Source organism: Pseudophryne corroboree, chromosome 3, assembly GCF_028390025.1.
Source record: "Pseudophryne corroboree isolate aPseCor3 chromosome 3, aPseCor3.hap2, whole genome shotgun sequence".
NCBI classification, from domain to species: domain Eukaryota; kingdom Metazoa; phylum Chordata; class Amphibia; order Anura; family Myobatrachidae; genus Pseudophryne; species Pseudophryne corroboree.
The window spans coordinates 772,094,457-772,166,545 of record NC_086446.1 but is presented as its reverse complement, the minus strand read 5'-3'; the positions used below and the strand labels follow the sequence as shown (position 1 = coordinate 772,166,545).

The 72,089-nt window shown below is 47.5% G+C and overlaps 1 protein-coding gene across 1 annotated transcript; it reads left to right on the top strand.

Annotated features, from left to right (window-relative positions):
• The first annotated feature begins 29,454 nt into the window (after positions 1 to 29,454).
• AICDA (activation induced cytidine deaminase) lies at positions 29,455 to 69,623 on the top strand. The gene is made up of 5 exons (XM_063963326.1): positions 29,455 to 29,529; positions 32,090 to 32,136; positions 63,450 to 63,871; positions 64,144 to 64,259; positions 68,327 to 69,623. The coding sequence occupies exons 1-5, from the start codon at positions 29,455 to 29,457 to the stop codon at positions 68,378 to 68,380; spliced, it is 714 nt and encodes a 237-aa protein (XP_063819396.1). The 3' UTR covers positions 68,381 to 69,623.
• The last annotated feature ends 2,466 nt before the right edge of the window (positions 69,624 to 72,089 follow it).

The following is a 72,089-nucleotide window of genomic DNA, read 5'->3' as shown; positions in this document are numbered from 1 at the left end:
AGTCAAGCGGAACGCGACCTGTCAACATCTCCTCCTTCACATTCTCCCGCAACTGGGGGTGCGAGGAAAAGGCTCAGAATTCCGAGCCCACCCGCTGGCGGTGATGCAGGGCAGTCTGGAGCGACTGCTGATGCTGACATCTGGTCCGGACTGAAGGACCTGACAACGATTACGGACATGTCGTCTACTGTCACTGCATATGATTCTCTCAACATTGATAGAATGGTGGAGGATTATATGAGTGACCGCATCCAAGTAGGCACGTCACACAGTCCGTACTTATACTGGCAGGAAAAAGAGGCAATTTGGAGGCCCTTGCACAAACTGGCTTTATTCTACCTAAGTTGCCCTCCCACAAGTGTGTACTCCGAAAGAGTGTTTAGTGCCGCCGCTCACCTTGTCAGCAATCGGCGTACGAGGTTACATCCAGAAAATGTGGAGAAGATGATGTTCATTAAAATGAATTATAATCAATTCCTCCGCGGAGACATTGACCAGCAGCAATTGCCTCCACAAAGTACACAGGGAGCTGAGATGGTGGATTCCAGTGGGGACGAATTGATAATCTGTGAGGAGGGGGATGTACACGGTGATATATCGGAGGGTGATGATGAGGTGGACATCTTGCCTCTGTAGAGCCAGTTTGTGCAAGGAGAGATTAATTGCTTCTTTTTTGGGGGGGGTCCAAACCAACCCGTCATATCAGTCACAGTCGTGTGGCAGACCCTGTCACTGAAATGATGGGTTGGTTAAAGTGTGCATGTCCTGTTTTGTTTATACAACATAAGGGTGGGTGGGAGGGCCCAAGGACAATTCCATCTTGCACCTCTTTTTTCTTTTCTTTTTCTTTGCATCATGTGCTGATTGGGGAGGGTTTTTTGGAAGGGACATCCTGCGTGACACTGCAGTGCCACTCCTAAATGGGCCCGGTGTTTGTGTCGGCCACTAGGGTCGCTAATCTTACTCACACAGTCAGCTACCTCATTGCGCCTCTTTTTTTCTTTGCGTCATGTGCTGTTTGGGGAGGGTTTTTTGGAAGGGACATCCTGCGTGACACTGCAGTGCCACTCCTAGATGGGCCCGGTGTTTGTGTCGGCCACTAGGGTCGCTAATCTTACTCACACAGCTACCTCATTGCGCCTCTTTTTTTCTTTGCGTCATGTGCTGTTTGGGGAGGGTTTTTTGGAAGGGCCATCCTGCGTGACACTGCAGTGCCACTCCTAGATGGGCCCGGTGTTTGTGTCGGCCACTAGGGTCGCTAATCTTACTCACACAGCTACCTCATTGCGCCTCTTTTTTTCTTTGCGTCATGTGCTGTTTGGGGAGGGTTTTTTGGAAGGGACATCCTGCGTGACACTGCAGTGCCACTCCTAGATGGGCCCGGTGTTTGTGTCGGCCACTAGGGTCGCTTATCTTACTCACACAGCGACCTCGGTGCAAATTTTAGGACTAAAAATAATATTGTGAGGTGTGAGGTATTCAGAATAGACTGAAAATGAGTGTAAATTATGGTTTTTGAGGTTAATAATACTTTGGGATCAAAATGACCCCCAAATTCTATGATTTAAGCTGTTTTTTAGTGTTTTTTTGAAAAAAACACCCGAATCCAAAACACACCCGAATCCGACAAAAAAAATTCGGTGAGGTTTTGCCAAAACGCGTTCGAACCCAAAACACGGCCGCGGAACCGAACCCAAAACCAAAACACAAAACCCGAAAAATTTCAGGCGCTCATCTCTAGTAAATACTGGCTGCTTTACTTTTACACTGCAATTAAGATTGCAGATTTAACTCACCACACCCAAATCTATCTGTCTCTGCACATGTTATATCTGCCTCCCCTGCAGTGCACATGGTTTTGCCCAACTGCTAACAAAATTCCTGCTGCGATCAACTTGGAATTACCCCCGAAGTCAGGAAAGCAATGCAACAAAGCAATGTGAAAGGCAAGTCAGATGCTTGGTTGCATAGGAAGAGGAACCAGTAGCAGGAAAAGAGAAGTAATAATGCCACTGTATAGGTCATTGGTGCGGCCTCATCTGGAATACTGGGGGTCATTCCGAGTTGTTCGCTCGGTAAAAATCTTCGCATCGCAGCGATTTTCCGCTTAATGCGCATGCGCAATGTCCGCACTGCGACTGCGCCAAGTAAATTTGCTATGCAGTTAGGATTTTTACTCACGGCTTTTTCATCGTTCTGGCGATCGTAATGTGATTGACAGGAAATGGGTGTTACTGGGCGGAAACAGGCCGTTTTATGGGCGTGTGGGAAAAAACGCTACTGTTTCCGGAAAAAACGCAGGAGTGGCCAGAGAAACGGGGGAGTGTCTGGGCGAACGCTGGGTGTGTTTGTGACGTCAAACCAGGAACGACAAGCACTGAAATGATTGCAGATGCCGAGTAAGTCTGAAGCTACTCAGAAACTGCTACGAGGTGTGTAATCGCAATATTGCGAATACATTGTTCGCAATTTTAAGATGCTAAGATTCACTCCCAGTAGGCGGCGGCTTAGCATGAGCAAATCTGCTAAAATACGCTTGCGAGCGAACAACTCGGAATGACCCCCACTGTGTCCAGTTCTGGAGACCATATCTCCAGAAGGATATAAATACATTAGAGAGTGTACAAAGAAGGGCAACTAAAATGGTGCATGGCCTACATCACAAAACTTACCCGGAAAGGCTAAAAGATCTTAACATGTATAGTATGGAGGAGAGAAGGGAAAGGGGGGACATGATAGAAACTTTCAAATATACCAAAGGTTTTAACAAAGTTCAGGAGGGAAACATTCTTCAAAGGAAGAGAAGTATTAGAACTCGAGGACATACACTGAAACTGGAGGGAGGCAGGTTCAGGGGAAATTTAAGGAAAAATTACTTCACAGAAAGGGTAGTGGATAAGTGGAATAGCCTCCCATCAGAGGTGATAGAGGCTAAGACTGTAGAGCAATTTAAACATGCTTGGGATAGGCATATGAATATCCTTACAAAGAATAAAGTCTCAAAAGGGTTGAGATTACCTAAAGGATAAAAAAAAAGGGGCAGACTAGATGGGCCAAGTGGTTCTTATCTGCCGTCAAATTCTATGTTTCTATGTAATACATGCTGGTAGGGCACACTGGGGGCAGGTGCAGTGTGGCAATACATGCTGGTAGGGCACACTGGGGGTGAGTGCAGTGACAGGGGGAATACATGCTGGTAGGGCACACTGGGGGTGAGTGCAGTGACAGGAGGAATACATGCTGGTAGGGCACACTGGGGGTGAGTGCAGTGACAGGAGGAATACATGCTGGTAGGGCACACTGGAGGTGAGTGCAGTGACAGGGGGAATACATGCTGGTAGGGCACACTGGGGGTGAGTGCAGTGACAGGGGGAATACATGCTGGTAGGGCACACTGGGGGTGAGTGCAGTGACAGGGGGAATACATGGTGGTAGGGTACACTGGAGGCGCGTGGAGTGTGATAGGGGGCAATACATGCTGGTAGGGCACACTGGGGGCAGGTGCAGTGTGATAAGGGAACAATACATGCTGGTTGGGCACACTGGGGGCCAGTGCAGTGTGACAGGGGACAATACATGCTGGTAGGGCACACTGGGGGCGGGTGCAGTGTGACAGGGGACAATACATGCTGGTAGGGCACACTGGGGGCAGGTGCAGTGTGATAGGGGGACTACATGCTGGTAGGGCACACTGGGGGTGAGTGTAGTGACAGGGGGAATACATGCTGGTAGGGTACACTGGAGGCGGGATGAGTGTAATAGGGGACAATACATGCTGGTAGGGCACACTGGGAGCAGGTGCAGTGTGATAAGGAAACAATACATGCTGGTTGGGCACACTGGAGGCCGGTGCAGTGTGAGAGGGGACAATACATGCTGGTAGGGCACACTGGGGGCGGGTGAGGTGTGACAGGGGACAATACATGCTGGTAGGGCACACTGGGGGCAGGTGCAGTGTGATAGGGGACAATACATGCTGGTAGGGCACACTGGGGGCAGGTGCAGTGTAATAGGGGGACAATACATGCTGGTAGGGCACACTGGGGACAGGTGTAATGTGATAGGGGGACAATACATGCTGGTAGGGCACAATGGGGACAGGTGCAGTGTGATAGGGGGGACAATACATGCTGGTAGGGCACACTGGGGGCAGGTGCAGTGTGATAGGGGGACAATACATGCTGGTAGGGCACACTGGGGGCAGGTGCAGTGTGATAGGGGGACAATACATGCTGGTAGGGCACACTGGGGACAGGTGTAGTGTGATAGGGGGACAATACATGCTGGTAGGGCAGACTGGGGGCTGGTGCAGTGCGATGTGGCACCACGGAATATGGTGTGTGCCCCTTTAAAAGTTTGCTTACAGTGTCCGCAGCAGTGAAGGTGAAGCACTGGTACAGCAGGGATTAAGCAAAGACACTGTGGTCCGATTACATGGTCCTGAAACTGATGACGGATTGGACAATTCAGTCTGGGAGCAAAGGAGCCTTGTGAGAAGGAGGATTTGAATGGAAGTGATTGGAGTGCTGGACATGCCGAGGAGCAGAGCAGGAGCTGCGTAAGGTATGCAAACCGCGTGGTCATGCTGGGTGGTGAGAGCAGCGCTGCAGAGCAGAAGCAGCGGGGTTCTACTGGGAAGCAGAGAGCTGGATGAGCGAGTGTGAGACGGCGCAGCTGGAGACCGGACACCACCAGGCCTACTAAAGGCGCGGACCCTGAAACCATCTTGTGCAGTAAGGAACCGCTGAAACAAGCCCAGATAGTGAACACCGCTACTACAGCGTTCTGCGTGAGTACATTGAAAATTATATTGACATGAGCCACGGGCAAATCAAGTACCCAGTACTTGTGTACATGTGTGCCATTCCCCCCACTGCAATGCTGTGGCACCACAGGATTTAAAGAGCTCCAACGTTATTTGCTGGTGAAACTTATTTCAACTTAGGGAGTAATTCAGAGTTGATCGCAGCAGCAAATTTGTTAGCAGTTGGGCAAAACTATGTGCACTGCAGGGGGGGGGGGGCAGATATAACACGTGCAGAGAGAGTTAGATTTGGGTGGTTTATTTTGTTTCTGTGCAGGGTAAATAATGGCTGCTTTATTTTTACACTGCAATTTAGATTTCAGTTTGAACTCACCACACCCAAATCTAATAGGCCCTACACACTGGTCGATCTGACTGAAAGATATGAACGATCTCGTTCATTAATTAACAAGATACCGTTTATATCTTTCAGTGTGGAGGCACAAGCGATGAACGATGCGCGGCACCGCGCTCGTTCATCGCTGGTGCCCTGTCGGCTGTGCATACAGGCCAATATGGATTATCTCTTCCATATTTGCCTGCACTTCTATGGAGCCGGGTGACAGGGGGAGTGAAGGAACTTCAAACCCCCCCACGCCTCCCGCCCGCCGGGTCATCCGTCAGCCGTATCCGCCGTCGGGCAGCTCAGCGGCGGATCGTTAAATGTGTAGGTCCCTTCACTCTCTCTGCACACGTTACATCTGCCCCCCCTGCACTGCACATGGGGGGTCATTCTGAGTTGTTCGCTCGTTATTTTTTTCTCGCAACGGAGCGATTAGTCGCTAATGCGCATGCGCAATGTCCGCAGTGCGACTGCGCCAAGTAAATTTGCTATGCAGTTAGGTATTTTACTCACGGCATTACGAGGTTTTTTCTTCGTTCTGGTGATCGTAATGTGATTGACAGGAAGTGGGTGTTTCTGGGCGGAAACTGGCCGTTTTATGGGTGTGTGCGAAAAAAACGCTACCGTTTCTAGGAAAAACATGGGAGTGGCTGGAGAAACGGAGGAGTGTCTGGGCGAACGCTGGGTGTGTTTGTGACGTCAAACCAGGAACGACAAGCACTGAACTGATCGCAGTTGCCGAGTAAGTCTGGAGCTACTCAGAAACTGCTAAGAAGTGTCTATTCGCAATTCTGCAAATCTTTCGTTCGCAATTTTGATAAGCTAAGATTCACTCCCAGTAGGCGGCGGCTTAGCGTGTGCAATGCTGCTAAAAGCAGCTTGCGAGCGAACAACTCGGAATGAGGGCCATGGTTTTGCCCAACTGCTAACAAATTTGCTGCTGCGATCAACTCTTACCGTGTTTCCCCGATAATAAGACCCTGTCTTATTATTTTTTTTCCAACAAAAAACACCATAGGGCTTATTTTCGGGGTAGGGCTTATTTTAATTAACATTGACAGCAAATTTAAAAAAACAGGTGCCACCATGCCCCCAGTCCTGCTTTTACAGCCCCCAGTCCTCCTTTTACAGCTACCATTCCCCCAGTCCTGCTTTTACAGCCCCCAGTCCTCCTTTTACAGCTACCATTCCCCCAGTCCTGCTTTTACAGCCCCCAGTCCTCCTTTTACAGGCACCATTCCCCCAGTCCTGCTTTCACCGCCCCCAGTCCTCCTTTTACAGCCCTCAGTCCTACTTTTACAGCCACCATTCCCCCAGTCCTGCTTTCACAGCCCCCAGTCCTACTTTTACAGCCACCATTCCCCCAGTCCTGCTTTTACAGCCCCCAGTCCTCCTTTTACAGCCACCATTCCCCCAGTCCTGCTTTTACAGCCCCCAGTCCTCCTTTTACAGCCACCATGCCCCCAGTCCTGCTTTCACCGCCCCCAGTCCTCCTTTTACAGCCACCATGCCCCCAGTCCTGCTTTCACCGCCCCCAGTCCTCCTTTTACAGCCACCATGCCCCCAGTCCTGCTTTCACCGCCCCCAGTCCTCCTTTTACAGCCACCATGCCCCCAGTCCTGCTTTCACCGCCCCCAGTCCTCCTTTTACAGCCACCATGCCCCCAGTCCTGCTTTCACCGCCCCCAGTCCTCCTTTTACAGCCACCATGCCCCCAGTCCTGCTCCTCACCTACAGCACTTTCTAGTTCCAGTTCTTCTTCTTGCTTTCTGCCAGCGCCACTGCTACTCCGCTCCCGCCGTGTACAGAAGGTGCGTGATGTGCGCGGTGACATCATGCGCAGGGCGCAATGCATCCCTGGGACTTGGAGATGGAGTCTTCAGTACTGTACAGCATTCCTCAAGCAGGGCGGCGGTGAAGGGGGTTAGCGGGGGTGGAGCGGGGGGCATTGAATTTAGTGCACGGACTCGGGTAATAAGAATTTTGATAGGGCTTATTTTCGGGGTAGGGCTTATTATCGGGGAAACACGGTAGTTAGGGAAAGCAAGAAAGTTAGCAACTGTTATTGTAAACGTGTGTTTTTCAATACTCTTCTCATTACCATATCATAGCTTGTGATTGTAATATGCCAATATCCATAATTCAGTTGATTGTCTTTTGCATTTTTGATTGATCCAATGTGAAGTGAACTGTAGTCAATCTCTCTCTCTCTCTCTATATATAGAAAGTTATCATAAAAAGACAGTAACTGTAGAAGTTACCAGTGAGCCGAGAGCAGGAGACAGCAGACACCTCACTAGCGATCATTCCAGGTGCGCTCACGTGTGTGACAGAACATTTATGTCTGACTGTTACATTGTTGCTAATCCCAATAATTCTATAGCTACTATATCAGGAGCTGTAATATTCTAGAATAAGTTACATCACTTGCATCCACTCTGTGAATGATATCTAACAATGACTCTGTATTTTCTCTATGCCGGATGAAAGTGCAAAACAACACCCCCAGCTCACTTTCACATCCCCCAGACCCAGTCCTTGTACACAACAAACTGTCAACACAATGCACACATCCGCACACCTGCTAAATGTTTGTATGTGCATCTCACTGCGGTCCTCCCCCACACACAGCTGCCTCTGCACCCCCAGCTCACATCTATCAGTGCATTACATGCCGCTGCCTCCTCCGCCCCAAACCACACGTCTCCTATATCAGTGATCACCTTTTAATCCATTCCCCGAACCCGTAATCTCATCACTGTTGCCAAATCCCCATTTTATTCATCCCTTTAAATGGAAGGATTGAGCCCCTTCGTCCATGGCCATTTACTAAGCGCAAGACATCCGCTGGGCGATGCAATATCAGCTTTGGTCATGTTTCCTTAGGCGTAAGGGCATACAAGTCTAAAGGCCCATACACACTAGCCACATTTTGAGCGCAAAGTAGCTCACTTTTGGCGTTTTGAGCTACTTTGAGCTTAAAATCGGCCAGTGTGTTTGTCCGGGCGATGAGCGGTGAGCCCTGATGCAAGCTTCCGCATCATCACTGCCCGCCACTGTCCGTCGGGCTGTTTGGACAACCGAGTGAAGCACTTTCCACAGTCTCCTACTGTGGAAAGTGCTTCACCCCTCGTGAACATAGCTGGGCACAGGGAAAATCGCTCGGCATATGCACTGAGCTATTTTCCTGCCAGCGATGTTCACATCATTGCTGTGCATACACGCTGGGCAAAAATGCCCAGTGTGTATGCACCTTAAGATATGCACAAATCTAGATACAGAGGCGTTTATGGAAGGCATGCGAACTGCAGTTGATCGTTGCTGTGCTAAATTTAGCACAGCTATGATTATTCACACTGACATGCGGGGGGACACCCAGCACAGGGCTAGTCCGCGTCGCATGTTAGTGCCGGCCTTCCCGCAGAAGTGCAAAGGCATTGCACAGCGGCGATGCCTTTGCACTTCAAGAGTAGCTCCCGGCCAGTGCAGCTTTAGCGTGCTGGCCGGGAGCTACTCATCGCTCCCTGGACCGCAGCAACTGCATGTGACGTCACGCAGCCGCTGCGGCCCGCCCTCATTCGGTCCGGCCACACCTGCGTTAGCCGGACCTCTCCCACAAAACGGATGTCAAACGCCGCCGTTCCGCCGCCTCCCGCCCAGCAATCGCCTCTGCCTGTCAATCAGGCAGAGGCGATCGTAGCCCTGCTACGGCCTTCGGCCATCTGGCATGCGCCGGCACATGCGCAGTAGGGACCCGTTCGCTCGGCTGCGACAAAAAGCAGCGAGCGAACGGGTCAGAATGACCCCCTTAAAACAATGTCCAGCAAAAAAACTGGCATAAGCACCCAACCCTAATCATCCCCACTGTGTGCAAGCTCTGCAGTTCTATAACGGGGGATTTACAGCACAATTTTCTGTGCCACAATATAATTCTCTGTTTGGAGGACTCTTTGGAAAAGCAATCTGAGGTGCGAAACGAGTTAAAGGATCATCCCTATCATCCTGCATAGTCCGAATGCATCCGGAGGCATGTGCACCATATTCACCTAATTAGGCAAGCAGCCCCTCCTGCCTGAGATGTGGACCACTGAGGAAGAATCACTAACCATGTACCTCCAGCGGCAGCGTGCGTGTTGAGATTCCATATGCCGCAAGTATAACAGGTGACGGGCCCGTCACAAAGTGGAGGAACGGAGCCCGTAAACAATTACCCCCGGTATAGGAGAGAGAAAGCCAGGACGTGATTATATCTGGGAAGGAGTGACCTGCCGCTTACACACAGTCCACCAGACATATGTTATTTCATATTTTTCCTTCCCTCTTCAAGCATGCAGTGATTACTCCCATTTTGATAAAAACAAAATTCTGACCCTAACGCTCTCTCAAACTACCGCCCTCTCTCTCAGCTCCCTTGTCTCTCTAAGCTACTTGAGAGACTTGCCTACACTCTACTCACACACTTTCTTAACTTACACAATTTATTGGACCCACTTCAGTCAGGCTTCCGTTCCCAACACGCCAGAGACAGCACTGACTAAAGTGGTTAATGATTTGGTCACTACGAAGTCTGAAGGCCATTACTCACTACTTATTCTTCTAGATCTATCTGCTGCCTTTGACACTGTTGACCACTCTCTTCTCATACAAACACTACAATCCCTAGGTCTTAAAGACACAGCCCTTTCTTGGTTCCCATCCTACTTATCTAATTGCTCCTTCAGTGTTCACTTCTCTGAATCTACCTTCTCTTCACTACCTCTCTCAGTTGGAGTACCGCAAGGCTCAGTCTTGGGTCCTCTGCTTTTCTCTATCTATACCTCATCTCTAGGGGAACTAATCAGCTCTTTTGGATTTCAGTATCATCTGTACGCAGATGATACTCAAATCTACCTATCCTCACCTGACTTGTCCCTATCTGTACTGGGCCGCGTCACTGAATGCCTTTCTGCCATTTCATCCTGGATGACATCTCGCCACCTCAAACTGAATATTTCAAAGACAGAGTTAAATTTATTTCCACCGGCCAATAGTAGGTACCAACCTGATATCTTTATCACTTTTGAAAACTCGACAATCTTCCCTACTCCACAAGCTCGCTGCCTAGGTGTCATCCCTGACTCTGATCTGTCCTTTATTTCCCACATTCAATCTGTCTCAAAATCATGTTACATGCATCTAAAAAACATATTCAAAATACGACCATACCTTACACAAGACACTGCTAAAACTCTAATCCACACTCTCATTATCTCCTGCATTGATTATTGCAATAGTCTCCTAAACGGTCTTCCCAAAACAAGACTTTCACCATACAATCCATTCTGAATGCAGCTGTGAGGATAATCATCCTCGCTAGACGTTCATCGTCTGCAGATCCACTCTGTCAGTCCCTCCATTGGTTACCTGTACTCTACCGCATTCAATATAAAATACTTTTACTCACACACAAGGCCATTAACCAAACTACACCAACGTACATCACTTTGCTTATCTCAAAATATCTCCCAACCCGACCTCTTCGCTCTTCACAAGATCTGCTTCTCTCATCCACACTCATTACTCGCTCCCACTCACGATTGCAGGACTTTCATCGGGCTGCACCCACTCTGTGGAATGCCCTACCACGTACAATAAGACTCTCCTCTAGTCTCCAAAACTTCAAGCGTTCCCTGAAAACTCACCTCTTTAGGCAAGCATACCAAATTCCAGAACCGCCCACATAACTTTCATAAACCTTCCTATCAAATTGCATCCACTCTGCACAGTCCACACATATCCTCACATGTCTTCTCATCCTTCTTCACGACCCCGATTCATCATTGCTGTATGACCATATCATACAGCCCACCAAGAACCTTTGCAATCTGGTGGACAATTATGCAATAGATAACACCTATCCTCGTGTATCCATGCCTATTTCCCTATAGATTGTAAGCTTGCGAGCGTGGCCTTCCTACCTCTATGGGGTATATTTACAAAGATTCGTGTTTTGGCCGTTTTGAAGGGTGTTTGATCTCGAATGGTATCGGGTGCATTTTACTGCAACTTTTTGAATCCTGATACGGTCATTCACTAAGCTGCCGACTTTTCCCAATTCGTATTTTCCGATGTCGATGTGATTCGTAATGTCAGGCAGTGTTTTACGGGAGTGATGAGTAAAACACTGCCTGACAAAACACACGGAATCCCGGCCGGATCTGTGAGATCCGTGCAGGGCTTCGTGTACCTTAAAAATGTGTTTAAAGTCTTTAAAAATCTGAAAAAAATTGCGTGGGGTCCCCCCTCCTAAGCATAATCAGCCTCGGGCTCTTTGAGCCGGTCCTGGTTGACAAAATATGGGGAAAAAAATGACAGGGGTTCCCCCATATTTCATCAACCAGCACCGGGCTCTGCGCCTGGTCCTGGTTCCAAAAATACGGGGGACAAAAAGCGTAGGGGTCCCCCGTATTTTTGAAACCAGCACCGGGCTCCACTAGCCGGGTACATAATGCCACAGCTGGGGGACACTTTTATAGTGGTTCCTGCGGCCCTGGCATTACATACCCAACTAGTCACCGCTGGCCGGGGTACCCTGGAGGAGTGGGAACCCCTTAAGTCAAGGGGACCCCCCCTCCAGCCACCCAAGGGCCAGGGGTGAAGCCCGAGGCTGTCCCCCCCATCCAAGGGCGGCGGATGGGGGGCTGATAGCCAAGTGTAAAAAATGTGAATATTGTTTTTAGTAGCAGTACTACAAGTCCCAGCAAGCCTCCCCCGCAAGCTGGTACTTGGAGAACCACAAGTACCAGCATGCGGTGGAAACCTGGGCCGCTGGTACCTGTAGTACCACTACTAAAAAAATACCCCCCAAAAAACAGGACACACACATCGTGAAAGTATAAGTTTATTACATACATGCACACCCCCATACATACATACTTACCTATGTTCCCACGAGGCTCGGTCCTCTTCTCCATGTAGAATCCTTGGGGGACCTGTGAAAAAAATTATACTCACATAATCCAGTGTAGATTCTATCCTTTGTATAATCCACGTACTTGGCAAAAAAAATAAAATAAGATTTTACTTACCGATAAATCTATTTCTCGTAGTCCGTAGTGGATGCTGGGGACTCCGTCAGGACCATGGTGATTAGCGGCTCCGCAGGAGACAGGGCACAAAACTAAAGCTTTAGGATCAGGTGGTGTGTACTGGCTCCTCCCCCTATGACCCTCCTCCAAGCCTCAGTTAGGATACTGTGCCCGGACGAGCGTACACAATAAGGAAGGATATTGAATCCCGAGTAAGACTCATACCAGCCACACCAATCACACCGTATAACTTGTGATCTAAACCCAGTTAACAGTATGACAAACGTAGGAGCCTCTGAACAGACGGCTCACAACAATAACAACCCGATTTTTTTGTAACAATAACTATGTACAAGTATTGCAGACAATCCGCACTTGGGATGGGCGCCCAGCATCCACTACGGACTACGAGAAATAGATTTATCGGTAAGTAAAATCTTATTTTCTCTGACGTCCTAAGTGGATGCTGGGGACTCCGTCAGGACCATGGGGATTATACCAAAGCTCCCAAACGGGCGGGAGAGTGCGGATGACTCTGCAGCACCGAGTGAGAGAACTCCAGGTCCTCCTCAGCCAGGGTGTGCCCCTGACCAAGTAGCAGCTCGGCAAAGCTGTAAAGCCGAGACCCCTCGGGCAGTCGCCCAAGATGAGCCCACCTTCCTTGTGGAATGGGCATTTATATATTTTGGCTGTGGCAGTCCTGCCACAGAATGTGCAAGCTGAATTGTACTACACATTCAACTAGCAATCGTCTGCTTAGAAGCAAGAGCACCCAGTTTTTTGGGTGCATACAGGATAACAGCAAGTCAGTTTTCCTGACTCCAGCCGTCCTGGAAATCTATATTTTCAGGGCCCTGACAACATCTAGCAACTTGGAGTCCTCCAAGTCTCTAGTAGCCGCAGGTACCACAATAAGCTGGTTCAGATGAAACGCTGACACCACCTTAGGGAGAAACTGGGGACGAGTCCGCAGCTCTGCCCTGTCCGAATGGACAATCAGATATGGGCTTTTGTGAGACAAAGCCGCCAATTCTGACACTCGCCTGGCCGAGGCCAGGGCCAACATCATGGTCACTTTCCATTAGAGATGAGCGCCTGAAATTTTTCGGGTTTTGTGTTTTGGTTTTGGGTTCGGTTCCGCGGCCGTGTTTTGGGTTCGAACGCGTTTTGGCAAAACCTCACCGAATTATTTTTGTCGGATTCGGGTGTGTTTTGGATTCGGGTGCTTTTTTCCAAAAACACTAAAAAACAGCTTAAATCATAGAATTTGGGGGTCATTTTGATCCCAAAGTATTATTAACCTCAAAAACCATAATTTACACTCATTTTCAGTCTATTCTGAATACCTCACACCTCACAATATTATTTTTAGTCCTAAAATTTGCACCGAGGTCGCTGTGTGAGTAAGATAAGCGACCCTAGTGGCCGACACAAACACCGGGCCCATCTAGGAGTGGCACTGCAGTGTCACGCAGGATGTCCCTTCCAAAAAACCCTCCCCAAACAGCACATGACGCAAAGAAAAAAAGAGGCGCAATGAGGTAGCTGTGTGAGTAAGATTAGCGACCCTAGTGGCCGACACAAACACCGGGCCCATCTAGGAGTGGCACTGCAGTGTCACGCAGGATGGCCCTTCCAAAAAACCCTCCCCAAACAGCACATGACGCAAAGAAAAAAAGAGGCGCAATGAGGTAGCTGTGTGAGTAAGATTAGCGACCCTAGTGGCCGACACAAACACCGGGCCCATCTAGGAGTGGCACTGCAGTGTCACGCAGGATGGCCCTTCCAAAAAACCCTCCCCAAACAGCACATGACGCAAAGAAAAAAAGAGGCGCAATGAGGTAGCTGACTGTGTGAGTAAGATTAGCGACCCTAGTGGCCGACACAAACACCGGGCCCATCTAGGAGTGGCACTGCAGTGTCACGCAGGATGTCCCTTCCAAAAAACCCTCCCCAAACAGCACATGACGCAAAGAAAAAAAGAGGCGCAATGAGGTAGCTGTGTGAGTAAGATTAGCGACCCTAGTGGCCGACACAAACACCGGGCACATCTAGGAGTGGCACTGCAGTGTCACGCAGGATGTCCCTTCCAAAAAACCCTCCCCAAACAGCACATGACGCAAAGAAAAAAAGAGGCGCAATGAGGTAGCTGTGTGAGTAAGATTAGCGACCCTAGTGGCCGACACAAACACCGGGCCCATCTAGGAGTGGCACTGCAGTGTCACGCAGGATGTCCCTTCCAAAAAACCCTCCCCAATCAGCACATGATGCAAAGAAAAAGAAAAGAAAAAAGAGGTGCAAGATGGAATTATCCTTGGGCCCTCCCACCCACCCTTATGTTGTATAAACAAAACAGGACATGCACACTTTAACCAACCCATCATTTCAGTGACAGGGTCTGCCACACGACTGTGACTGATATGACGGGTTGGTTTGGACCCCCCCCAAAAAAGAAGCAATTAATCTCTCCTTGCACAAACTGGCTCTACAGAGGCAAGATGTCCACCTCATCTTCACCCTCCGATATATCACCGTGTACATCCCCCTCCTCACAGATTATCAATTCGTCCCCACTGGAATCCACCATCTCAGCTCCCTGTGTACTTTGTGGAGGCAATTGCTGCTGGTCAATGTCTCCGCGGAGGAATTGATTATAATTCATTTTAATGAACATCATCTTCTCCACATTTTCTGGATGTAACCTCGTACGCCGATTGCTGACAAGGTGAGCGGCGGCACTAAACACTCTTTCGGAGTACACACTTGTGGGAGGGCAACTTAGGTAGAATAAAGCCAGTTTGTGCAAGGGCCTCCAAATTGCCTCTTTTTCCTGCCAGTATAAGTACGGACTGTGTGACGTGCCTACTTGGATGCGGTCACTCATATAATCCTCCACCATTCTATCAATGTTGAGAGAATCATATGCAGTGACAGTAGACGACATGTCCGTAATCGTTGTCAGGTCCTTCAGTCCGGACCAGATGTCAGCATCAGCAGTCGCTCCAGACTGCCCTGCATCACCGCCAGCGGGTGGGCTCGGAATTCTGAGCCTTTTCCTCGCACCCCCAGTTGCGGGAGAATGTGAAGGAGGAGATGTTGACAGGTCGCGTTCCGCTTGACTTGACAATTTTGTCACCAGCAGGTCTTTCAACCCCAGCAGACCTGTGTCTGCCGGAAAGAGAGATCCAAGGTAGGCTTTAAATCTAGGATCGAGCACGGTGGCCAAAATGTAGTGCTCTGATTTCAACAGATTGACCACCCGTGAATCCTTGTTAAGCGAATTAAGGGCTGCATCCACAAGTCCCACATGCCTAGCGGAATCGCTCCCTTTTAGCTCCTTCTTCAATGCCTCCAGCTTCTTCTGCAAAAGCCTGATGAGGGGAATGACCTGACTCAGGCTGGCAGTGTCTGAACTGACTTCACGTGTGGCAAGTTCAAAGGGCATCAGAACCTTGCACAACGTTGAAATCATTCTCCACTGCACTTGAGACAGGTGCATTCCATCTCCTATATCGTGCTCAATTGTATAGGCTTGAATGGCCTTTTGCTGCTCCTCCAACCTCTGAAGCATATAGAGGGTTGAATTCCACCTCGTTACCACTTCTTGCTTCAGATGATGGCAGGGCAGGTTCAGTAGTTTTTGGTGGTGCTCCAGTCTTCTGTACGTGGTGCCTGTACGCCGAAAGTGTCCCGCAATTTTTCTGGCCACCGACAGCATCTCTTGCACGCCCCTGTCGTTTTTTAAAAAATTCTGCACCACCAAATTCAAGGTATGTGCAAAACATGGGACGTGCTGGAATTTGCCCATATTTAATGCACACACAATATTGCTGGCGTTGTCCGATGCCACAAATCCACAGGAGAGTCCAATTGGGGTAAGCCATTCCGCGATGATCTTCCTCAGTTGCCGTAAGAGGTTTTCAGCTGTGTGCGTATTCTGGAAAGCGGTGATACAAAGCGTAGCCTGCCTAGGAAAGAGTTGGCGTTTGCGAGATGCTGCTACTGGTGCCGCCGCTGCTGTTCTTGCGGCGGGAGTCCATGCATCTACCCAGTGGGCTGTCACAGTCATATAGTCCTGACCCTGCCCTGCTCCACTTGTCCACATGTCCGTGGTTAAGTGGACATTGGGTACAACTGCATTTTTTAGGAGACTGGTGAGTCTTTTTCTGACGTCCGTGTACATTCTCGGTATCGCCTGCCTAGAGAAGTGGAACCTAGATGGTATTTGGTAACGGGGGCACACTGCCTCAATAAATTGTCTAGTTCCCTGTGAACTAACGGCGGATACCGGACGCACGTCTAACACCAACATAGTTGTCAAGGACTCAGTTATCCGCTTTGCAGTAGGATGACTGCTGTGATATTTCATCTTCCTCGCAAAGGACTGTTGAACAGTCAATTGCTTACTGGAAGTAGTACAAGTGGGCTTACGACTTCCCCTCTGGGATGACCATCGACTCCCAGCGGCAACAACAGCAGCGCCAGCAGCAGTAGGCGTTACACGCAAGGATGCATCGGAGGAATCCCAGGCAGGAGAGGACTCGTCAGACTTGCCAGTGACATGGCCTGCAGGACTATTGGCATTCCTGGGGAAGGAGGAAATTGACACTGAGGGAGTTGGTGGGGTGGTTTGCGTGAGCTTGGTTACAAGAGGAAGGGATTTACTGGTCAGTGGACTGCTTCCGCTGTCACCCAAAGTTTTTGAACTTGTCACTGACTTATTATGAATGCGCTGCAGGTGACGTATAAGGGAGGATGTTCCGAGGTGGTTAACGTCCTTACCCCTACTTATTACAGCTTGACAAAGGGAACACACGGCTTGACACCTGTTGTCCGCATTTCTGGTGAAATACCTCCACACCGAAGAGCTGATTTTTTTGGTATTTTCACCAGGCATGTCAACGGCCATATTCCTCCCACGGACAACAGGTGTCTCCCCGGGTGCCTGACTTAAACAAACCACCTCACCATCAGAATCCTCCTGGTCAATTTCCTCCCCAGCGCCAGCAACACCCATATCCTCCTCATCCTGGTGTACTTCAACACTGACATCTTCAATCTGACTATCAGGAACTGGACTGCGGGTGCTCCTTCCAGCACTTGCAGGGGGCGTGCAAATGGTGGAAGGCGCATGCTCTTCACGTCCAGTGTTGGGAAGGTCAGGCATCGCAACCGACACAATTGGACTCTCCTTGTGGATTTGGGATTTCAAAGAACGCACAGTTCTTTGCGGTGCTTTTGCCAGCTTGAGTCTTTTCAGTTTTCTAGCGAGAGGCTGAGTGCTTCCATCCTCATGTGAAGCTGAACCACTAGCCATGAACATAGGCCAGGGCCTCAGCCGTTCCTTGCCACTCCGTGTGGTAAATGGCATATTGGCAAGTTTACGCTTCTCCTCCGACAATTTTATTTTAGGTTTTGGAGTCCTTTTTTTACTGATATTTGGTGTTTTGGTTTTGACATGCTCTGTACTATGCCATTGGGCATCGGCCTTGGCAGACGACGTTGCTGGCATTTCATCGTCTCGGCCATGACTAGTGGCAGCAGCTTCAGCACGAGGTGGAAGTGGATCTTGATCTTTCCCTAATTTTGGAACCTCAACATTTTTGTTCTCCATATTTTAATAGGCACAACTAAAAGGCACCTCAGGTAAACAATGGAGATGGATGGATTGGATACTAGTATACAATTATGGACGGGCTGCCGAGTGCCGACACAGAGGTAGCCACAGCCGTGAACTACCGCACTGTACTGTGTCTGCTGCTAATATATAGACTGGTTGATAAAGAGATAGTATACTCGTAACTAGTATGTATGTATAAAGAAAGAAAAAAAAACCACGGTTAGGTGGTATATACAATTATGGACGGGCTGCCGAGTGCCGACACAGAGGTAGCCACAGCCATGAACTACCGCACTGTACTGTGTCTGCTGCTAATATATAGACTGGTTGATAAAGAGATAGTATACTCGTAACTAGTATGTATGTATAAAGAAAGAAAAAAAACCCACGGTTAGGTCACTGGTATATACAATTATGGACGGGCTGCCGAGTGCCGACACAGAGGTAGCCACAGCCGTGAACTACCGCACTGTACTGTGTCTGCTGCTAATATATAGACTGGTTGATAAAGAGATAGTATACTCGTAACTAGTATGTATGTATAAAGAAAGAAAAAAAAACCACGGTTAGGTGGTATATACAATTATGGACGGGCTGCCGAGTGCCGACACAGAGGTAGCCACAGCCGTGAACTACCGCACTGTACTGTGTCTGCTGCTAATATATAGACTGGTTGATAAAGAGATAGTATACTCGTAACTAGTATGTATGTATAAAGAAAGAAAAAAAAACCACGGTTAGGTGGTATATACAATTATGGACGGGCTGCCGAGTGCCGACACAGAGGTAGCCACAGCCGTGAACTACCGCACTGTACTGTGTCTGCTGCTAATATATAGACTGGTTGATAAAGAGATAGTATACTCGTAACTAGTATGTATGTATAAAGAAAGAAAAAAAAACCACGGTTAGGTGGTATATACAATTATGGACGGGCTGCCGAGTGCCGACACAGAGGTAGCCACAGCCGTGAACTACCGCACTGTACTGTGTCTGCTGCTAATATATAGACTGGTTGATAAAGAGATAGTATACTCGTAACTAGTATGTATGTATAAAGAAAGAAAAAAAAACCACGGTTAGGTCACTGGTATATACAATTATGGACGGGCTGCCGAGTGCCGACACAGAGGTAGCCACAGCCGTGAACTACCGCACTGTACTGTGTCTGCTGCTAATATATAGACTGGTTGATAAAGAGATAGTATACTCGTAACTAGTATGTATGTATAAAGAAAGAAAAAAAAACCACGGTTAGGTCACTGGTATATACAATTATGGACGGGCTGCCGAGTGCCGACACAGAGGTAGCCACAGCCGTGAACTACCGCACTGTACTGTGTCTGCTGCTAATATATAGACTGGTTGATAAAGAGATAGTATACTCGTAACTAGTATGTATGTATAAAGAAAGAAAAAAAAACCACGGTTAGGTGGTATATACAATTATGGACGGGCTGCCGAGTGCCGACACAGAGGTAGCCACAGCCGTGAACTACCGCACTGTACTGTGTCTGCTGCTAATATATAGACTGTTTGATAAAGAGATAGTATACTCGTAACTAGTATGTATGTATAAAGAAAGAAAAAAAAACCACGGTTAGGTCACTGGTATATACAATTATGGACGGGCTGCCGAGTGCCGACACAGAGGTAGCCACAGCCGTGAACTACCGCACTGTACTGTGTCTGCTGCTAATATATAGACTGGTTGATAAAGAGATAGTATACTCGTAACTAGTATGTATGTATAAAGAAAGAAAAAAAAACCACGGTTAGGTCACTGGTATATACAATTATGGACGGGCTGCGGAGTGCCGACACAGAGGTAGCCACAGCCGTGAACTACCGCACTGTACTGTGTCTGCTGCTAATATATAGACTGGTTGATAAAGAGATAGTATACTCGTAACTAGTATGTATGTATAAAGAAAGAAAAAAAAACCACGGTTAGGTGGTATATACAATTATGGACGGGCTGCCGAGTGCCGACACAGAGGTAGCCACAGCCGTGAGCGTGAACTACCGCACTGTACTGTGTCTGCTGCTAATATATAGACTGGTTGATAAAGAGATAGTATACTCGTAACTAGTATGTATGTATAAAGAAAGAAAAAAAACCACGGTTAGGTCACTGGTATATACAATTATGGACGGGCTGCCGAGTGCCGACACAGAGGTAGCCACAGCCGTGAACTACCGCACTGTACTGTGTCTGCTGCTAATATATAGACTGGTTGATAAAGAGATAGTATACTCGTAACTAGTATGTATGTATAAAGAAAGAAAAAAAAACCACGGTTAGGTCACTGGTATATACAATTATGGACGGGCTGCCGAGTGCCGACACAGAGGTAGCCACAGCCGTGAACTACCGCACTGTACTGTGTCTGCTGCTAATATATAGACTGGTTGATAAAGAGATAGTATACTCGTAACTAGTATGTATGTATAAAGAAAGAAAAAAAAACCACGGTTAGGTCACTGGTATATACAATTATGGACGGGCTGCCGAGTGCCGACACAGAGGTAGCCACAGCCGTGAACTACCGCACTGTACTGTGTCTGCTGCTAATATATAGACTGGTTGATAAAGAGATAGTATACTCGTAACTAGTATGTATGTATAAAGAAAGAAAAAAAAACCACGGTTAGGTCACTGGTATATACAATTATGGACGGGCTGCCGAGTGCCGACACAGAGGTAGCCACAGCCGTGAACTACCGCACTGTACTGTGTCTGCTGCTAATATATAGACTGGTTGAAAAAGAGATAGTATACTCGTAACTAGTATGTATGTATAAAGAAAGAAAAAAAAACCACGGTTAGGTCACTGGTATATACAATTATGGACGGGCTGCCGAGTGCCGACACAGAGGTAGCCACAGCCGTGAACTACCGCACTGTACTGTGTCTGCTGCTAATATAGACTGGTTGATAAAGAGATAGTATACTACTAATATTATATACTGGTGGTCAGGTCACTGGTCACTAGTCACACTGGCAGTGGCACTCCTGCAGCAAAAGTGTGCACTGTTTAATTTTAATATACTATTATGTACTCCTGGCTCCTGCTATAACCTATAACTGGCACTGCAGTAGTGCTCCCCAGTCTCCCCCACAATTATAAGCTGTGTGAGCTGAGCAGTCAGACAGATATATAATATATATAGATGATGCAGCACACTGGCCTGAGCCTGAGCAGTGCACACAGATATGGTATGTATGTGACTGAGTCACTGTGTGCTGTGTATCGCTTTTTTCAGGCAGAGAACGGATTATAAATAAAAGTGGTGGTCACTGGTCACTATCAGCAAAACTCTGCACTGTACACTACTGAGTACTCCTAATGCTCCCCAAAATTAGTAAATCAAGTGTCTAAACGGAGAGGACGCCAGCCACGTCCTCTCCCTATCAATCTCAATGCACGTGTGAAAATGGCGGCGACGCGCGGCTCCTTATATAGAATCCGAGTCTCGCGAGAATCCGACAGCGGGATGATGACGTTCGGGCGCGCTCGGGTTAACCGAGCAAGGCGGGAGGATCCGAGTCGCTCGGACCCGTGTAAAAAAAAGGTGAAGTTCGGGCGGGTCGGATTCCGAGGATCCGAACCCGCTCATCACTAATAAACAGGACATGCACACTTTAACGAACCCATCATTTCAGTGACAGGGTCTGCCACACGACTGTGACTGAAATGACTGGTTGGTTTGGGCCCCCACCAAAAAAGAAGCAATCAATCTCTCCTTGCACAAACTGGCTCTACAGAGGCAAGATGTCCACCTCATCATCATCCTCCGATTCCTCACCCCTTTCACTGTGTACATCCCCCTCCTCACAGATTATTAATTCGTCCCCACTGGAATCCACCATCTCAGGTCCCCGTGTACTTTCTGGAGGCAATTGCTGCTGGTGAATGTCTCCACTGAGGAATTGATTATAATTCATTTTAATGAACATCATCTTCTCCACATTTTCTGGAAGTAACCTCGTACGCCGATTGCTGACAAGGTGAGCGGCTGCACTAAACACTCTTTCGGAGTACACACTGGAGGGAGGGCAACTTAGGTAGAATAAAGCCAGTGTGAAAATGGCGGCGACGCGCGGCTCCTTATATAGAATCCGAGTCTCGCGATAGAATCCGAGCCTCGCGAGAATCCGACAGCGTCATGATGACGTTCGGGCGCGCTCGGGTTAACCGAGCAAGGCGGGAAGATCCGAGTCGCTCGGACTCGTGAAAAAAAACATGAAGTTCTGGCGGGTTCGGATTCAGAGAAACCGAACCCGCTCATCTCTACTTTCCATGTGAGATATTTCAAATCCACAGATTTGAGCGGTTTAAACCAACGTGATTTGAGGAATCCCAGGACTACGTTGAGATCCCACAGTGCCACTGGAGGCACAAAAGGGGGTTGTATATGCAGTACTCCCTTGTCAAATTTCTGGACTTCAGGAACTGAAGCCAATTCTTTCTGGAAGAAAATCGACAGGGACGAAATTTGAACCTTAATGGACCCCAATTTGAGGCCCATAGACACTCCTGTTTGCAGGAAATGCAGGAATCGACCGAGTTGAAATTTCTTCGTGGGGCCTTCCTGGCCTCACACCACGCAACATATTTTCGCCACATGTGGTGATAATGTTGTGCGGTCACCTCCTTCCTTGCTTTGACCAGGGTAGGAATGACCTCTTCCGGAATGCCTTTTTTCCCTTAGGATCCGGCGTTCAACCGCCATGCCGTCAAACGCACCCGCGGTAAGTCTTGGAACAGACATGGTACTTGCTGAAGCAAGTCCCTTCTTATCGGCAGAGGCCCTGAGTCCTCTGTGAGCATCTCATGAAGTTCCGGGTACCAAGTCCTTCTTGGCCCATCCGGAGCCACGAGTATAGTTCTTACTCCTCTACGTCTTATAATTCTCAGTACCTTTGGTATGAGAAGCAGAGGAGGGAACACATACACCGTGGACCTTGGGAGCTGGAGTCCTAGAACTTACCTGATGAGCTATTGAGACTTATGCTGAAACCAAAGCTCTTAGTAATATTAGGAGTGCTATAGGCATTTTCTGTTTAAATGATACTTATGTTCTCTGTGATGCCATAAATTAAATAATAATGAAATAAGGAAATGTTGTTATGTAGAATACTATAATTTATATACCTGTATGCAATTATTGATGTGTCAACAAAGAATTTAGATACATGTAATCTCCCTTAAGCATGTTTTATCGATTGATAGAGTTTTCCCTATAAAGATAGATAGGTTTATTTCCTCTGAATGAATTAAGCTGGTGCATCAATTAAATACAGGTGTAGTCCAAACGAATGAGACTTTCTTATTGGCTGAATGGACTTTATAAGCATACCTGCTATGGACACCTGTATTAACCTCCTGAGGAAACCGCTTACCACTAGAGCGGAGAAACGCGTAGAGGACGCTCCATTGTGCACCGTGTATGCTACAGTCAGCCTGGTTCCCTGCCACTCGTTTCCTCCGTGTGCAAACCTTTCAGTGCGTCTACCAGTTGTGAGGACCGAACGCCGTGACCGCCATATCCGGCAAGCCCTCCCGGGACATCCTGACCGCTGGGTCCAACACCGTTAAGTATCCATGCAGTGTCAGCTTGAAAAATACTAGCAATTTGGTGGAGAAATTTCCGTGACAGCCTGGTCTGGTAATTCCATCTTCTGCATTGTCTGTGTGATTATACTAAACGGATAATTGAACTGCTATAGAGCTCTAATCTGAATTATCATAAAACCATTCTATGCTCTCTAATCATCTGCGCACTTGGAGGACATAATTACAACTGAAAGGCAGATAAAAGGAACCCTGGATTGCTAATTAAGCTTTGACCGACAATTACCAGCTGATTTCTGTTGCTGTAGATCATGATTGGAATCTATCTTTGAACTTTTAAATACAGTTATGTGCACTTTTATGAGCTTATTGAAGCGTCAGCTTATATAGATACTCAATACAGTTTTTTGTTCAGGCGGGACGCCATCATGTCCACCTTTGGTCTTTCCCAACGGTGCACAATCATGTGGAAAAAACTTCTCGATGAAGTCCCCACTCTCCCGGGTGGAGGTCGTGCTGAGGAAGTCTGCTTCCCAGTTGTCCACTCCCGGAATGAAAACTGCTGACAGTGCTATCACATGATTTTCCGCCCAGCGAAGAATCCTTGCAGTTTCTGCCATTGTCCTCCTGCTTCTTGTGCCGCCCTGTCTGTTTACGTGGGCGACTGCCGTGATGTTGTCCCACTGGATCAATACCGGCTGACCTTGAAGCAGAGGTCTTGCTAAGCTTAGAGCATTGTAAATTGCTCTTAGCTCCAGTATATTTATGCGGAGAGAAGTCCCCAGACTTGATCACACTCCCTGGAATTTTTTTTTTTTTTTTTTTCCTGTGTGACTGCTCCCCAGCTTTTCAAGCTGGAATCCGTGGTCACCAGGACCCAGTCCTGAATGCATAACTGTGGCACTTTAGTAGATGAGCACTCTGCAGCCACCACAGAAGAGACACCCTTGTCCTTGGAGACAGGGTTATCCGCTGATGCATCTGAAGATGCGATCCGGACCATTTGTCCAGCAGATCCCACTGAAAAGTTCTTGCGTGAAATCTGCCGAATGGAATCGCTTCGTAAGAAGCCACCATTTTTCCCAGGACCCTTGTGCAATGATGCACTGACACTTTTCCTGGTTTTTGGAGGTTCCAGACTAGCTCGGATAACTCCCTGGCTTTCTCCTCCGGGAGAAACACCTTTTTCTGGACTGTGTCCAAAATCATCCCTAGGGACAGCAGACGTGTCGTCGGAGACAGCTGCGATTTTGGAATATTTAGAATCCACCCGTGCTGTCGTAGAACTACTTGAGATAGTGCTTCTCAGACCTCCAACTGTTCTCTGGACCTTGCCCTTATCAGGAGATCGTCCAAGTAAGGGATAATTAAGACGCCTTTTCTTTGAAGAAGAATCATCATTTCGGCCATTACCTTGGTAAAGACCCGGGGTGCCGTGGACAATCCAAACGGCAGCGTCTGAAACTGATAGTGACAGTTTTGTACCACGAACCTGAGGTACCCTTTGTGAGAAGGGCAAATTTGGACATGGAGGTAAGCATCCTTGATGTCCAGGGACACCATATAGTCCCCTTCTTCCTGGTTCGCTATCACTGCTCTGAGTGACTCCATTTAGAATAGGTCTCACCGAGCCGTCTGGCTTCAGTACCACAATATAGTGTGGAATAATACCCCTTTACTTGTTGTAGGAGGGGTACTTTGATTATCACCTGCTGGAAATACAGCTTGTGAATTGTTTCCAATACTGCCTCCCTGTCGGAGGTAGACGTTGGTAAAGCAAACTTCAGGAACCTGCGAGGGGGAGACGTCTCGAATTTCCAATCTGTACCCCTGGGATACTACTTGTAGGATCCAGGGGTCCACTTGCGAGTGAGCCCACTGCGTGCTGAAACTCTTGAGACGACCCCCCACCGCACCTGTTTGTACGGCCCCAGCGTCATGCTGAGGACTTGGCAGAAGCGGTGGAAGGCTTCTGTTCCTGGGAATGGGCTGCCTGCTGCAGTCTTCTTCCCTTACCTCTATCCCTGGGCAGATATTATGGGGACGAAAGGACTGAGGCTGAAAAGACTATGTCTTTTTCTGCGGAGATGTGACTTGGGGTAAAAAAGGTGGATTTTCTAGCTGTTGCCGTGGCCACCAGGTCCGATGGACCGACCCCAAATAACTCCTCCCCTTTATACGGCAATACTTCCATGTGCCGTTTGGAATCTGCATCACCTGACCACTGTCGTGTCCATAAACATCGTCTGGCAGATATGGACATCGCACTTACTCTTGATGCCAGAGTTTCGCATATATAGAAATGCATCTTTTAAATGCTCTATAGTCAATAAAATACTGTCCCTGTCAAGGGTATCAATATTTCCAGTCAGGGAATCCGACCAAGCCACCCCAGCGCTGCCCATCCAGGCTGAGGCGATCGCTGGTCGCAGTATAACACCAGTATGTGTGTATATACTTTTTAGGATATTTTCCAACCTCCTATCAGTTGGCTCCTTGAGGGCGTCCGTATCTGGAGACGGTAACGCCACTTGTTTTTATAAGCGTGTGAGCGCCTTATCCACCCTAAGGTGTGTTTCCCAACGCGCCATAACTTCTGGCGGGAAAGGGTATACCGCCAATAATTTTCTATCGGGGGAAACCCACGCATCATCACACACTTCATTTAATTTATCTGATTCAGGAAAAACCACATGTAGTTTTTTTCACACTCCACATAATACCCTTTTTTGTGGTACTTGTAGTATCAGAAATATGTAACATCTCCTTCATTGCCCTTAACAAGTAACGTGTGGCCCTAAAGGAAAATACGTTTGTTTCTTCACCGTCGACACTGGAGTCAGTGTCCGTGTCTGTGTCGACCGACTGAGGTAAAAGGACGTTTTAACGCCCCTGACGGTGTTTTAGACGCCTGGACAGGTACTAATTGGTTTGCCGGCCGTCTCATGTCGTCAACCGACCTTGCAGCGTGTTGACATTATCACGTAATTCCTTAAATAAGCCATCCATTCCGGTGTCGACTCCCTAGAGAGTGACATCACCATTACCGGCAATTGCTCCGCCTCCTCACCAACATCGTCCTCATACATGTCGACACACAAGTACCGACACACAGCACACACACAGGGAATGCTCTGATAGAGGACAGGACCCCACTAGCCCTTTGGGGAGACAGAGGGAGAGTTTGCCAGCACACACCAAAAACGCTATATTATACAGGGACAACCTTTATATAAGTGTTTTTCCCTTATAGCATTTTAATATATATATACATATCGCCAAATAAGTGCCCCCCCTCTCTGTTTTAACCCTGTTTCTGTAGTGCAGTGCAGGGGAGAGCCTGGGAGCCTTCCCACCAGCCTTTCTGTGAGGGAAAATGGCGCTGTGTGCTGAGGAGAATAGGCCCCGCCCCCTTTTCGGCGGGCTTCTTCTCCCGTTTTTCTGAGACCTGGCAGGGGTTAAATACATCCATATAGCCTCCAGGGGCTATATGTGATGTATTTTTAGCCAGAATAAGGTATTATACATTGCTGCCCAGGGCGCCCCCTGCAACGCCCTGCACCCTCCGTGACCGTTGGTGTGAAGTGTGTGACAACAATGGCGCACAGCTGCAGTGCTGTGCGCTACCTTCATGAAGACTGAAAAGCCTTCTGCCGCCGGTTTCTGGACCTTCAATCTTCAGCATCTGCAAGGGGGGTCGGCGGCGCGGCTCCGGGACGAACCCCAGGGTGAGACCTGTGTTCCGACTCCCTCTGGAGCTAATGGTGTCCAGTAGCCTAAGAAGCCAATCCATCCTGCACGTAGGTGAGTTGAACTTCTCTCCCCTAAGTCCCTCGATTCAGTGAGCCTGTTGCCAGCAGGACTCACTGAAAATAAGAAACCTAAAAACTTTTTCTAAGCAGCTCCTTAAGAGAGCCACCTAGATTGCACCCTGCTCGGACGGGCACAAAAACCTAACTGAGGCTTGGAGGAGGGTCATAGGGGGAGGAGCCAGTACACACCACCTGATCCTAAAGCTTTAGTTTTGTGCCCTGTCTCCTGCGGAGCCGCTAATCCCCATGGTCCTGACGGAGTCCCCAGCATCCACTTAGGACGTCAGAGAAAAACGGAAACCCGACCACGCACTGAAAGGGGTCCCATGTTTACACATGGGACCCCTTTCTCTGACTGCCAGGACCCCCCCTGACTCCTGTCAAAGAGGGTCCCTTCAGCCAATCAGGGAGCGCCACGTCGTGGCACTCTCCTGATTGGCTGTGTGCTCCTGTAGTGTCTGTGAGGCAGCACACGGCAGAGATACAATGTAGCGCCTATGCGCTCCATTGTAGCCAATGGTGGGAACTTTGCGGTCAGCGGTGAGGTTACTTTCGGTCAACCTTTCAGTGCGTGGTCGGGTTTCCGTTTTTTTGTTTTGCCAAGTACGTGGATTATACAAAGACAGAATCTACACTGGATTATGTGAGTATAATTTTTTACTTACATAGGTAAGTATGTATGTATGTATGTATGTATGTATGTATGGAGGTGTGCATGTATGTAATAAACTTATACTTTCACGGTGTGTGTGTCCTGTTTTTTGGGGGGTATTTTTTTAGTAGTAGTACTACAGGTACCAGCGGCTCAGGTTTCCACCGCATGCTGGTACTTGTGGTTCTCCAAGTACCAGCTTGTGGGGGAGGCTTGCTGGGACTTGTAGTACTGCTACTAAAAACAATATTCACATATTTTACACTTGGCTATCAGCCCCCCCATCCGCCGCCCTTGGATGGGGGGGACAGCCTCTGGCTTCACCCCATGCCCTTGGGTGGCTGGAGGGGGGGACCCCTTGATTTAAGGGGTTCCCACTCTTCCAGGGTACCCCGGCCAGGGGTGACTAGTTGGGTATGTAATGCCAGGGCCGCAGGGACCACTATAAAAGTGTCCCCCGGCTGTGGCATTATGTACCTGGCTAGTGGAGCCCGGTGCTGGTTTCAAAAATACGGGGGACCCCTACGCTTTTTGTCCCCCGTATTTTTGGAACCAGGACCAGGCGCAGAGCCTGGTGCTGGTTGATGAAATATGGGGGAACCCCTGTCATTTCCCCCCCCATATTTTTTCAACCAGGACCGGCTCAAAGAGCCCGAGGCTGGTTATGCTTAGGAGGGGGGACCCCACGCAATTTTTTTATCTGTTTTTACACTAAACAGACCCTTTCCCATAGATAACCATGCACAGATCTCACTGATCCGTGCATGGTTATCCAAACTCGACTGGAAAAAGCAGGTCTATTTTTTTGCTGCTATTTTTAACGATTCGCAAAAAAATAGACCCGCACTTGAGCACTCAGAGACTAACACCCAAATACGAATGAATAGTGAATACCCGTATTGTATGAAATAACAGCCGCGTTTGACCGATGGTCTATTCATTCGTATTTCAGAACTTTGCCGTTAAATCCATTACGAATAGACCAGACACTGCCGAGATTTGTGCTTAGTGAATTCCCGGATTGGGACTTAGAAAAAAAAACACAAATCGGCAAAACACGTTTTTTTAGTAAATATTGGCCCTGGACTGTTTGTTATTACCCAGTTTTGTTATATCATTGTTATTTCCAATTATAAAGCGCAATGGATTTGATGCGCTATATATGAAACTGTTAATAATAATAATAATAATAAGAAGAAGAATTACGGTGGACCGGTAAGCTTTCACAAAGACATTTGTTTTTTGTCAAGTGTATAGACATTGGACATTAATTTCCAATAGTAGTTGCATTTTCCATATTCAGTTATACTTACCTACTTTTCTTCTCTCCTCTCCGGGAGATACTCAGAGGGGAGAAGCAGGTGAGCGGCGACGGAGGCGAGGCCGGACCAATAACGACATTAGGCCCCGCCCACTGCACAAGCAAATACCGTGATTGGGTGGTATTTGCATATGGGCGGAGCTTCATTTACACGATTAGCATATGGTCGCGTCGTTAAGCCCCGCCCCCTCCGCTGGGTTCTCGATTCGGCACTATTTAGCTCCCCATTCTGCCCACTTTCCTAGGAAGTGGGCAGAATGTGGGAGTGGTACCCACTCTTCCGGGGCTGCGAGGGACTATCCGAGAAGCCGGGTGTCTTCCGCAGAATCCGGGTGAGTAGACAAGTCTGTATTCAGTAAATGGACTTTTTTTCTCCAAAGTAAGTATCACATTGGGTGCTTTGCAAATGTGAATCTCTATATACATATATATGTTTTTATATTATGTGTGGCCACTGTGTTTGTAAACTTATCTGTGGGAAATACATTTAAAAAAGAGATTTTGATTTTTAACCTAAAGGTTGTGTATGTTAATTCAGCTCTAATTAAGTGCTTGGCATCAATACATTTTAATTAGTGCAATAGCCGCACCATTTTTTCTTGTTTGCATAGGGAACTGGAAATCCATTAGAGTTGGACTTTCCAGTTGTACCTAATTAGTTAGCGTTAACACAGACACAACTGGGCTATTTGGCTGCTGATATAATATTATAGATACATGGTGATTCTGGGATTTTATCTATATTAGCGCCTGAAAACCTTTCTAGTTTTTATTATGCAATATCCTGTTTATATAACTGGATTTGTGGACAAAGTAAACTGTTGTCACACTGCGAAGCTAACCACATGGTACTGGAGTATCTATATTAGGTGCAAGGTGTGATGCACATGGGCCCCTGGGTACTGGGGGCCCCACACACCCATGGAATTATACTAACCACTCAGTCGGCCCGACGCTGTCTGCAGAGCTGCAGAAATCACTGGGAAAATGGCTGCCGCGTCCATTTTACGGTGATTCATGCATGTGTAATAGAGGTGTCCCCGGGAACGCAGTGCGAGCGCCATGTTCCCGGAGACCTGCACATGCGCAGTAGACTATGGCACAATGCCAGAGTCTACCGCACCGGCGGATAAGGAGGTCCCCATCGGAGCCTGTACGCGGGGCCACCCTTCTCCGGTGCCGTCAATCCCGCCAGGTGAGAAATGCTTCCTAAAGTCGGCAGGTACACATTTAGGATATCACCTGTGGCAGGGACATTCAACATGCGGCCCTCCAGCTGCTGTGGAACTACACATCCCGGCATGCCCAGCCAGTTTTGTTATTAGGGCATTCTAACACTGTGGCAGGGCATGCTGGGATGTGTAGTTCTATAGCAGCTGGAAGGTCACATGTTGAATATCCCTGATCTATGGTCTTCTCGCTCTGAGCTGATGGTTCATATCATAGGTGTGCGCAGCACATTTTATTAGGGGGTGCACTGTCGGAGGGGCGTGTCTAGCACCATCTATTGATGGTCAACGCAATATAAAATATCCACCCTTGTACCAATCCTAATAATGCAGATACATTGTCAGATGTTGTGGTGTGCACCAAACACCCCAGATGGCACTCACTGCAAATACACTGCTCCTCCTCAGCCTGGTCTGGCCCCCCCCCCCCCCCCCCTCTATTTCCCCTGCAAGCTGCAGCAGCTTACTTACAGTACAAGTCACTCACTCACTGACACTGACAGTCGCAGACTAGTACTCCTGCTGCTGGAAAAACGAGTGACGTGTCAATGTTGCTGCCGACCGCCTGCCAGTATTGAATTTGTCTTCCTAAGAGGAACGCTGGCTGCATGCTGATCCTCATCAGTGGCTGGCGTTGGCATAGCATCCAAGGAGAGAGGTGGGCATGTGGCGGGTGTGACGGATGGGCGTGCGAGCAGCATCACGTAATCACGTCACATCACGCTGTTTTTGTACATGGAGATGGAGCCAGGAGGTATCCAGTCAGTAATGCAGTCCTGACAGGGTGCAGCACAGAGGGGACAGTAATTAGCCTGCTCGGCGATCGCTACATCAGGCATGTGAGATCGGGGTGCCGGACATTAGGGGGTGCCTGTGTGCACCAGGCACCCCCCCCTGCGCACACCTATGGTTCATATACAGGGTGTTTTTAAAAAATAAGGTAACTGAAACAGTACGCCATCCAGGAACGTGCACGGTGTGTAGAACATTATTTCCAAAGTTACGGGACAGGACAGAATGGCGGGCCTTCCCTGGCATCCATAACAACTGGGTTCCAGGACAATTTCCAGAGACCTGCACCACCAAACAAATCTATCCTGTCTTGGGTGGAAATGTTCCGGCAAACAGGGACTGTGGCTAATAATAATAAAGGACGTTCCGGCAGACCCCGCAGCACCATAAGCAATGTGTGAGGACGGAAAAAAAGTTTGTTACTTTCTTTTTTTTTTTTAAATAACCTCTACGACGACCGCCATTTTTATTTTCATGTTTAGTTCCACATAACAGTCCTGCTTAACTCCCATAAAATATGCGCAACGGTGTTCTAAGACCAAAAATACCTCAAAACCCTCTTACACCCGTGCTCTGCAGCCTCTGGCTATAGGTGACCCTGCAATACCCAATCTCTTTCCATTGGTTACTTACCCACATGCTCCATATTACTGTCATTAAGCACTGATCCCAATGTTCCCTACTTTTACAGACCCCGCCCCCTCCAGTATTAGTAAACCTGACCCAAGCCCCTGCGTGACTCCGGCCCTGGCCACCACTGTCCCGTATATCTGTCGCTCTCCGCTATCACAAACATGCAGCCCTTCCCCGACCTGTCTCTGCAGCTTGCAAAACATCAGTCTGTCCGTTGCTTGTGGTTTCCTATTTTTAGCCTGCAGAGAAAGTGAGCGAGTTCTGTGAACAGAAGGTGGTGGCAGGGTCTGTGTTTGTCCTATCAGTGCATCGGCGCGAGGTATAAACTTTCGGTGACGGGAAATCAAACCCAAACACCAAAAGGTTTATGTGCTGCAGACCTCACAGAAAACAGACTCTTGGCTTCAAACCAGAACGTAATCAGAATTTACATAAATGTAGAAAAACCATCTTAAGGGGGGTACACACGGAGCAATGTCGATGTTCACTTCATTTCTAAGCAATCTGACTAGATTATTTAGAAATTAAGAACACATCGCTCCGTGTGTAGGGGTGCTGGTGCTATCGAGGTGCTAGAAGTCACCGCTGGGTGAAATGAGCGCCCCCCCCGTCCGTCCCCCCTCGCTCGGCACACATCGCGTTGTGCTGAGCGGGGGGAGAGATGTGTGCTGAGAGGTCTGTGCTGGATCGCTCAGCACAGATCTCTGGGGAAATCTCCCTGTCAGTACGGCCCTTTAGTTTGCTTTTAGGGAAATACACAGTTACTGTATCCGTAATGAAGACTTCACTAAAATCTATAGATTGTAAGCTTGTGAGCAGGGCCTTCCTACCTCTGTCTGTCTGTCTGTTGTTCCCCAGTTTTGTTCTATTACTGTTGTTGTAATTGTAAAGCGCAACGGAATATGCTGCGCTATATAAGAAACTGTTAATAAATTATAAAATGTATTTTCTTTATTGTGATGTACCATTATTTCGTTAATGTGAAGTCCAATCTCAGTACCCCGACTCACCAGGTTTTTTTTTACATAAAGGGGGGGTACACACGGAGAGATCCGTTCTTAAACTCCAAGCAATCTGACTAGATTGCTTAGATTTTATGCACAGATCTCTTGTGTGTATGCCCCCCAGTGATAGCGATACGCAGCCCCGCGCGTTGCTGTCGCTGGAGCTAGGTTGGCCACAATCTAGCACAACGGTCATTGCACCCGCTAGCACATACCGCTCAGCACGCATCTCTCCCCCCGCTCAGCACAGCGCGATGTGTGCTGAGCGAGTGGGGACGACGAAGGGGGGAGGGGGGGGTTGGTATGGCGCTCATTTCACCCAGCGGGTGAAATGAGCGATGTGCTAGATCGTGCCTGCATCCAGGCCAATCTAGCACCGGCAATAGTGATGCGGGGATCCGCGCATCGCTATTGCTGGGGGGCATACACATGGAGAGATCCGTGCTGAAATACTAAGCAATATAGTCAGATTGCTTAGAATTTCAGCACAGTTCTCTCCATGTCATACCTCCCAACTTTCTCATCCTATGAAGAGGGACACACACGCGGTGAAGCAGCGCGCGCTCCTGAAAAGGAGGTGTGGCCTATGAAAAGGGGGCGTGGCTCCACGGAGGACCCACGATTGCGAGCCACGCCTCCGTTTTCATCACTGAGGAGGCATGCCCAGCGCTCTGTGAGCTGCTGGCATGCCCTCTCTCCCACTGTCTGCGGTGAATAGACGCAGGGGCTGCGTGACGTCACACGCAGCTGCTGCGACCAGGGGCGGCGACGATCAACTCCCGGCCAGCGCGCAGGAGCTGCACTGGCCGGGAGTTACTCCACAAGTACAAAAGCATCGCCGCTGTGCAATGATTTTGTACTTGTGCGGGGGGGGGGGGGGGCGGACTGACATGCGGGGCGGACTAGCCCTGTGCTGGGCGTCCCTCTGCATGTCAGGGAAGATGATCGTAACTGTGCTAAATTTAGCACAGCTGCGATCAACTTGGAATGACCCCCAATAAGTGTGGATGGGAGACGTAGATCTTGTGAAGAACGAAGAGGTCGGGTTGGAAGATATTTTAAGATAAGCAAACAGATGTACATAGGTGCAATTCGGGTAATGGTAATGAGTAAAAGTATTAAATATAATAAGATTTAAAACCTACCGGTAAATCTTTTTCTCCTAGTCCGTAGAGGATGCTGGGGACTCCGTAAGTACCATGGGGTATAGACGGACTCCGCAGGAGACATGGGCACTATAAAGAACTTTTAGTATGGGTGTGCACTGGCTCCTCCCTCTATGCCCCTCCTCCAGACCTCAGTTAGAGAAACTGTGCCCAGAGGAAACGGACAGTACGAGGAAAGGGTTTTTGTTAATCTAAGGGCAAGATTCATACCAGCCCACACCATCCACACTGTATAACATGGAATATACGAACCAGTTAACAGTATGAAACAAAACAGCATCAGCCCGAGACTGATCAAAACTGTAACATAACCCTTATGTAAGCAACAACTATATACAAGTCTTGCAGAATTTAGTCCGCACTGGGACGGGTGCCCAGCATCCTCTACGGACTAGGAGAAAAAGATTTACCGGTAGGTTTAAAATCTTATTTTCTCTTACGTCCTAGAGGATGCTGGGGACTCCGTAAGTACCATGGGGATTATACCAATGCTCCAGACCGGGCGGGAGAGTGCGGATGACTCTGCAGCACCGATTGAGCAAACATGAGGTCCTCATCAGCCAGGATATCAAACTTGTAGAATTTGGCAAAAGTGTTTGAACCCGACCAAGTCGCCGCTCGGCAAAGTTGTAATGCCGAGACGCCTCGGGCAGACGCCCAAGAAGAGCCCACCTTCCTAGTTGAATGGGCCTTAACTGAATTTGGTAACGGCAATCCAGCCGTAGAATGAGCCTGCTGAGTCGTGTTACAGATCCAGCGTGCAATAGTCTGCTTAGAAGCAGGAGCGCCAACCTTGTTGGCTGCATACAGGACAAACAGAGCCTCTGTTTTCCTAACCCAAGCCGTCCTGGCTACATAAATTTTCAAGGCCCTGACTACATCAAGGGACTTGGAATCCTCCAGGTCCCCCGTAGCCACAGGCACCACAATAGGTTGGTTCATATGAAACAATGAAACCACCTTAGGCAAAAATTGAGGACGAGTCCTCAATTCTGCTCTATCCACATGGAAAATCAGATAGGGGCTCTTATGAGACAAAGCCGCCAATTCAGACACCCGCCTTGCAGATGCCAAGGCCAACAACATGACCACCTTCCAAGTGAGAAATTTCAATTCCACCATTTGAAGAGGTTCAAACCAGTGAGATTTTAAGAACTGCAACACCACGTTAAGGTCCCATGGTGCCACTGGAGGCACAAAAGGAGGCTGGATGTGCAGCACTCCCTTTACAAAAGTCTGGACTTCCGGGAGAGAAGCCAATTCTTTCTGAAAGAAAATTGATAGGGCCGAAATCTGTACCTTAATGGAGCCTAATTTCAGGCCCATATCCACTCCTGTCTGCAGAAAGTGGAGAAAACGGCCCAGATGGAAATCTTCCGTAGGAGCATTCTTGGCCTCACACCAAGATACATACTTTCTCCAGATACAGTGATAATGCTTCGCCGTCACCTCCTTCCTAGCCCTTATCAGACTAGGGATGACTCCTTCCGGAATGCCTTTTCCAGCTAGGATTCGGTGTTCAACCGCCATGCCGTCAAACGTAACCGCGGTAAGTCTTGGAACACGCAGGGCCCCTGTTGCAACAGGTCTTCTCTGAGAGGAAGAGGCCACGGATCTTCTGTGAGCATTTCCTGAAGATCTGAATACCAGGCCCTTCGAGGCCAATCGAGAACAATGAGTATTGTCCGCACTCTTTTTCGTCTTATGATTCTCAATATCTTTGAGATGAGTGGAAGAGGAGGAAACACATAGACCGACCGAAACACCCACGGTGTCACCAGGGCGTTCACCGCTACTGCCTGAGGGTCCCTTGACCTGGCACAATACCTCCGAAGCTTCTTGTTGAGGCGTGACGCCATCATGTCTATTTGAGGAAGTCCCCAACGACTTGTTATCTCTGCAAAAACTTCTTGATGAAGTCCCCACTCTCCTGGATGGAGATCGTGTCTGCTGAGGAAGTCTGCTTCCCAGTTGTCCACTCCTGGAATGAAGACTGCTGTCAAAGCGCTCACATGATTTTCTGCCCAGCGAAGAATCCTGGTGGCTTCCGCCATTGCCACTCTGCTCCTTGTTCCACCTTGTCGGTTTACATGAGCCACGGCTGTGACGTTGTCTGACTGAATCAGAACCGGTAGGTTGCGAAGAAGATTCTCCGCTTGACGCAGGCCGTTGTAAAAGGCCCTCAATTCCAGTACGTTGATGTGTAGACAAGCCTCCTGGCTTGACCATAGTCCTTGAAAAATTTTTCCTTGCGTGACTGCTCCCCATCCTCGGAGGCTCGCGTCCGTGGTCACCAGAACCCAGTCCTTAATGCCGGGCCTGCGACCCTCTAGAAGGTGAGCACTCTGCAGCCACCACAGGAGAGACACCCTGGCCCTGGGGGACAGGCTGATTTTCTGATGAATGTGAAGATGGGACCCGGACCACTTGTCCAGAAGATCCCACTGAAAAGTCCTCGCATGAAATCTGCTGAAGGGGATGGCCTCGTAGGACGCCACCATTTTCCCCAGTACTCGAGTGCATTGATGGACTGACACCCTTTTCGGTTTCAACAGGTCTCTGACCATGTTCTGGAGTTCTTGGGCTTTTTCCATCGGGAGAAAAACCCTCTTTCGTTCTGTGTCCAGAATCATGCCCAAGAAAGATAGCCGAGTCGTTGGAACCAACTGTGACTTTGGCAGATTGAGAATCCAGCCATGTTGCTGCAGCACTCTCAGGGAGAGCGACACGCTTTTCAGCAACTGTTCTCTCAATCTCGCTTTTATCAGGAGATCGTCCAAGTACGGGATAATTGTGTAAGGTATGGTCGTATTTTGGATATGTTTCTTAGATGCATTTAACATGTTTTTGAGAGAGATTGAACGTGAGGAACAAAGGACAGTTCAGAGTCAAGTATAACACCTAGGCAGCGAGCTTGTGGGATAGGACTGATTGTAGAGTTCTCAACAGTTATAGAGATATACGATTGGTAACTACTATTGGCCGGTGGAAATATAATTAATTCTGTTTTGGAAATATTAAGTTTGAGGTGGTGAGAGGACAGTCAAGGTGAAATGGCAGAAAGGCATTCAGTGACACGGAACAATACAGATGGTGACACATCTGGGGAGGATAGGTAGATTTGATGATACTGAAATCCAAAAGAGCTGATTGGTTTGCCAAGAGATGTGGTATAGATTGAGAAAAGCAGATGACTTAAGACTGAGCCTTGCGGTACTCCAACTGATAGAGGTAGCGAAGAGGAGGTGGATTAAGAGAAGCGGACACTGAAAGAGCAATTACATAGGTAGGATGAGCCAAGAAAGGGCTGTGCCCTGAAGACCTAGGGATTGTAGTGTTTGTATGAGAAGAGAGTGGTTAACAGTGTCACATGCAGCAGAGAGATCTAGAAGAATAAGTAGGGAGTACTGGTCTTTAGACTTCTCAGTGACCAGATCATTCACTACTTAGTCAGTGCTGTCTCTGTGGAGTGTTGGGCACGAAAGCCTGACTGAAGTGGCTCCAATATGTTGTTTGAGTTAAGAAAGTGTGTGAGGTGAATGTAGGCAAGTCTCTCAAGTAGCTTGGAGAGGCATGGGAGCTGAGAGATGGGACGATAGGTTGAGAGAGTTTGGTTAGGTTGGATTTTTTTTTTCAGAATGGGGGTAATTTGAACAGTGATGGAAAGATACCAGTAGAGAGGGTGAGAGAGAGAAAGAAAGAAAGAGAGAGAGAGAGAGATTACAGATTTCAGTTAAGGTTGTTATAAACGCAGGAGACAGAACTTTACTTACTTGTGAGAGTATAGGATCAAGAGGAGAGGTAGTAGAGTAGGAGGACGAGAAGAGTGTTGATACTGCATCTTCATTTGTGGGATCAAATGAAGAGATGGTGTCAGAGGGTTCAGGTAGAGAATTGAGCAGGTTACTGGCTGAGGAAGAGCATACCATTTCATCTCGGATTTTATCATTGAAGTAAGAAACAAGATCTTGCGCACTGATAGTGGCTGGTGGATTGGCTGAGGGAGGAGAAGTGATTTAAATATATTAAAAAGTCACTTGGGTTTAGAGGCTTGAGCAGAGATGAGAGATTAGAAATATGTTTGTTTGCAGTGTCCAGGGCATTATGATAGAAGTGGTAGATGGTATTATATGTGGGGAAGATGCTTGGAGTATGAGATTTACACTAGAGATGAGCGCCTGAAATTTTTCGGGTTTTGTGTTTTGGTTTTGGGTTCGGTTCCGCGGCCGTGTTTTGGGTTCGACCGCGTTTTGGCAAAACCTCACCGAATTTTTTTTGTCGGATTCGGGTGTGTTTTGGATTCGGGTGTTTTTTTTCAAAAAACCCTAAAAAACAGCTTAAATCATAGAATTTGGGGGTCATTTTGATCCCAAAGTATTATTAACCTCAAAAACCATAATTTACACTCATTTTCAGTCTATTCTGAATACCTCACACCTCACAATATTATTTTTAGTCCTAAAATTTGCACCGAGGTCGCTGTGTGAGTAAGATAAGCGACCCTAGTGGCCGACACAAACACCGGGCCCATCTAGGAGTGGCACTGCAGTGTCACGCAGGATGTCCCTTCCAAAAAACCCTCCCCAAACAGCACATGACGCAAAGAAAAAAAGAGGCGCAATGAGGTAGCTGACTGTGTGAGTAAGATAAGCGACCCTAGTGGCCGACACAAACACCGGGCCCATCTAGGAGTGGCACTGCAGTGTCACGCAGGATGTCCCTTCCAAAAAACCCTCCCCAAACAGCACATGACGCAAAGAAAAAAAGAGGCGCAATGAGGTAGCTGACTGTGTGAGTAAGATAAGCGACCCTAGTGGCCGACACAAACACCGGGCCCATCTAGGAGTGGCACTGCAGTGTCACGCAGGATGTCCCTTCCAAAAAACCCTCCCCAAACAGCACATGACGCAAAGAAAAAAAGAGGCGCAATGAGGTAGCTGACTGTGTGAGTAAGATAAGCGACCCTAGTGGCCGACACAAACACCGGGCCCATCTAGGAGTGGCACTGCAGTGTCACGCAGGATGTCCCTTCCAAAAAACCCTCCCCAAACAGCACATGACGCAAAGAAAAAAAGAGGCGCAATGAGGTAGCTGACTGTGTGAGTAAGATAAGCGACCCTAGTGGCCGACACAAACACCGGGCCCATCTAGGAGTGGCACTGCAGTGTCACGCAGGATGTCCCTTCCAAAAAACCCTCCCCAAACAGCACATGACGCAAAGAAAAAAAGAGGCGCAATGAGGTAGCTGACTGTGTGAGTAAGATAAGCGACCCTAGTGGCCGACACAAACACCGGGCCCATCTAGGAGTGGCACTGCAGTGTCACGCAGGATGTCCCTTCCAAAAAACCCTCCCCAAACAGCACATGACGCAAAGAAAAAAAGAGGCGCAATGAGGTAGCTGACTGTGTGAGTAAGATAAGCGACCCTAGTGGCCGACACAAACACCGGGCCCATCTAGGAGTGGCACTGCAGTGTCACGCAGGATGTCCCTTCCAAAAAACCCTCCCCAAACAGCACATGACGCAAAGAAAAAAAGAGGCGCAATGAGGTAGCTGACTGTGTGAGTAAGATAAGCGACCCTAGTGGCCGACACAAACACCGGGCCCATCTAGGAGTGGCACTGCAGTGTCACGCAGGATGGCCCTTCCAAAAAACCCTCCCCAAACAGCACGACTCAAAGAAAAAAAGAGGCGCAATGAGGTAGCTGACTGTGTGAGTAAGATAAGCGACCCTAGTGGCCGACACAAACACCGGGCCCATCTAGGAGTGGCACTGCAGTGTCACGCAGGATGGCCCTTCCATAAAACCCTCCCCAAACAGCACATGACGCAAAGAAAAAAAGAGGCGCAATGAGGTAGCTGACTGTGTGAGTAAGATAAGCGACCCTAGTGGCTGACACAAACACCGGGCCCATCAAGGAGTGGCACTGCAGTGTCACGCAGGATGGCCCTTCCAAAAAACCCTCCCCAAACAGCACATGATGCAAAGAAAAAAAGAGGCGCAATGAGGTAGCAGACTGTGTGAGTAAGATAAGCGACCCTAGTGGCCGACACAAACACCGGGCCCATCTAGGAGTGGCACTGCAGTGTCACGCAGGATGGCCCTTCCAAAAAACCCTCCCCAAACAGCACATGACGCAAAGAAAAAGAAAAGAAAAAAGAGGTGCAAGATGGAATTGTCCTTGGGCCCTCCCACCCACCCTTATGTTGTATAAACAGGACATGCACACTTTAACCAACCCATCATTTCAGTGACAGGGTCTGCCACACGACTGTGACTGATATGACGGGTTGGTTTGGACCCCCCCCAAAAAAGAAGCAATTAATCTCTCCTTGCACAAACTGGCTCTACAGAGGCAAGATGTCCACCTCATCATCATCCTCCGATATATCACCGTGTACATCCCCCTCCTCACAGATTATCAATTCGTCCCCACTGGAATCCACCATCTCAGCACCCTGTGTACTTTGTGGAGGCAATTGCTGCTGGTGAATGTCTCCACGGAGGAATTGATTATAATTCATTTTAATGAACATCATCTTCTCCACATTTTCTGGATGTAACCTCGTACGCCGATTGCTGACAAGGTGAGCGGCGGCATTAAACACTCTTTCGGAGTACACACTTGTGGGAGGGCAACTTAGGTAGAATAAAGCCAGTTTGTGCAAGGGCCTCCAAATTTCCTCTTTTTCCTGCCAGTATAAGTACGGACTGTGTGACGTGCCTACTTGGATGCGGTCACTCATATAATCCTCCACCATTCTTTCAATGGTGAGAGAATCATATGCAGTGACAGTAGACGACATGTCCGTAATCGTTGTCAGGTCCTTCAGTCCGGACCAGATGTCAGCATCAGCAGTCGCTCCAGACTGCCCTGCATCACCGCCAGCGGGTGGGCTCGGAATTCTGAGCCTTTTCCTCGCACCCCCAGTTGCGGGAGAATGTGAAGGAGGAGATGTTGTTGACAGGTCGCGTTCCGCTTGACTTGACAATTTTCTCACCAGCAGGTCTTTCAACCCCAGCAGACTTGTGTCTGCCGGAAAGAGAGATCCAAGGTAGGCTTTAAATCTAGGATCGAGCACGGTGGCCAAAATGTAGTGCTCTGATTTCAACAGATTGACCACCCGTGAATCCTTGTTAAGCGAATTAAGGGCTCCATCCACAAGTCCCACATGCCTAGCGGAATCGCTCCGTGTTAGCTCCTCCTTCAATGTCTCCAGCTTCTTCTGCAAAAGCCTGATGAGGGGAATGACCTGACTCAGGCTGGCAGTGTCTGAACTGACTTCACGTGTGGCAAGTTCAAAGGGCATCAGAACCTTGCACAACGTTGAAATCATTCTCCACTGCGCTTGAGACAGGTGCATTCCACCTCCTATATCGTGCTCAATTGTATAGGCTTGAATGGCCTTTTGCTGCTCCTCCAACCTCTGAAGCATATAGAGGGTTGAATTCCACCTCGTTACCACTTCTTGCTTCAGATGATGGCAGGGCAGGTTCAGTAGTTTTTGGTGGTGCTCCAGTTTTCTGTACGTGGTGCCTGTACGCCGAAAGTGTCCCGCAATTCTTCTGGCCACCGACAGCATCTCTTGCACGCCCCTGTCGTTTTTTAAAAAATTCTGCACCACCAAATTCAAGGTATGTGCAAAACATGGGACGTGCTGGAATTTGCCCAGATTTAATGCACACACAATATTGCTGGCGTTGTCCGATGCCACAAATCCACAGGAGAGTCCAATTGGGGTAAGCCATTCCGCGATGATCTTCCTCAGTTGCCGTAAGAGGTTTTCAGCTGTGTGCGTATTCTGGAAACCGGTGATACAAAGCGTAGCCTGCCTAGGAAAGAGTTGGCATTTGCGAGATGCTGCTACTAGTGCCGCCGCTGCTGTTGTTGCGGCGGGAGTCCATACATCTACCCAGTGGGCTGTCACAGTCATATAGTCCTGACCCTGCCCTGCTCCACTTGTCCACATGTCCGTGGTTAAGTGGACATTGGGTACAGCTGCATTTTTTAGGACACTGGTGACTCTTTTTCTGAGGTCTGTGTACATTTTCGGTATCGCCTGCCTAGAGAAATGGAACCTAGATGGTATTTGGTACCGGGGACACAGTACCTCCAACAAGTCTCTAGTTGGCTCTGCAGTAATGATGGATACCGGAACCACGTTTCTCACCACCCAGGATGTCAAGGCCTCAGTTATCCGCTTTGCAGTAGGATGACTGCTGTGATATTTCATCTTCCTCGCAAAGGACTGTTGGACAGTCAATTGCTTGGTGGAAGTAGTACAAGTGGTCTTACGACTTCCCCTCTGGGATGACCATCGACTCCCAGCAGCAACAACAGCAGCGCCAGCAGCAGTAGGCGTTACACGCAAGGATGCATCGGAGGAATCCCAGGCAGGAGAGGAATCATCAGAATTGCCAGTGACATGGCCTGCAGGACTATTGGCATTCCTGGGGAAGGAGGAAATTGAAACTGAGGGAGTTGGTGGGGTGGTTTGCGTGAGCTTGGTTACAAGAGGAAGGGATTTACTGGTCAGTGGACTGCTTCCGCTGTCGGCCCAAGTTTTTGAACTTGTCACTGACTTATTATGAATGCGCTGCAGGTGACGTATAAGGGAGGATGTTCCGAGGTGGTTAACGTCCTTACCCCTACTTATTACAGCTTGACAAAGGGAACACACGGCTTGACACCTGTTGTCCGCATTTCTGGTGAAATACTTCCACACCGAAGAGCTGATTTTTTTGGTATTTTCACCAGGCATGTCAACGGCCATATTCCTCCCACGGACAACAGGTGTCTCCCCGGGTGCCTGACTTAAACAAACCACCTCACCATCAGAATCCTCCTGGTCAATTTCCTCCCCAGCGCCAGCAACACCCATATCCTCCTCATCCTGGTGTACTTCAACACTGACATCTTCAATCTGACTATCAGGAACTGGACTGCGGGTGCTCCTTCCATCACTTGCAGGGGGCGTGCAAATGGTGGAAGGCGCATGCTCTTCACGTCCAGTGTTGGGAAGGTCAGGCATCGCAACCGACACAATTGGAGTCGGACTCTCCTTGTGGATTTGGGATTTCGAAGAACGCACAGTTCTTTGCGGTGCTACTGCTTTTGCCAGCTTGAGTCTTTTCATTTTTCTAGCGAGAGGCTGAGTGCTTCCATCCTCATGTGAAGCTGAACCACTAGCCATGAACATAGGCCAGGGCCTCAGCCGTTCCTTGCCACTCCGTGTGGTAAATGGCATATTGGCAAGTTTACGCTTCTCCTCCGACAATTTTATTTTAGGTTTTGGAGTCCTTTTTTTACTGATATTTGGTGTTTTGGATTTGACATGCTCTGTACTATGACATTGGGCATCGGCCTTGGCAGACGACGTTGCTGGCATTTCATCGTCTCGGCCATGACTAGTGGCAGCAGCTTCAGCACGAGGTGGAAGTGGATCTTGATCTTTCCCTAATTTTGGAACCTCAACATTTTTGTTCTCCATATTTTAATAGGCACAACTAAAAGGCACCTCAGGTAAACAATGGAGATGGATGGATACTAGTATACAATTATGGATGGACTGCCGAGTGCCGACACAGAGGTAGCTACAGCCGTGGACTACTGTACTGTGTCTGCTGCTAATATAGACTGGTTGATAAAGAGATGTAGTATGTATGTATAAAGAAGAAAGAAAAAAAAACCACGGGTAGGTGGTATACAATTATGGACGGACTGCCGAGTGCCGACACAGAGGTAGCTACAGCCGTGGACTACCGTACTGTACTGTGTCTGCTGCTAATATAGACTGGTTGATAAAGAGATGTAGTATGTATGTATAAAGAAGAAAGAAAAAAAAACCACGGGTAGGTGGTATACAATTATGGACGGACTGCCGAGTGCCGACACAGAGGTAGCTACAGCCGTGGACTACTGTACTGTGTCTGCTGCTAATATAGACTGGTTGATAAAGAGATGTAGTATGTATGTATAAAGAAGAAAGAAAAAAAAACCACGGGTAGGTGGTATACAATTATGGATGGACTGCCGAGTGCCGACACAGAGGTAGCTACAGCCGTGGACTACTGTACTGTGTCTGCTGCTAATATAGACTGGTTGATAAAGAGATGTAGTATGTATGTATAAAGAAGAAAGAAAAAAAAACCACGGGTAGGTGGTATACAATTATGGACGGACTGCCGAGTGCCGACACAGAGGTAGCTACAGCCGTGGACTACCGTACTGTACTGTGTCTGCTGCTAATATAGACTGGTTGATAATGAGATGTAGTATGTATGTATAAAGAAGAAAGAAAAAAAAACCACGGGTAGGTGGTATACAATTATGGATGGACTGCCGAGTGCCGACACAGAGGTAGCTACAGCCGTGGACTACTGTACTGTGTCTGCTGCTAATATAGACTGGTTGATAAAGAGATGTAGTATGTATGTATAAAGAAGAAAGAAAAAAAAACACGGGTAGGTGGTATACAATTATGGATGGACTGCCGAGTGCCGACACAGAGGTAGCTACAGCCGTGGACTACTGTACTGTGTCTGCTGCTAATATAGACTGGTTGATAAAGAGATGTAGTATGTATGTATAAAGAAGAAAGAAAAAAAAACCACGGGTAGGTGGTATACAATTATGGACGGACTGCCAAGTGCCGACACAGAGGTAGCTACAGCCGTGGACTACTGTACTGTGTCTGCTGCTAATATAGACTGGTTGATAATGAGATGTAGTATGTATGTATAAAGAAGAAAGAAAAAAAAATAAGAATTTACTTACCGATAATTCTATTTCTCGGAGTCCGTAGTGGATGCTGGGGTTCCTGAAAGGACCATGGGGAAATAGCGGCTCCGCAGGAGACAGGGCACAAAAAGTAAAGCTTTAGGATCAGGTGGTGTGCACTGGCTCCTCCCCCTATGACCCTCCTCCAAGCCTCAGTTAGGATACTGTGCCCGGACGAGCGTACACAATAAGGAAGGATTTTGAATCCCGGGTAAGACTCATACCAGCCACACCAATCACACTGTACAACCTGTGATCTGAACCCAGTTAACAGTATGATAACAGCGGAGCCTCTGAAAAGATGGCTCACAACAATAATAACCCGATTTTTGTAACTATGTACAAGTATTGCAGATAATCCGCACTTGGGATGGGCGCCCAGCATCCACTACGGACTCCGAGAAATAGAATTATCGGTAAGTAAATTCTTATTTTCTCTATCGTCCTAGTGGATGCTGGGGTTCCTGAAAGGACCATGGGGATAATACCAAAGCTCCCAAAAGGGCGGGAGAGTGCGGATGACTCTGCAGCACCCAATGAGAGAACTCCAGGTCCTCCTTAGCCAGGGTATCAAATTTGTAGGATTTTACCAACGTGTTTGCCCCTGACTAAATAGCCGCTCGGCAAAGTTGTAAAGCCGAGACCCCTCGGGCAGCCGCCCAAGATAAGCCCACCTTCCTTGTGGAATGGGCATTTACATATTTTGGCTGTGGCAGGCCTGCCACAGAATGTGCAAGCTGAATTGTATTACACATCCAACTAGCAATAGTCTGCTTAGAAGCAAGAGCACCCAGTTTGTTGGGTGCATACAGGATAACAGCAAGTCAGTTTTCCTGACTCCAGCCGTCCTGGAACCTATATTTACAGGGCCCTGACAACATCTAGCAACCTGGAGTCCTCCAAGTCCCTAGTAGGCGCAAGGCACCAAAATAAGCTGGTTCAGGTGAAACACTGACACCACCTTAGGGAGAGAACTGGGGACGAGTCCGCAGCTCTGCCCTGTCCAAATGGACAACCAGATATGGGCTTTTTTGAGAAAAAACCACCAATTTGACACTCGCCTGGTCCAGGCCAGGGCCAAGAGCATGGTCACTTTTCATGTGAGATGCTTCAAATCCACAGATTTGACTGGTTTTAAACCAATGTGATTTGAGGAATCCCAGAACTACGTTGAGATCCCACAGTGCCACTGGAGGCACAAAAGGGGGTTGTATATGCAATACTCCCTTGACAAACTTCTGGACTTCAGGAACTGAAGCCACTTCTTTCTGGAAGAAAATCGACAGGGCCGAAATTTGAACCTTAATGGACCCCAATTTGAGGCCCATAGACACTCCTGTTTGCAGGAAATGCAGGAATCGACCGAGTTGAAATTTCTTCGTGGGGCCTTTCTGGCCTCACACCACGCAACATATTTTTGCCACATGTGGTGATAATGTTGTGCGGTCACCTCCTTTCTGGCTTTGACCAGGGTAGGAATGACCTCTTCCGGAATGCCTTTTTCCCTTAGGATCCGGCGTTCCACCGCCATGCCGTCAAACGCAGCTGCGGTAAGTCTTGGAACAGACATGGTACTTGCTGAAACAAGTCCCTTCTTAGCGGCAGAGGCCATAAGTCCTCTGTGAGCATCTCTTGAAGTTCCGGGTACCAAGTCCTTTTTGGCCAATCCGGAGCCATGAGTATAGTTCTTACTCCTCTACGTCTTATAAGTCTCAGTACCTTAGGTATGAGAAGCAGAGGATGGAACACATACACCGACTGGTACATCCATGGTGTTACCAGAACGTCCACAGCTATTGCCTGAGGGTCTCTTAACCTGGCGCAATACCTGTCCCGTTTTTTGTTCAGACGGGACGCCATCATGTCCACCTTTGGTATTTCCCAACGGTTTACAATCATGTGGAAAACTTCCCGATGAAGTTTCCACTCTGCCGGGTGGAGGTCGTGCCTGCTGAGGAAGTCTGCTTCCCAGTTTCCATTCCCGGAATGAAACACTGCTGACAGTGCTATCACATGATTTTCCGCCCAGCGAAAAGTCCTTGCAGTTTTTGCCATTGCCCTCCTGCTTCTTGTGCCGCCCTGTCTATTTACGTGGGCGACTGCCGTGATGTTTTTCCCACTGGATCAATACCGGCTGACCTTGAAGCAGAGGTCTTGCTAAGCTTAGAGTATTATAAATTTACCCTTAGCTCCAGTATATTTATGTGGAGAAAAGTCTCCAGACTTGATCACACTCCCTGGAAATTTTTTCCTTGTGTGACTGCTCCCCAGCCTCTCGGGCTGGCCTCCGTGGTCACCAGCATCCAATCCTGAATGCCGAATCTGCGGCCCTCTAGAAGATGAGCACTCTGCAACCACCACAGGAGAGACACCCTTGTCCTTGGATATAGGGTTATCCGCTGATGCATCTGAAGATGCGATCCGGACCATTTGTCCAGCAGATCCCACTGAAAAATTCTTGCGTGAAATCTGCCGAATGGAATTGCTTCGTAGGAAGTCACCATCTTTACCAGGACCCTTGTGCAATGATGCACTGATTTTAGGAGGTTCCTGACTAGCTCGGATAACTCCCTGGCTTTCTCTTCCGGGAGAAACACCTTTTTCTGGACTGTGTCCAGAATCATCCCTAGGCACAGCAGACTTGTCGTCGGGATCAGCTGCGATTTTGGAATATTTAGAATCCACCCGTGCTGTTGTAGCAGTATCCGAGATAGTGCTACTCCGACCTCCAACTGTTCCCTGGACTTTGCCCTTATCAGGAGATCGTCCAAGTAAGGGATAATTAAGACGCCTTTTCTTCGAAGAAGAATCATCATTTCGGCCATTACCTTGGTAAAGACCCGGGGTGCCGTGGACAATCCAAACGGCAGCGTCTGAAACTGATAGTGACAGTTCTGTACCACGAACCTGAGGTACCCTTAGTGAGAAGGGCAAATTTTGGACATGGAGGTAAGCATCCCTGATGTCTCGGGACACTATATAGTCCCCTTCTTCCTGGTTCGTTATCACTGCTCTGAGTGACTCCATCTTGATTTGAACCTTTGTAAGTGTTCAAATTTTTTTAGATTTAGAATAGGTCTCACCTAGCCTTCTGGCTTCAGTACCACAATATAATGTGGAATAATACCCCTTTTCTTGTTGTAGGAGGGGTAATTTGATTATCACCTGCTGGGAATACAGCTTGTGAATTGTTTCCCATACTGCCTCCTTGTCGGAGGGAGACCTTGGTAAACCAGACTTCAGTAGCCTGCGAAGGGGAAACGTCTCGACATTCCAATCTGTACCCCTGGGATACTACATGTAGGATCCAGGGGTCCTGTACGGTCCCAGCGTCATGCTGAGAGCTTGGCAGAAGCGGTGGAACGCTTCTGTTCCTGGGAATGGGCTGCCTGCTGCAGTCTTCTTCCCTTTCCTCTATCCCTGGGCAGATATGACTCTTATAGGGACGAAAGGACTGAGGCTGAAAAGACGGTGTCTTTTTCTGCAGAGATGTGACTTAGGGTAAAAACGGTGGATTTTCCAGCAGTTGCCGTGGCCACCAGGTCCGATGGACCGACCCCAAATAACTCCTCTTCCTTTATACGGCAATACACCTTTGTGCCGTTTGGAATCTGCATCACCTGACCACTGTCGTGTCCATAAACATCTTCTGGCAGATATGGACATCGCACTTACTCTTGATGCCAGAGTGCAAATATCCCTCTGTGCATCTCGCATATATAGAAAATGCATCCTTTAAATGCTCTATAGTCAATAAAATACTGTCCCTGTCAAGGGTATCAATATTTTTAGTCAGGGAATCCGACCAAGCCACCCCAGCTCTGCACATCCAGGCTGAGGCGATCGCTGGTCGCAGTATAACACCAGTATGTGTGTATATACTTTTTATGATATTTTCCAGCCTCCTGTCAGCTGGCTCCTTGAGGACGGCCCTATCTATAGACGGTACCGCCACTTGTTTTGATAAGCGTGTGAGCGCCTTATCCACCCTAAGGGGTGTTTCCCAACGCGCCCTAACTTCTGGCGGGAAAGGGTATACCGCCCATAATTTTCTATCGGGGGGAACCCACGCATCATCACACACTTCATTTAATTTATCTGATTCAGGAAAAACTACGGTAGTTTTTTCACATCCCACATAATACCCTCTTTTGTGGTACTTGTAGTATCAGAAATATGTAACACCTCCTTCATTGCCCTTAACGTGTGGCCCTAATAAGGAATACGTTTGTTTATTCACCGTCGACACTGGATTCAGTGTCCGTGTCTGTGTCTGTGTCGACCAACTAAAGTAAACGGGCGTTTTAAAACCCCTGACGGTGTTTCTGAGACGTCTGGACCGGTACTAATTGTTTGTCGGCCGTCTCATGTCGTCAACCGACCTTGCAGCGTGTTGACATTATCACGTAATTCCCTAAATAAGCCATCCATTCCGGTGTCGACTCCCTAGAGAGTGACATCACCATTACAGGCAATTGCTCCGCCTCCTCACCAACATCGTCCTCATACATGTCGACACACACGTACCGACACACAGCACACACACAGGGAATGCTCTGATAGAGGACAGGACCCACTAGCCCTTTGGAGAGACAGAGGGAGAGTTTGCCAGCACACACCAAAAACGCTATAATTATATAGGGACAACCTTATATAAGTGTTTTCCCTTATAGCATCTTTTATATATTTCTAACGCCAAATTAGTGCCCCCCCTCTCTGTTTTAACCCTGTTTCTGTAGTGCAGTGCAGGGGAGAGCCTGGGAGCCTTCCCTCCAGCCTTTCTGTGAGGGAAAATGGCGCTGTGTGCTGAGGAGATAGGCCCCGCCCCTTTTTCGGCGGGCTCGTCTGCCGCTCTTTAATGGATTCTGGCAGGGGTTAAATATCTCCATATAGCCCCCGGAGGCTATATGTGAGGTATTTTTAGCCAAAAAAGGTTTTCATTTGCCTCCCAGGGCGCCCCCCTCCCAGCGCCCTGCACCCTCAGTGACTGCCGTGTGAAGTGTGCTGAGAGGAAATGGCGCACAGCTGCAGTGCTGTGCGCTACCTTAAGAAGACTGAGGAGTCTTCTGCCGCCGATTCTGGACCTCTTCTCGTTTCAGCATCTGCAAGGGGGCCGGCGGCGAGGCTCCGGTGACCATCCAGGCTGTACCTGTGATCGTCCCTCTGGAGCTAATGTCCAGTAGCCAAAGAAGCCAATCCATCCTGCACGCAGGTGAGTTCACTTCTTCTCCCCTAAGTCCCTCGTTGCAGTGATCCTGTTGCCAGCAGGACTCACTGTAAAATAAAAAACCTAAGCTAAACTTTTCTAAGCAGCTCTTTAGGAGAGCCACCTAGATTGCACCCTTCTCGGCCGGGCACAAAAATCTAACTGAGGCTTGGAGGAGGGTCATAGGGGGAGGAGCCAGTGCACACCACCTGATCCTAAAGCTTTACTTTTTGTGCCCTGTCTCCTGCGGAGCCGCTATTTCCCCATGGTCCTTTCAGGAACCCCAGCATCCACTAGGACGATAGAGAAAACACGGGTAGGTGGTATACAATTATGGATGGACTGCCGAGTGCCGACACAGAGGTAGCTACAGCCGTGAACTACCGTACTGTGTCTGCTGCGACTGGATGATAAATAATGATATAAAAAATATATATATATCACTACTGCAGCCGGACAGGTATATATTATATAATGACGGACCTGCTGGACACTGTCTGTCAGCAGAATGAGTTTTTTATAGAATAAAAAAAAAAACACCACACAAGTCACACGACGAGTGTTTAACTTTTTCAGGCAATCACAATATAGTATACTACTAACTATACTGGTGGTCAGTGTGGTCAGGTCACTGGTCAGTCACACTGGCAGTGGCACTCCTGCAGCAAAAGTGTGCACTGTTTAATTTTAATAATATGTACTCCTGGCTCCTGCTATAACCTATAACTGGCACTGCAGTGCTCCCCAGTCTCCCCCACAATTATAAGCTGTGTGAGCACAGTCAGATATATACATAGATGATGCAGCACACTGGGCTGAGCAGTGCACACAGATATGGTATGTGACTGAGTCACTGTGTATCGTTTTTTTCAGGCAGAGAACGGATTATATTAAATAAAACTGCACTGTCTGGTAGTCACTGTGGTCAGTCACTACTAAACTCTGCACTCTCTACAGTACTCCTAAGCTCCAGTAAATCAAGTGTCTCTGTTTAAAATCAATCTCACTCTCTCTCTTCTAATCTAAATGGAGAGGACGCCAGCCACGTCCTCTCCCTATCAATCTCAATGCACGTGTGAAAATGGCGGCGACGCGCGGCTCCTTATATAGAATCCGAGTCTCGCGATAGAATCCGAGCCTCGCGAGAATCCGACAGCGTCATGATGACGTTCGGGCGCGCTCGGGTTAACCGAGCAAGGCGGGAAGATCCGAGTCGCTCGGACCCGTGAAAAAAAACATGAAGTTCGGGCGGGTTCGGATTCCGAGGAACCGAACCCGCTCATCTCTAATTTACACCACTAACGTTCAACTTGAGAGTTTTTGTAAGTGTCTTGTTCATTTATAATGCAACAGTTGACATCTAGGCCTACGTGGTGTGTGATGGGTAGCTGGAGCCACTTCATCAACAGCAATTTCTGGAGTCTGGTTCAGGTGTGATTCAGCCGTCTCAGGAGAAAATACAAAAATAGGTTGAGAGCAGTTGCAGAGGGTTGGAAAGTTCTTGAAAATGCTGTTAATATTCAGTATCTGCGGGTTTGAGGAGTATTGGAGGACTTCAGTGACATAGAGTTTGAAGTAATGATGAAAAGTATGCAGGTGATAAGGAGGTTGTGACCTGAGAGAGGGAGAGGAGTGTTAGTGAATTCAGAAATTGAGTGTAGTCTGGTGAATACAAGATCATGGCAGTGGCCCTCCTGACGAGTAGAGGATTCAGTCCATTGGCAGAGGCCAGGAGAGGAGGTTAGAGTAGTTTGAAGGCATGGGGAGTTCATGGACTGTCAATAGCGATGTTGAAATCACCCATAATGTTGGTGGCAATGTCAGAGAATAGGAGGTGAGGGAGCCAGGCAGTAAAGTCTGAGGTGTAAATCCTGACAGAATAACTTTAACTTATGTGAATGTAGGTGATGGAACCTGTGATATAACTGTATATGTGTTCAGACTGGGGCAGTAATATTCTAACTCTGCCTCCTTTACTTTTACCAGGCCTAGAGGTGTGTGTGAAGTGGAGATTTGCATGCATCTCATATCTCCAAATTGCAACTCAGTGCACCTATTGCTTAGGAATATATATGGATCTTACATTTTTTGACTGACAGGCCTCAAGTGCTTAAGTTAGGTAAATTTGTGTCTAGTGAGGTTCAGGTAAAAACTGGTATACCACAGGGGTGCGTCCGGGGCCCATTATTATATTCCTTATTTACGCATGACTGTTTTTCAGCTTCTGAATTTGCTAAGGTGGTGAATTTGCTGATGATACGGCTGTTGTTGGTCTGATAAGTAATAATGATGAGGAAACTTATAGGCATGAGGTTTTTAAATTATTAGAATGTAGTAAAAAAAATAGTTTGCTCCTAAATACGACCAAACTAAGGAGTTGGTAACTGATTTTAGACTAGGCAGTAGAAGACCGTTACTTCCTGTACTCCTAGATGGTAGGTCTATTGAGGAGTTGGATTCATTAAAATTTTTGGGCATGTATAGTGCTAGTGACTTAACATGGTTCTTAAATTGCACCTTTTTGATCAAGAAAACAGCGCCTTTTCTTTTTAAGGAGACTTAAGGCTGTCTGCCTGAGTATGAACACGTTAGTTAGGTTTTATCGAAGTATAGTAGAGAGTGTTCTGACTTATGGGATCACAGTATGGTTTCGGAACTGTACTGTAGCTGAGCAGATTGCCCTAGAACGTGTGCTCTGGACTGCTAGTAGGTTTATATGGGTGTCCCTGCAGGAGCTTTATGTATATAGAGTGTTAAAAAGAGCCAGTTGTCTTGTTAAAGACAAATAAAGTACTGTAATGTATATAGCGGGAGTTCAAAAAAGAATTTTAAAAAAATGAAAAAAATATTTAAAACCCTTTAAAGGTTAAAAAAAAAAATGGCAATAATGCCATGAAAAGCTAATTGCAACGCTGACAAAATGTGCAAATACCGCAGCCACTTGCATTTGTACTGAGATGCCCAACAGCGGCTTTGCGAGTCCCAGCGGCCGCACACAATCAAGCAGCGTTGGCCACAGATCAGACAATTACCAGACGTCGGAGGAGCCCTATGGTGGCGCAGCATGGCCGCAGGAAGTGAGACGCAGGAACTATTGCAATTGTGTATGGGAGACATGCCCCGAAAATGATCGCAACATGCCTGCAATTTTGGTGTCAATCCCCTATATTTCCCACAAACGGTCCCTGACGGTCAATCACTATGCAAATAAATCCTCTCTGTGACCGCCATTGCGAGACCATCGTGGTACATGCCCAGTGCGCCGTAGATGCATGTGCGGTCGCCAAATGCATAATAATCAGGTTGTGTCCTCTGACGGAGATCCTGCCTCATCCCTCCCTTGTAACGGTGGCAACACGCATCTGTTTGGAGAGATGGAGATTATCACCGCCCCCAAAGCGGCATCAGACCGACATTGCAAACACGTATTGCACATGCGCAGTACAGGTCCAGTCCGTGCCCAAAATACTGAATATCGGCGCTTCTCCAACGGCATTTGGATGGGGCCCCATGTGCACTTGGTAAATGAAGTGAGTATAATTTAACAATGTCACCCTGACGTGAAAAGATGCTATTAGGGAGGAGGAACTGAGTGCAGAGTAAACAGGTTCTAGGATGCTCTATGAGCAGATTTGAATGTTATTGACCGTTGATCAGGACGCGAGGGGGGGGGGGGGGAAGGTGACGTAACAGGGGGTATTTATATGATGCTGGAAGTGCCGCTGTGACTCAGATACGCGGTGAGAAGCTCCAGTAATGGACAGGTGAGACCCTCCCCTGGTATCACTCTGAGTGTCTGTCCCTTTCTGTCTCCTGTTCTTACTCATTGTTCTGCGATGTAGTAAAACGTCACAGTGTGAACAGTAACACAATTTACAAATATTACAGAAGTTTAACTTTTCTCATTTTGTTAATGACTCATACCGAAGCTTTATTACGCTTTATGCTTCAGTGATCGCAAGAGACGAGGAGGTTGTTAATATTTATATACAGTATGCGTGATGTGTATTTATTTTTATATATATATATATATATATATATTAGTCACATAAGGAATAAGCAGTATCGGTGCTACATTTGATTGGCGTCTCCTGCCATATCACAGTGAATGTTTATCAGTGAATTGCAGAAACTGCAATAGGAATTTACCAAATAATCTGTACAAAGTGCAGGGTATCATCTATATAGTCTAGCTGTAATGTCTCTTGGTTCTGTCGTTTCTTTTACATGTTTGAAATGTTCTATAGTCTTAGGTGTGTCTATTTTTATTACACATTTTGTGGTATAGTTTATATTGCATTTCTTACTACAATATTTCCTTACTATAGCTATTTTTTTGAATAAGGTATTTTTTTATTGATTTTCTGTAAAGGAAAGAAATGAAACAAAAGAAAAACAAAAAGTTACTATAGCTATATTTTTTATTATTATTATTATTGTTATTATTATTATTATTATTATTATTATTATAATATTGCCTTTTTATTATCTATACTGTATCTGTACCAATGTGAGAATGTTTTTGAAGCCCGATGCATGAGAAAAACAAAACATCGATACACAGAATCAAAACAGCCAATCATTTACATACCGCAACGTTCTCTTCACAGTGAAAACACTTTGGATGTTTCATTCATAATTAATTCTAGTGTCAGAATCTGTCAGGAAGCCGCATCCGATTAATTTACTTGAATTTAATATTTTTGCACTGGGAGTTCCAGACCACGGGATTTATCAATGTGATTGATGTTGACAGGAATTACCTTGAATTAGGCACTACGGGATATATTTACTAAAGTGCGAGTTTTTAGAAGTAGAGATGTTGGCCATAGCAACCAAGTAGACTTGAGCTATTATCTTCTAGAAGGTGCTAGATAAATGTGAAGTAGATTCTGATTGGTTGCTATGGGCGACATCACCACTTCTAAAAACCCACATTTTAGTAAATATACCCCTAAGAATGGAGGGTTAGGCACTAAGGAGGTACGGTAAGGGTTAGGTACTAAAGGGGGACAATTAGCATTGGGCTGCAGGTAGGGAGGGTTAGGGTTATGGAAGTAGGGGGAGAGGGTCAATATACTTACACACCGGGTTTCGAGATCCTGACCATCACACACTGCCGTCCATCTTCTGACCACTGGTATGGTAAGTGCCGGGACCCCGTACCCAACCCTTACTGAGGAATAGGCAAGGAGATAAGAGGTCCCAGCCCACAAGCTTGCAATCTACTGTAAAATCAGTCTGATGTAAGAGGTCCTACCTTATTTGAATGGGAGAAAGCGCTTGGTGAGTCTGTGTGAACCTGTCAGACAGTAAGGTTGGTTAGGTGGTAAGTAGGTTGTCTGAGTATAGAAGTACACGTAAGTTTTGTGTGAACTGTGTAGAAGGGTGGCAATAATGTTAAATACCCCAGGTAGGTTTTGGAATTATAAGGTGTGTGAATAGAGGTGGTCATTCCGAGTTGTTCGCTCGCTAGCAGTTTTTAGCAGCCGTGCACACGCTATGCCGCCTCCCACTGGGAGTGTATTTTAGCTTAGCAGAAGTGCGAACGAAAGGATCGCAGAGCAGCGGCAAAGTTTTTTTGTGCAGTTTTAGAGTAGCTCAATACCTACTCAGCGCTTGCGATGACTGCAGACTGTTCAGTTCCTGTTTTGACGTCACAAACACGCCCAGCGTTCGCCCAGCCACGCCTGCGTTTTTCCTGGCACGCCTGCGTTTTTTCGAACACTCCCTGAAAACGGTCAGTTGACGCCCAGAAACGCCCACTTCATGTCAATCACTCTGCGGTCAGCAGTGCGACTGAAAAGCTTCGCTAGACCCTGTGTGAAACAATATTGTTCGTTGTAATAGTACTTCGCGCGTGCGCATTGCGCAGCATACGCATGCGCAGAAGTGCAGTTTTTTTTGCCTCATCGCTGCACAGCGAACAAATGCAGTTAGCGATCAACTCGGAATGACCACCAGAGTGCCTGAAGGTTTGCAGGTTAGAGGAAAGACTTGTTCTACGAGCGGTGGGTTCAACCCAAAAATAATCCTGTGAGTGGGAATGGGAGCAGGTAAGTGTGGATGAGAAACTCAGGTTGGGCAATGCAGAGGGGTGAAGTTAGGGGATCATTTGAGACAAGAGAAGATCTATATGCTGGTGCAGTTTTATTAATGGAATACGTTAATAGAACATTTTCACCTGCTTCTTAGAACGCATTCTGTAAAGTACAAGTAACCGATGCAGAGAGTGAGAGAGTGGACCAGCAGCACAATGTTCCATGCGGAAATGTTCAGTCGCTGCCTTCAGAATGGATTGAAGGTGTGAAAGTATTGATTAGGGGAAGAGAACTGCAATAACCAACATGAGATTATGGGGGTCATTCCGAGTTGTTCGCTCGCAAGCTGCTTTTAGCAGCTTTGCACACGCTAAGCCGCCGCCTACTGGGTGTGAATCTTAGCTTCTCAAAATTGCGAACGAAAGATTCGCAATATTGCGAAAAGACTTCTCTTAGCAGTTTCTGAGTAGCTCGAGACTTACTCTGCATCTGCGATCAGTTCAGTGCTTGTCGTTCCTGGTTTGACGTCACAAACACACCCAGCGTTCGCCCAGACACTCCCCCGTTTCTCCAGCCACTCCCGCGTTTTTCCCAGAAACGGTAGCGTTTTTTCACACACTCCCATAAAACGGCCTGTTTCCGCCCAGAAACACCCACTTCCTGTCAATCACATTACGATCACCAGAACGAAGAAAAAACCTCGTAATGCCGTGAGTAAAAATCCTAACTGCATAGCAAATTTACTTGGCGCAGTCGCAGTGGGAACATTGCGCATGCGCAGTTAGCGGAAAAACGCTGCGATGCGAAGAAAATTACCGAGCGAACAACTCGGAATGACCCCCGATGAACTAAAGATAAGTGCAGACAGTATTCTGGAGATATTTCTATGATGCATATAAGAAGATTGGGGTAAAGATTGGTTTGCGGGGAACAAAGGACAGTCATAAGGATGACACCTAGGCAGTGAGCTGAAGGAGTAGGTTTCTTGTCATGTTGTCAACAGAAATAGAGACATCAGGTTGGTGACCTCTGGTGGCCAATGGAAAGATTATTAACTCAGTTTTTAAAACTTTTTTGTAAGTGGAACTATTTGTAATGTGTGCCGAAATGTACGCATAGACTGACTGCGGAATGGGACCAGGTAAGACAATGATACTACCAATATAATGACTCAACTTTGAAGGTAATGGAATTGTGCTAAAGTGCGGGAATTTAGCTCAGAGCACTGGCCACTAAGTGGCTCTGGTACGGTCTGGCAAATTCACTTCTGGACCAGCAACACTGCTAATTGTCTCTTGCTCCCCCTAGAGGTGTGCAGCAACTTAGCAATGCTGCTGTGTTAAATGGCAAAATGAGCAGCTGGACACTGCGTTGGCACATTGCTCTAAATCATGGATCTTCAACCTGCGGTCCTCCAGCTGCTGTGGAACTACAGATCCCAGCATGACCTGTATCAGTTTTAGCAAGCCTTAATAGTAAAACTGTGGCAGGGCATGCTGGGATGTGTAGTTCCACAGCTGCTGGAGGGCCGCAGGTTGAAGACCCATGCTCTAAATGGTACTTGCCCTAATAGTCTATATTAAAGTTTGGTTCCTGTCGGGTGCAAATTATACTGCATCACTGAATTGATGTATATACGTGGTGATTATTATTAATTATTATTATTATTATTATTATATTACTAGTGTAGGGAAGAAAATAAAAACAAACAAGTAACTTTATACCTTTATACCTACATGCTGCACTGCAGGTGAGGTAGATGTAACATGTGCAGATATATTTAGAGTTGGAAGGGGGCGTGTCCAAACTACAATCTAGTTGTTCGCTCGCTAGCTGCTTTTAGCAGCATTGCACACGCTAGGCCGCCGCCCTCTGGGAGTGTATCATAGCAGAAGTGCGAACGAAAAGTTGTCAGAACTGCTCGTGAAATTTTTCATGCAGTTTCTGAGTAGCTCCAGGCCTACTTCTACCTTGCGATCACCTCAGTCCGTTTAGTTCCTGCTTTGACGTCACAAACACGCCCTGCGTTCGGCCAGCCACTCCCCCGTTTTCCCAGGCACGCCTGCGTTTTTTTAGCACACTCCCGGAAAACGCTCAGATACCACCCAGAAACACCCACTTCCTGTCAATCACTCACCGATCAACAGAGCGACAGAAAAGCGCCGCTCGACCTTGTGTGAAACTGCATAGTTTTGTGTGAAAGTACTTTGCGCGTGCACACTGCGGACCATACGCATGCGCGAACAACGGCAGCTAGCGATCAACTCGGAATGAGGGCCATAGTACATATCCAAGTGATGCTAATTTTCAGCTGAAAACCGTTTCAAATTGGTGGTTGTTTTGCCCCTCCCATTTTCAGTCCAAATTCTGTGTAGTGGGCATTTGCATATATGCAAATGAATTCAGCACTTATACATTATGATTAGAAATGATCTGCTGTTTGCACTGGATGCCTGCTTATATAGTAAGTATTATACACGGAAAATACCTGATGAAAATGCTAAATTAAAGGGCATTGAAACGTTGTCTTTCACATGACTCTCTACTGCCTCTGATTCACCCGACGTTTGGAGTGCCGCACCACCCGCTGTCTATGTTATCCGAGAGCCGGACCCCATATACTGTATATATGTCTTCCTAATCCTAACTGTACAGCATATAGTAACATAGTATTTGAGGTTGAATAGAGGCAAATTGCCCATCGTGTTCAACCTGTTTTAAGTTGTGATGATTCTACATACTTGCTGAATAATGTTTTATGACTAGTTAGCTACTATAACTCATGTTACCCCCGGATTAACCACGTTGATATTTTAAGTATTATGGGGGTAGTTCCAAGTTGATCGCAGCAGGAATTTTGTTAGCAGTTGGGCAAAACCATGTGCACTGCAGGGGAGGCAGATGTAACATGTGCAGAGAGAGTTAGATTTGGGTGGGGTGTATTCAAACTGAAATCTAATTTGCAGTGTAAAAATAAAGCAGCCAGTATTTACCCTGCACACACACTATAACCCACCCAAATCTAACTCTCTCTGCACATGTTATATCTGCCTCCCCTGCAATGCACATGGGCCCTCATTCCGAGTTGTTCGCTCGGTAAAAATCTTCGCATCGCAGCGATTTTCCGCTTAATGTGCATGCGCAATGTCCGCACTGTGACTGCGCCAAGTAAATTTGCTATGCACTTAGTAATTTTACTCACGGCTTTTTCATCGTTCTGGCGATTGTAATGTGATTGACAGGAAATGGGTGTTACTGGGCGGAAACAGGCCGTTTTATGGGCGTGTGGGAAAAAACGCTACCGTTTCCGGAAAAAACGCAGGAGTGGCCGGAGAAACAGAGGAGTGTCTGGGCGAACGCTGGGTGTGTTTGTGACGTCAAACCAGGAACGACAAGCACTGAACTGATCGCAGATGCCGAGTAAGTCTGAAGCTACTCAGAAACTGCTACGAGGTGTGTAATCGCAATATTGCGATTACTTCGTTCGCAATTTTAAGATGCTAAGATTCACTCCCAGTAGGAGGCGGCTTAGCGTGAGCAACTCTGCTAAAATCGCCTTGCGAGCGAACAACTCGGAATGACCTCCATGGTTCTGCCCAACTGCTAACAAAATTCCTGCTGCGATCAACTTGGAATTACCCCCTATAACCTTGGATAGCTTTTTCATTCAGAAATGTATCCATTCCTTTTTTAAATCCAATTACAGAGTCCGCCATTACCACCTTCCCTGGCAGGGAATTCCACATCCTGATTGCCCATGATATATAGGAAGGATATGCTTTATAAATAAATAAGTCTATCAGTAAGGCATACAAGCCTACATAGTGGCTCCTCCCTCCAGGAGGGAGGAGCCTGATCACATAGGAGGGGGTGTGGAGGAAGATGTACGGAGGCGTAGATGAGGTGGTACGGGGCATGGGGACGTAATCGCATCATCGTAGCCCCGCCCCCGCATTACAATGCCCAAATAACCGACATTGTAAAGCGGGAGGCGGGGCTACGCTGACGCGATTTAACATGAATCGCATCATCACCCCGCCCCCTTCCTTGTGATGAGATGCCACTGTGACCGTGATATGTGGCGAGCGGTGGAGTGCGGCGGGGGGTGAGCGCCATGCGGGAGACATACCCACTTCCCTGGGGGGGCGCTAGTGCCACCCGATTGGCATTTCTATAATGGGTGCAATGTGTGCGGTGCACATGGGCCTCTGAATCCAGGGGGGGCCCACACCGTACCCATTTTAATACTTACCTTTCCAGAGTCCAACGTCGGGCGCTGCGGTCGCAGTGGAAATTGACACCAAAATGGCTGCCACGCATGCGCAGTAGCCAAATTGGTCTCCGGATCATGGCGGGCGCCATGTTTCCAGAGATCTGCGCATGCGCAGTAGACTCCAGCAGTGAGTAGGTAAACTTGTAGTCGGTTATTTTTGTTGCGTTTCCCATCCCCAGAGCCTGCTATGGGGACTGCAGTGTATTCTCAATTCACCAAACCTTTGCTGTTAACCAATACCCTTCAATGGGGGACCTATGATGCTTCACAAGATACCCTATGGGCCAATTCTCAATGCACTTGTGTGGCCCCGCACAGGGGAGTAGCCAGAAAATTGAAGGGGCCCCCACCCCAAGGCTTCTAGAGACACTTCTCTGCAGTAGTTGTTATTTTATGCCCTATAATAGTGCCCTAGTTCATTCTCTGAACCATAGTAGAGACTTATCTAATGTGATGCCCCATAGTAGTGCCCTAGTTTCTTTTATGAATCGCAGTAGTGTTTAAGTTCCCCCTATGTCACATTTCAGAGCTGCCAGTACACATTATGCCGCACAGTACCCCCAATTCACATTATGATATATAGTGCTCCCCGTTCATATTGTGCCTCATTACAGTGCCCCGGTTCATATTATATAACATCATAATGCCCTCCAGTTAATTTTATACCACACTGCAATGAGCGGGTCCAGGGGAATACCTAGATATATTGCAGGCCCCAAGGAAAACGTTTGAAAGGACCTCTATGTACCACCCAATGGCGAAAAATGTATATAACACATGTAACTGTGACAGGAAAGGTGGCCCCTCTCAGCTCTGGGCCCCATAGCAGCTGCACTCCCTGCACCTATGGTAACTGCATCCTTATATATAACACATGTAACTGTGACAGGGAAGGTGGCCCCTCTCAGCTCTGGGCCCCATAGCAGCTGCACTCCCAGCACCTATGGTAGCTACACCCTTGTATATAACATATGTAACTGTGACAGGGAAGGTGGCCCCTCTCAGCTCTGGGCCCCATAGCAGCTGCACTCCCTGCACCTATGGTAGCTACACCCTGTATATAACATATGTAACTGTGACAGGGAAGGTGGCCCCTCTCAGCTCTGGGCCCCATAGCAGCTGCACTGCCTGCACCTATGGTAGCTACACCCCTGTATATAACACATGTAACTGTGACAGGGAAGGTGGCCCCTCTCAGCTCTGGGCCCCATAGCAGCTGTACTCCCTGCACCTATGGTAGCTACACCCTGTATATAACATATGTAACTGTGACAGGGAAGGTGGGCCCCTCTCAGCTCTGGGCCCCATAGCAGCTGCACTCCCTGCACCTATGGTAGCTACACCCTTGTATATAACATATGTAACTGTGACAGGGAAGGTGGGCCCCTCTCAGCTCTGGGCCCCATAGCAGCTGCACTCCCTGCACCTATGGTAACTACACCCTGTATATAACACATGTAACTGTGACAGGGAAGGTGGCCCCTCTCAGCTCTGGGCCCCATAGCATCTGCACTCCCTGCACCTATGGTAGCTACACCCTGTATATAACACATGTAACTGTGACAGGGAAGGTGGCCCCTCTCAGCTCTGGGCCCCATAGCAGCTGCACTCCCTGCACCTATGGTAGCTACACCCTGTATATAACACATGTAACTGTGACAGGGAAGGTGGCCCCTCTCAGCTCTGGGCCCCATAGCATCTGCACTCCCTGCACCTATGGTAACTACACCCTGTATATAACACATGTAACTGTGACAGGGAAGGTGGCCCCTCTCAGCTCTGGGCCCCATAGCATCCGCACGCCCTGCACCTATGGTAGCTACGCCCTGTATATAACACATGTAACTGTGACAGGGAAGGTGGCCCCTCTCAGCTCTGGCCCCATAGCAGCTGCACTCCCTGCACCTATGGTAGCTACACCTTGTATATAACACATGTAACTGTGACAGGGAAGGTGGCCCCTCTCAGCTCTGGCCCCATAGCAGCTGCACTCCCTGCACCTATGGTAGCTACGCCGTTGGCCCCGCACATAGGCCCTCATTCAGAGCCAAATGCAGCCGCGCGTCTGTATGCAGCAGCTGCATTCAGGGGGTCTGCGCATGCGCACCGGCCGCGGTGCTTGTGCGCAACCCTACACCTTGCGCCCCGCAAGGTGATTGACAGAGGTGGGCATTCAGGTGAAGACGTTGCGCGTTGCCGGGGCGTGTTGGCCGAGGGATCCGGTCTCTAGGTCGACAGTAACTAGGTCGACACTATCTAGGTCGAACACTCTTGGTCGACAGTAACTAGGTCAACAGGGTTTCTAGGTCGACATGTCAAAAGGTCGACATAAGTTTTTCACGATTTTTTTCTTTTTTTTTAACCTTTTCATACTTAACGATGCACGTGGACTACAATTGGGAACAGTAACCTGTGCCGAGCGCAGCGGTAGTGGAGTGAGGCGCCTTGTCGCAAGCCATGCGAGGGGACGCGGTGCACTAATTGGGGTTCCCGGTCACTGTACAAAGAAAACGACTAAAAAAAATAATATTAAAAACTTATGTCGACCTTTTGACCTGTCGACCTAGACCATGTCGACCCAGAGAACCTGTCGACCTAGTTACTGTCGACCAATAGTGGTCGACATAGTTACTATCTACCTTCCATACCACACCCGTTGGGCAAAATGGGGGGGTGACGGAGATGGACCGCCTGCCAGTGCATCCAGGCTGTGCTGGCAGGGGTCAACCTTATATCGATGCGTCCGCAAGTATCGTGAGGCGGCACCGCACATGCTGAGCATGCCCCCAGCAGGTGTGGAGATGGGCGCAGATCTTGCTAAGTATGCAACGACCTGCGTCCATCTCTGAATGACCCCCATATTGCCTGAAATCATAAAGCTTCTGGCGAGGGGGAGGAGACCACAGCTCAGCAGTAACATGCAATGATAAAGGGTGCAAATATTAATAAACAGACCCCCACGTATGATGTAAACACTATAAGCCTGCAATCTAGTACTGTATCAATCTACACAATCACACACACACACACACACACGCACACACGCACACATGCACACACGCACCCCTCCCCCCATTGTTCCTCAATGCTTGATTATAACCTGTTGTTACATTTATATTCCCCCTAGCCTCCTACTGAAGCGTAATAAGTTCCTGTACCACTACAAGAACATGCGTTGGGCGCGGGGTCGGCATGAGACCTACCTGTGTTACATCGTCAAGCGGCGGTACAGCTCCGTCTCCTACGCCATGGACTTTGGCTACCTGCGCAATAAAAGCGGATGCCACGCTGAGATCCTGTTCCTACGCTACCTGTCTATCTGGCTGGGGCATGACCCGAACAGAGCGTTCCGCATCACCTGGTTCAGCTCATGGAGCCCCTGCTGCGACTGTTCCCGGCGCACTGCCGACTTCCTGCTTAACCATCCCAACCTTAGCCTCCGCATCTTCACAGCCAGACTTTACTTTTGCGAGGAGCGTAACGCGGAGCCAGAGGGTCTGCGGAGGCTGCAGAAAGCAGGAGCGCGACTGGGGGTCATGAGTTACAAAGGTAAGGGGTCAGAAAGATGCATTTAAAGAGCCACTGGTTGTGCGCTTGCCTCTCATGGGGCAGATGTATTAAGCCTGGAAGGGTGATAAAGTAGGATAAGTGCAAGGTGATAACGCACCAGCCAATCAGCTCCAATATGTACATTGACAGGTAGGAGCTGATTGGCTGGTGCGTTATCACCTTGCACTTATCACTGCTTTATCACTTCTCCAGGCTTAATAAATCTGCCCCATTGTGCCTGTTATGCCTTATTATTATTCTTTTACGCCCAGATTATTTCTATTGCTGGAACACTTTTGTGGAGACTCGTGAGCGAAGATTTGAGGCTTGGGACGGACTGCATGAGAACTCAGTGCGACTGTCTAGAAAACTGAGGCGTATATTAGAGGTAAGCCAAGGACAAAGATATATAAATATGAACAAGCCGTGGCAACATACCTCTAATCCCAACATAATTGGGAATATAAAATGGTGCCGTCCCTTTTGGAAAGAGATCAATATAATTTCCCTTCTGGAAATCTGATAAACAGATGAACACTCTAGAATCTCTCCATAACCGGTCTGACAATAAATCAATAGCAACCATGTCTAATAATTAGGCCTTCTACTAATTTGGGGTATGGGTCGTTGGGTCCACTCAACTTAGGTCAACAGTAATTAGGTCGACCATGGAATGCTGACATGGGGCAATAGGTCGACAGGTCAAAAGGTCGACATAGGTTTTTGGACTTTTTTTGGTGTCATTTTCTTCGCAAAGTGACGGGAAACCCCAATTAGTGCACCATGTCCCCTCGCCTCACTCGCCATGCTTCAGGCAAGGTGCCTCGCTCTGCTACCGCTGCGCTCGGCACAGGTTACCGTTCCCAACTGTAGTCCACGTGGATCGTCAACTATGAAAAAGTCCAAAAAATGGGGGAAAAAGGGAAAAACGCATGTTGACCTTTTGACCTGTCGACCTAGTACATGTCGACCTAATGACCACGTCGACCTTCAGTGGTCGACCTAATGACTGTCGACCTAAGTTGTGTCGACCTAACGACCGTATCCGCCCAACATTAAAGTGATAGCATTTACATTTACTAATTACCTCTATTACACCCAACCGGTGACAGCATTAAATTAATAGCCCTGATATTTAATAAATAAGCCTTCAGCCCACTAATTAGCTATAACATTAAATTAATCAAATTCACATTTTACTAAAATATGCCATTTTCTCCCCCAACAAACCTCAAAATGAAATGGATGTTCTTCAGATTCAATGACTGGTCTTATTTCCCTATCCACCAGCCCTATATTACATCAATACCACCCACATTATCCTCAGTACTTAATATGTAATATGTAATAGCCCCTGGTGTGCATTGTTGGGTCAACAGTAACTAGGTCGACAGTTATTAGGTTAATAATAATAATTGTATTTATATAGCGCTCTTTCTCCAATAGGACTCAAGGCGCTTTAGGTTGACCACTACTGATCGACAGTGACTAGGTCGACACCTGAAATAGGTCGACATGAGTTTAAAAAAAAAATGGTGTCGATTTCTTAGTAAAGTTACCGGGAAAACCCCAATTAGTGCACCGTGTCCCCTCGTATGGCTCGCTTCGCTCGCCATGCTTCGGGCAAAGTGCCTCACTCCGCTGTGCTCCGAACAGGTTACTATTCCCAATCGTAGTCCATGTGGATCATAAAGTATGAAAAAGCTAAAAAAAAATAAACATTTTTGAAAAACTCACGTCGACATCTTCATGTGTCGACCTTTGCCATGTCAACCTCGTGACTATGTCAACCTAATGACCATGTCAAACTAATCCATATCAACCAATAATGGTCGACATAATGAGTGTCGACCTAATGGTGCCCGTACACTTGTGTGATGCCCAGCGACGCGACATCGCGGGACATCGCACCTGAACTGCCAAAGTGATTACCATACGATCAAGCGAAAGATTGCATGGTAATCACGTGATGGGCACGTCACCGCCGAGTGGGAGCGGCCTCAGGCCGCTTTTGGCTGGTGCCCATCGTACATCGCAGTGCGATATATCACGCGTTTCTAAAAACACATGCAATCGCACTGCGATGCGATAAATATTAAGTACAGCACTTACTATCTTGCGACGCGATATTTGTCTGGCGTGTCCACGCATCGCGTCGCATGGTGCTCAATATGCGCATACAATCATGCGATTGATCGCACAGATGCGATCGAAATCGAAGGATTGTATAAGTGTATGGGCTACATTAGTGTTGTCAACCTAAAGACCGGATACTATAGCCCCCAGCAACCCCACATAACATTGATAACTGCACCATTAATAAATACCAACCATAACATTAATCACTTCCCTCAACAAGCCCTAATATAACATTAATGTCCTCTACTAGCCACCACACTGTATTAATATATTCACCCAATAAGGATAGGAGGGAAGATCTTACCAGTGATCCACGTTCCATAAAGAAATATTTTGCTCCTCAGGGGTGGAACCTCAGGTGGTGCCTCAATGTCATTGGTCCAGCCTTAACCAGGTAAACTCCTGGTGACTCCTATGGCCAGTGCACCTATGTCTCTTATAATCAAACTGTGTTCCAAAACTAGTGATGACAAATGACCCAAGTGGTACCCGGATGATAGGTCGACCCTAATTTGACAATTAATAGGTCGACATGCATTAGGTCAACATACTCAAAAGGTAAAAGGTCAACAGTGCCTATGGTTGACAGCTACAAAAGGACGACAGGTTGAAACGGCTGATGTGACAATGGTCAACACGCATACAGATGTGTCTTTTTATATCCTTGCTGCAGTCACGCTAAACAGCCCTTGAACTCGCGCCATGCCGTGACGGGACTCGGTTGCGTCAAACGTCATTTTTGTCTATTTTTTCAGTGCAAATGCGTCTGAAAAACAAAGTAATGTAATATGATGCACAAGCAGTTTCTGCTGAGTAAAATGATATGCAGCATGCCTATATTCGGTGCGTAATTGCGCCTCTATCTGCATCTATTTTGCTAGGAAAACACTGTAGCATAGCATTTTGTATGCAAATACAGTCGCAGCATTTTGTATGCAGATACAGTCACACACAGAATATAGGCCCTCATTCCGAGTTGTTCGCTCGGTAATTTTCTTCACATCGCAGCGATTTTCTGCTAATTGCGCATGCGCAATGTTCGCACTGCGACTGCGCCAAGTAAATTTGCTAAGAAGTTTGGTATTTTACTCGCGGCATTACAAGGTTTTTCCTTCGTTCTGGTGATCGGAGTGTGATTGACAGGAAGTGGGTGTTTCTGGGCGGAAACTGGCCGTTTTATGGGTGTGTGTGAAAAAACGCTGCTGTTTCTGGGAAAAACGCGGGAGTGTCTGGAGAAACGGGGGAGTGTCTGGGCGAACGCTGGGTGTGTTTGAGACGTCAAACCAGGAACGAAACTGACTGAACTGATCGCAGTGGCAGAGTAAGTATCGAGCTACTCAGAAACTGCTTAGAAATTTCTAATCGCAATTTTGAGAATCTTTCGTTCGCAATTTTGCTAAGCTAAGATTCACTCCCAGTAGGCGGCGGCTTAGCGTGTGCAATGCTGCTAAAAGCAGCTTGCGAGCGAACAACTCGGAATGAGGGCCATAGGCATGCTGCATATCATTTTACTCAACAGAAGTTGCTTGCGCGTCCTATTACATTACTTTGCCTTTAAGAGGCATTTTTGCAGGAAAAAAAACGCAAAAAAGAGATGTTAGGCACTACCAAATCACACAGAACTCACGCGTTATGTGTAACGTGACTTGTAGCGCATGGAGCAAAGATGTAAGAGGACACATCTGTATGGTCGACACAAGTTTTTATGTTTTTTGTAATCGTTTTAAACTTTTTCAAACTTTACCATCCACATGGACTAAGATTGGGAACAGTAACCTGTCGGAAGCATGGCGAATTAAGTGAGTCATGCGAGGGGACGCGGTACACTAATTATGGTTCCATATGGCTTGATGAAAAAACGTAAACAACGACAACATTTTTTGGGTCAACCAGTTTTCATGTCGTCATTTTCATGTGTTGACGTTTTGTACCTATCAACCTTTTCAGGTGTCTCCCTTATATCTGTCGACCTAATGGCCCAGTCGAGCTTTTCCATGTTGATCATATGGGGTTGCCCTATTGACCGTCAACCAATGTAATTCCCTCGGAATGAAAATTTTAATGTGAAAAGGGCGTATAAGATATTTCCTCCTATGGTGAATTTTGTGAAAAGTAATTTCTGTTGTGGAAATCAGCTGCTTAAATCAATTTGTATTGTGAAAATTGATTATTGCTTGGTCTATGGAATTTGAATTAGTAGTGTAATTCCTGCAATGTTTTCTTGCTGCTTAGTAAACTTTCCATCTACCAAATTCTTTCCCCATCTTGCTCATGTTATCACCCATCACTCCATTATCTCTCGTCCTTTATTTACAGCCCCCATACGACATGGAAGACTTGCATGAAGCCTTTGACCTTCTGGGACTCTGAAGACACGATGCTGCAAAATCCAAACAAGAATTTGGAGGGGGTAACAATCCGGGAAGCAACCTAAGAACAAACAAGAACTCAACAAGTTTTAGTAGATCTAAAACAGGATCCATAATCAGAACTGATAGCAAAACAAAACCTGGACCCAGATCCAAATTGCTAACACCAAACAAGTGTAGACCAAGTGTCTACAGCTGTAGTCCAAGTCTGTGACCAACAGAAGAGACGAGAATCACAGGCCGCAGAAAATTAAACAAAAATGCAACTTGATCGATTCCAGAATCAGAAATCTACGTTAAAATTCAACACAACAAATTAATTCAGATTGAATCCAGTTGCAGAATCAACTTGCTTGGAACTTAAATCTCCATGCAAACCAAGAAAGAAACTGGACCAGGTCTTGTACCATATTCCTCAACCAGTGGCGCCAAGAGAGGGGGGGGAGAGGGTACAAATTACCTGGGCCAAGGTCTGATAGAAGGTCCCAATGAGAGCCTAGGTCCACACCTCCTGTAATTAGGCCATGCCCCCTTAAAAGTACTAGGCCCAGCCAGGCTCTCTACTGCCCTGGCTGGGAGGCATGCCATGCACCTGTGAGTGGGTGCTTCTCATGTGCTAGACACACCCTCAAAGAGGTGTGGCCATGCCCCCAGCATGCTGTGGTCACACCCCCTCCAGGGAGGGGGGGGGGGCAGGAAGTTGTTGTACCGGGGCCCAGGATTTCTCTTGGCAGCCCTGTCCTCAACACTGAGACCAGATGCAAAATGAAGCAACGCTGGATAAACACACCATATGCGACTTGCAATAGACCGCTTGCACAATGAAAAGTATAAAGTCCAGTTTCAAACCCCTTAGAAAAAAACATAGCACTGATACTTGTACATAGCTATTTATAACTACATTTTAGCATTAAGGGTGGAATTCAATTGCTTTTCCGCCGACAGCCACTAGATGGTGCCCAAACGGAGCTATTCAATTGTAGCTCCATTCGGGCGCGATGGCTGCATTTCAGCTGAGCTAGGGCGCAGTAATCAATAGAATTCCGCCCAAAGTGTTACATTGTTACATACCTCTTTCTGTAGAGTTTGCTCTTTGGAACCATGCCATGTTTTCCTCTCTCTGCTCTATATTCTCTGCTTCTTTCACAATCTCTAGTTTTTGTCCTAGAGTAGGCCTGGCCAACCGGTGGCTCTCCAGCTGTTGAGAAACTACAAATCCCAGCATGCCCTGACACATTATTACTTTTAGGCCTTGCTAAATCTGCAGCAGAGTATGCTGGGATGTGTAGTTTCACAACATCTGGAGAGCCACAGGTTGGCCAGGCCTGTCCTAGAGGATCACTCATTGTACAGCAGCCAGATATTAATAAATGGCACTGTCAGCCGATTGTCTCTCATTGTCTTCTGGGACTGGATGTTCATACAGTATAGTTATGTGAACTACATTCAGCACATAAATAATACGGACAGGTCAATGTCTCCTTTACCCCAATCACTAGGCTGTGCACAGCTTCAGTTAGAAGCCCTGCTGGAGAAGAATTGCATTATTTAGCCGCCATGGACCGACCATCTACCGATCAATAGATTAGGAAGACAAAGGGGGTGAAGCATGATGTAACAGCAATGCAGGACACCTATGGCGGAGCCCTGTAACGGGATCCGGTCTCTAGGTTGACAGTGTCTAGGTCGACCACTATTGCTCGACAGTAAGTAGGTCTACAGGAACTCTAGGTCGACAGGGACTTTAGGTCGACACGTACTAGGTCGACATGACAAAAGGTCGACATAAGTTTTTCACATTTTCTTTCTTTCAATTTTTTAAACTTTTTCATACTGTACAATCCACGTGGACTACAATTGGGAACGGTAACCTGTGCAGAGCGCAGCGAGGGTATACGGTGCACTAATTGGGGTTCCCCGTCACTCTTCAAAGAAAACGACACCCAAAAAATGCAAAAAAACTCATGTCGATCTTTTTTCATGTCGACCTAATACATGTCGACCTAGAGTCCCTGTCGACCTAGAAACAATGTCGACCTACTTACTGGCGACCAATAGTGGTCGACCTAGACACTGTCGACCTAAGTCTATTCTATCTAACATACCACACCTCCCTGTAACCAGGCGCTTTACAGAGCAGACACTGGGGCAGATGTATTAACCTGGAGAAGGCATAAGGAAGTGATAAACCAGTGATATGTGCAAGGTGATAAACGCACCAGCCAATCAGCTCCAATATGTAAATTAACAGTTAGGCGCTGATTGGCTGGTGCATTATCACCTTGCATTTATCACTGGTTTATCACTTCCTTATGCCTTCTCCAGGTTAATACATCTGCCCCAGTGTCTGGCCAGGCAAATTCGCAAGAAAAACACGAAAAAGGCTGTGAGTACAGAAAGGGGCCGATTCAATTGTTTTGGGTCTAAAAATCCTGTTTAAACAGGACTTTTTAGACACCCAAACAACTGTCACAAATCAATTGTGTTTCGGCACCCATGCACATCGCTCATGTCGCGCCCAAACAGACCAAGTTTAGCCGCCTAAGGGGGACATGTACTAAGCAGTGATAAAAGTGGAGAAGTGAGCCAGTGGAGAAGTTGCCCATGGCAACCACTCAGCTGCTCTCTATGCTTTTATAGTATGCAAATGATAAATGTTACGACAATGCTGATTGGTTGCCAAGGGCAACATCTACACTGGCTCACTTCTCCATTTTGATCAATTCTTAGTACATCTAAAACTGCTAAACCCGTCTAAACTACCTACTTTGGGCGACCAAAGTGCCAAGTTTCCACACATTTTTTCTCACAGCTCAGGAGGCTGCAAGAAAATATATCAGCCCTGCAGCTACTGGGCGCCTAAATGGAACAACAATTGAATTGCTCTGTTTTTCACCCCCTGGTGGTAGCTGCAGGGTAAAATAATTGAATCGGCCCCTAACTGTCTGACACTGCCTGGCCAGCAAATAGGAGAGAGGCATATTATGAAATGGATACTTATATAAATGTATTCCAAATATATGTTTACTGGTCTCTTAATATTACAGAAAGGAAAGACATTTGGGCGTTTAAACTTGTTGGTAGGTGCAAACACTGGGGTCTTATGGCAGCAGGGAGATGGCTTATTATGGGGGGACATTGCAACGTTGACCTGTAGCACGACCCCATAACTCCCGTTATGACATAAGGAACCTGCACTTATACAACTGTAATTTCAACACACATCTGTCATATATAAGTGACTATATAATACCGCCGGCGCATGTCATCCGTCGTTGCCTTTGCACTTCTGCGAGGGGGGGCCGGCACTGACATGTGGGCGGACTAGCCCTGTGCTGGGCGTCCCCCCGCATGTCAGTGTGAATGATCGTTGCTGTGCTAAATTTACCACAGCTACGATCAACTCGGAATGACCCCCCATGAAACGTTTGCTGTAGCAATGGAATATGAAACATCCTCTCATACGAGACAGCTTGTAACATACCATGAGCCTCTGGTAGGTGATGGCTACCCCAAACTTAGTAAGCCAACCCCAGCTGCTGGTCACTCCTATGGCGGAAGGGTGTGATGCTGGAACAAATCAATCTGACGCAATGTATGAAGAGATGGGGCCTGGTCCTGTTTCCTTCATACATCTTAGACCTGGCAGGGAGGGAAATGGGCAAATGTATTAAAGCAAGTGATAATAATCTTACATTAAAATCCTCATT

Coding starts and splice junctions, on each gene's coding strand:
- AICDA (XM_063963326.1), top strand. CDS start 29,455: ATGTGGGAGTGGTACCCACTCTTCCGGGGCTGCGAGGGACTATCCGAG. Junction 32,137..63,449: donor GAACAGAAGGTGGTGGCAGG/GTCTGTGTTTGT, acceptor TATTCCCCCTAG/CCTCCTACTGAAGCGTAATA. Junction 63,872..64,143: donor GGGGGTCATGAGTTACAAAG/GTAAGGGGTCAG, acceptor TTTTACGCCCAG/ATTATTTCTATTGCTGGAAC.